The sequence below is a fragment of the Euleptes europaea genome, chromosome 2 (assembly GCF_029931775.1).
Source record: "Euleptes europaea isolate rEulEur1 chromosome 2, rEulEur1.hap1, whole genome shotgun sequence".
NCBI lineage: Eukaryota > Metazoa > Chordata > Lepidosauria > Squamata > Sphaerodactylidae > Euleptes > Euleptes europaea.
The window spans coordinates 17,239,908-17,310,894 of record NC_079313.1 but is presented as its reverse complement, the minus strand read 5'-3'; the positions used below and the strand labels follow the sequence as shown (position 1 = coordinate 17,310,894).

Sequence of the window (70,987 nt, the reverse complement as noted above, 5' to 3'; positions counted from 1 at the left end):
GGAGGAATCTGCCAAGGGACATCAATGATTTGCTTTATTCTTGCCTTGGTGGTGGCGGTGGTGAAGTTGATAGCTGACGGCTTTCCCTCATAGGGGCAGGGCTATTTGAGCTTTCTGGCGCTGTGGCTGCCGCCACCTCCCGGGCACTTGCTGAACTGACACGCGTGTTCCTTTTCCCAGAAAGCTTTGAGCTTCTGGTAGTAGACCTTGCAGCTGAACCCTTCCTTCAACCCACACTTGATGTGGGTCTTGAGCGAGCGCAGAGTTGGAAACATGCGGCAGCAGGCCACACATTTGTAGCCGTCCCGCTGCAGGGGCTGCCACCGAGAAGCCAGGAGGATGTCATGGGACGTGATGCCGTCCTCGGCCCTGGGAGGGGGTCTGCCCTTCCTGCTGCTGCCGTCCCGGGGGCGAGCTTTTTCTAGGGAGCCAGAGGAGGAAGGGGCGCTCTTGGCAGTCTCTTCAGCTCGGCCGGCGTCTGCTGGGCCGTCTCTGCTGCGGGCCATGAGAACGCCAGGGAAGCTGTGTGAATCCGGCGGGGCGTTTTTGTCCACACGCACAAAGTAGCTGTAGGGGGAGCACCAGGGCCGGTAGATGGCACAGCGGCATCGCAGGGGTTCATTGCTCGGCATTTCCAAGAAGAGGCAGTCTGCCAAAAGGGAAAGGTGGAGTGAGCCAAGAGGGCCTTGGGTCTTTCTCAGACCTACGTCAGCATGGTGTGGTGGTTAAGAGTGTCGGACTGAGACCCAGGAGGTTCAAATCCCCACTTTGCCGTGGCAGTTTGTCAGGTGGTCTTGGGCCCAGTCACACATACCTCCCGTAGAAGTGTTTGTGAGGATAAAACAGAGGACAGGAAGGTAATGTTGTAAACCGCTTTGGGTCCCCATTGGGGAGAAAAGCAGGGTGTAAAAATCTGAACAAATAAATTCTTGAACACAGCTGACTAGGTGATGCACCGAGAAGAGCACCGTATCTCCAGAGGGCAGTAGCACACACTCCACAGCTCGTGGAGAGCTGCATTCACAACTTCCATCATACAAAAGGGGCAGATTTGCTTCCATCCCTGGTATGAGGCCTGCTACTCAACGGGGCCTTCGGCTTACCCATTCTTCCAGCAGTTTCGAATTCAAAGTGCCACTGGCCAAGGACAACCCCTGAACCAAAGTGCCACTGGCCAAGGACAACTTTCCTGAACCATGGGGCTGGCGCCACATTGAGTAACAGCACTCAACAGAGCCACGGGTGGCACGTCAAAGAGCCACATGTGGCTCCCGAGCCACTGAGGGCTTATCACCACTGTGGGGGATACGCATAACTATGTATACCTCAGAACATCCATGGATGAGACCAGGTCCTTTTTGACTAGGTCCTGGAGACCTAGTCCTATGAGGAAAGGCTGAGGGAGTTGGGAATGTTTAGTGTGGAGGAGGTTGAGGGGGGACTGATTGCTCTCTTTCAGTTGTTCCTGTTGGCAGCAGACGATAGGACTCACAATAATGGGTTTAAGTTATGGGAGGAAAGGTACCGGATGGATATTAGGAAAGCATTTTTTTACAGTAGGAGTTTTTCAACAGTGGAATCAGCTACCTAGGGAGGTGGTGAGCTCCCCCTCACTGGCAGTCTGTAAGCAAAGGATGGACAAGCACTTGTCAGGGATGCTCTAGGCTGATCCTGCATTAAGCAGGGGGTTGGGCTAGATTGCCTGTATGGCCCTTCCATCTCTATGATTCTATGACATGCTCTGCTCCCCCCCCCCCGAGTCCTAGAGAGGCGTACTCTAATCTGGTGAACCGGGTTGGTTTCCCCACTCATACACATAAGGCCAGCTTTTAGAGGTCTCTCAGCCCCCCTTACCTCACAGGGTGTCTGTTGTGGAGAAGGGAAGGTGATAGTAAGCCAGTTAGATTCTTCCTTAAGTGGTGGAGAAAGTTGGCATATAAAAGCCAACTCTTCTTCTTCCCAGTTCAGCTCCATTTTCCTGACCTGAAATGGGCTTGGCAGGGCTCTGTTGGGGAAAACGACATGCGTACATGTCGGTTTCCCCAATGGGCCCAATATCACATTTCCTGGACCATTGTGGGTTAGGGAAAACGGCATGCACAGGGAGGGGAGGCAGAAGTTTGTTTGCCATGCAAGACAAATTTACAATTTTAATCAGGCGCTGTGACTGTAACACGAGACAAAGGGTGGGGATCCCAGGCCCAACTTGCTTACTCCATAATGTTTGTGTGGGAAGGGACAGTGCGAGATCTCACAACCTGACCCTGGCAGTAAAATGCAGTTTAAAGGCCAGGGAGTTTCATGTCACGTTAGTCTCCTCCATGGAGTCACCTTGGCAGCCGTCAGATTGTAGCCGACGTATGGCCCTGTAGGGTTTCCAAGGCAAGAGACGTTCAGAGGTGGTTTGCCACTGCCTGCCTCTGCGTAGCAACTGTGTACTTCCTTGGTGGTCTTCCATCCAAGTACAACCCAGGACTGGCCCTGCTTAATGTCTGAGATCTGACAAGATCCAGCTCTCCAGGGACATCCCGGTCAGGGTGGAAGGATGCTACAGTGATAGAAACTGCTTAAATAAGAAGAAGAGGAGGAGGAGGTTTTTATACCCCGCTTTTCTCTACCTGTGAGGAGTCTCAAAGCAGCTTACAGTCACCTTCCCCTTCCCACAACAGACACCTTGTGAGGTAGGTGGGGCTGAGAGAGTTCATAGAGAACTGTGAGTAGCCCCAGGTCACCCAGTAGGCTTCATATGGAGGAGTGGGGAAACCAACCAGGTTCACCAGATTACAGTCGTTCACTCAGGTGGAGGAGCAGGGAATCAAACCCGGTTCTCCAGATTAGAGCCTGCCACTCTTAACCACTATGCCATGCTGGCTCTCTGTATGCTCATAGGTAGCCATGAACTTTTCCCAGAGGGCTCAGATACTAGAACTTTTCTCAGAGGGCCCAGAAACTTATTTGGTGGCCTGTTCTAGGACATAGAAGAACCCAATAATCTCTGCTCAAACTTCTCAAAGTTCCATGAGGAGTACACCTCCCTTCCCAGCCCCCAACTCACCTGGCAATTTGGCTGTGTCTACAGGGCGTGTTAAATAAGGTGTGCTCTTCAGGGCAAAGCTGGGGAGACGTTGCCCAGAAATGGTTAAAAGGGAAAAACTTTCCATTTGCCTGTCAAAAACTATAAACTGAAAGGGTGGAAACCTTTGCGGTGTGCAAGTATTTCTGGGCAAAACGGCCATCCTGGTAGCTGAAATTGTGACGTCACTTCCTGATGTCATAGGCCTGTCAGCTTAGTCCAGCTTACCTGTCCTGGATAAAATCAGAAATGAAAGTATCATTGACTAAACTGCATTTTCATCCCACACAAAAGATTCTTCTGAAGAAAAGTCAGTTTCATTCGTGTGGATTGGATTGGGAGGTAGTAGTTGGGGTAACACTCTTGGGTTACTTTTTTTAAAAAGGACATTAAAATTTACGTTTACTAGAAAGACAGTGATTTGTGATGTCAGTGAATGCACAATAGGCTATTCCTGCAAGCAATTGATGCTAAATCCCGAGGGAGACCCATGCTCAATTTCAGGTAGTTTGGTGTACTGCTGCTTGCTCTATCAATGTAATCGACTTTTGTCACCTATGAGAGCTACAGCTAGGTGCTCCACAGTGGTCAAAAATAATGTCCTGAAGACAGGAAACCGGAAGGGGTGGGTGGGAGGTAGAAGAAGAAGAGTTGGTTTATATATGCCAACTTTCTCTACCACTTAAGGATTAAACCAGCTTACAATTGCCTTCCCTCCCTGCAACAGACACCCTGTGAGGTAGGTAGGGCTGAGAGAGATCTATCAGAGCTGTGACTAGCCCAAGGTCACCCAGCTGGTTTCATGTGTAGGAGCGGGGAAACAAATCCAGTTCACCAGATTAGCCTCCGCCGCTCATGGGGAGGAGCGGGGAATCCAACCCGATTCTCCAGATCAGAGTCCACCACTCCAAACCACCGCTCTGAACCACCACACCACGCGGGCTAATGCAAGAGCCATGAGAAGCTCAGCAGAAAAGGTGCTGTACAACAGCTAATCAAATGAAATGGTTGAGGGGCTGAACTGGATGGCAAGGGGATTGTTTGTAAGTAGCGTGAGGCTGCCAGGGGAGGGGGACAAGGAATAAACATAGAGTAATGCAAGAGTAAAGAATTGGAGCAATGCAAGAGTAAAGAGAAGGAGCAGAGCAACAGAGCAGAACTTAGATACAAGCGTTTGTAGCAGGGGTAGAGAAACCCCCTAGGCATTTATGGAGTCTTCCTCCCAGCTGCCAAACCTAATACCCTTCAGTTCTGATGACCTGATGACCTAGTTTCTAACTGGAAGGGAAATATTTACCCCTCCCCCCAAAAAAATCCTGCTGTGTGCTTTCATTTCTTTCAAATATTTCCAGTGTAGCTACTGAAGACTTAAAAACCCCTAAAACTGTAGTTTTGATATGAAAAGTATGGGGATTGTGCTGGTTAAACAACAAAATGACTCCATAGATGGCATGGAAATGCATTAAACCACATTCTCTGACATCACAAATCACTGTCTTTCTAGTAAACGTAAATTTTAATGTCTTTTTAAAAAAAAGTAACCCCAAGAGTGTTACCCCAACTACTACCCCCCAATCCAATCCACACGAATGAAACTGACTTTTCTTCAGAAGAATCTTTTGTGTGGGATGAAAATGCAGTTTGGTCAATGATACTTTCATTTCTGATTTTATCCAGGACAGATGATGTCTATTTGATGATCCCCCCAAAACCATCCCAACCCCACTATGTTCCATCTTTTCCCAGTTTTGCTACCAAACCTCAGCAGCAATTTCATAATCTCCCGACTAACTTTTCTTCCTTCCACTCTCTGAAGACTTCATGCGCTATACCCAGGCCTAAGCCTCCCTCATTACCGTTCCCCAGGGTTGAACCCAATCCCCACACACACTCACACTTTCTTTCCCCTCCCAGATCCCTCTGTTAGGCTCTCAAGTGGAGATCCAATGAATGGGTGATTGGCTGCTAGGCCCATCTGTCTCTCTGCTTGGAGAGGGAGGAAAATCCAGAGAACCTCTGGCATGTGGAAGACATGGGATCTGTGGTCCAGGGCTGGGAGATTCAGGAGAACCATTACTATTGTTGTTATTGTCGTGATGGCACAGCTGGCTTGTGGCGACCCCATAGGGTTTGCAAGGCAAGAGATGTTCAGAGGTGGTTTGCTATTGCCTGCCTCTGCTCAGCAACCCTGGTATTCCTTGGTGGTCTCCCATCCAAATACTGTCCAGGGGCGACCCTGCTTAGCTTCCGAGATCTGATGAGATCGGGCTAGCCTGGGCTATTCAGGTACTGTCCAAGGAAAACTGTACACAGCTTAAAATATTTCATTCAATTCAGAGTTTTCAGGATAGAGGGGACTCTTCCTTGCCCCCCCCACCACAAAACCCAAGTGATCAACCCTCAGAGCTGTAGAATATGTAAGACCACATTTCCCAACATGCTGCAGAGATCGTATAAGGCATTGCCAATTATTCATCTGAAGCGCAGACATTTTAAAAAGCCCCTCCTGACCATTCTCCCTCTTTCAAATGTCCAACCGTGTTTGTCTTCCTCAACCAAGCATTTTCTTCTGCCTGCCTTCCTAATTTAAGTGAGGAGTTGCTCCTCAGAGATTCCCTCTAACTGTGCCGCTGCTGGGAAAGTCTCACAAGATGTTGATTATGAGATTAAGGCTCTTTTCTGTCCATGTAGCTCTGACCACTGAAGCCGTTACTTCTAAGCACAATGGCTCACGCTGAGAGAGGGAGGAGGGAAATTTGTTTTTATCCGTATGTGAACAGAAGATTTGTAGCGAAAAGAAAAGGAAAGATGGTGACGAGTTGTTTTCTCTTGCTCCAGAAGGTCGGACCAGAACCAACGGGTTGAAATTAAATCAAAAGAATTTCCGTCTAGACATTAGGAAGAATTTTCTAACCGTTAGAGCAGTTCCTCAGTGGAACAGGCTTCCTCAGGAGGTGGTTAAGCTCTCCTTCCCTGGAGGTTTTTAAGAAGAGGCTAGATGGCCATCTGTCAGCAATGCTGATTCTATGACCTTAAGCAGATAATGAAAGGAAGGGCATCTTGGCTATCTTCTGGGCATGGAGTAGGGGTCACTGAGGTGTGTGGGGGGGGGGAGGCAGTTGTGAATCTTCATTATGCAGGGGGTTGGACTAGATGACCCTGGTGGTCCCTTCCAACTCTATGATTCTATATTGGCTATGGATATCCATCTTCTCCTCTTCCAAACCCCCTTTGCTGGATGCGCTTTGAACAGCCAACTTCTCCTCCTTCAAAAGTCCTTTCATTTGTGGGGACACTCACCAATAGGGCACAGGCTGAGAGCAAGAGGTGATGTTTTCAGCCGCATCTTGGCCAGTGTGAGAAAGGAAGGCCTTACAACACAGGTGCCCAGAGCAAGAATCTCAACTCAGGCTATGTTTAAGCTGCAGGTGAACTCCAGTTGGCTCTTCATGTATGGGGACACCCTCACCAATAGCACACCGGGTGAGAGCGAGTACAGACAGGGTGGCATTGCAAAGGAGAAAATCAGCCTCTGGCCTTTTTTCTTTTTCTCACTCCTTCCCTACTCCCTGTAGCTGTCTGCTTCACCAGGGCATCCTGCGAGGTCAGCAATTCCCTGCCATTCATGCAGGAAGTTCAATTTACTATTATTCATTATGATGGTGTTGCCCTGCATACATAGCAGGAAATTGCTGATGTATGGAAAATCCTGATGTGGTGGGGAAGATTTAGGAAGCTTAGTGCCATTCATGTTGACAGTCAGGTTTAAGGCTTTGGGCAGATAAGTCCTGGGACATGCAGAAGAGGAGGGTTTTTTCATTTGCTTGGTATTACTGCCTACAAATTATAGTGGTGCCTGTATTTCGTTATTGCATGGAGTGACATCAGGATGTAGGCTAGGATAGTCAGTGGAACACAAGTAGGAATGTAATGGGTTGGATCACGCCATGCCATAGCAGAAGAGAGGTATTACTTAAAGCCAGTTCTGTTGGCAGAGGGAATTGTGCAAGAGCTACTGTGAGATCAGGTGTTGTAGTGTAAAAAAATAAAAAATCATTACAGTCCAATTCAGAGGTGCTTTTACTATCCAGGTAACAGAGGTAATAAGTGACCAGCACCTAATCCACCCTAGTCTTGTTTTTATTTTTTGCTGTAAAGTCACAGCCGACTTATGGAAACAACTGGTGAGGTTTTCAAGGCAAGAGACGTTCAGAGGTGGTTTGCCATTGCCTGCCTCTGCGTCATGACTCTGATATTCCTTGGAGGTCTCCCATCCAAACACTTGCCAGGGTCAACCTTGCTTAGCTTCTGAGATCGGACGAGATCAGGCTAGCCTGGGCTAGTCCTGGTTTAGGGATCTTTTAAGTCTGCGTGTACCAAGTGCATGCTTGGCGCAATATTTTTTATAAAATAAGGGAGACCTTTTCAAGTAAAGTGAGTTGGTTTTTATTAAGGCGCCAAAAAAGCAGACAGGAAAAAGAGAGAAAAGAGAGAAATCATCCTACAAACAGTTTTTTAAAACAGGTTTAGGTCTCAAAAGCCTCTTTACATTGCCTAAGCATAACCTTAACTTAAGTCCTGAATGTGTCTTCTGAATGTATTTTATCCACCCTCAGTTGATTCTAATAGAACTCACTAGTGCAGTGGTTCCCAAACTGTGGTCCACGGAGCACTTGGTGCTCCGCAAAACATCTCCTTGTGCTCTGTGAAGAGATTGGAAAGAAAAATACTACTGTCATTAAGTTTGGTTTCTGCTAAAAAAAAAAAAAGGTGTTCCCAAATATCATTTGAAACATTGCTTCATCTCAAGATTCTGTAAGGTGAACAGAAATATATTTCATCCAGTAAGCCTCTACACCAGCTAAACTTATGAGAGTCTAATCGAGAGCCATTCTTGAGTTCTGTCGTTGTGAAGGATGATCAGCCAGGCTACATGAGGGGCTGTGCTTCTTCCTGGCAGCTGCCCCACTCATCGAGGTCTTTCTTTCTTTCTTTCACAGTTGACCGCAGTGTGTTTGAGAATTCAAACGCCGCTTCCACGCCAAAGCTGCCACCTGCCAAATCTGTTTCCCAGCAATCCAGGTCATCCCCAGGTATGAGTCTGCGAGGGCAGCCGACAGCTTTGGGCAGCAGCCAGCACCTCAAGAACCTCGGCAAGGTGGTTGGCGCCAAAGTCAATGACTTCCTTCGCAGGAAAGAGTCCGCCAACCACAGCAGCTTGGGGGTGACGGAAGTCAACGAGAGCGCCGGAGCGGTTCTCTCGCACGGAGAAGACGCTTTGCCGGGAGGCCAGGACCAGGTGGCGGGGTAAGTTGTGGGCAACCGCTGACGACGCTTCCTGGGGTTGGTGGTGACGTATGGTGATCCCCATAGGGTTTTCAAGGCAAGAGACGAACAGAGGCAGTTTGCCATTGCCTGTCTCTATGTAGTTGAAAAAACAAACAAAAAACCCAGGGGGAATAAGAAGGTACTAAATTTGTCAGTTAGACACACTGTAGTCAAATAGTACCTCCTAAAATAAAATGTGCCCTGACCTGGATGGCCCAGGCTAGCCTGATCTCGTCAGATCTCAGAAGCTAAGCAGGGTCAGCCCTGGTTAGTATTTGGATGGGAGACCACCAAGGAAGTCCAGGGATGCTGTGCAGAGGAAGGCACTGGCAAACCACCTCTGTTAGTCTCTTGCCATGAAAACCCCAAAAAGGGGTCGCCATAAGTCGGCTGCGACTTGATGGCACTTTACACACACAAAATAAAATGTAGCAACATTAATAGATTGTAAACATATAATCTTTTTAAATTTCAACCCAAGTAGGTTATGACTCACCATAAAATATACGTCAAATTTATTTCAACACAACTAATGTACAGACATATAAATTGTGGATATAACATACAATATCCACTTATATAACAGTATATGAAACAGTCTTACAGGTACATATTCAACAGGTGATTCAATTCAATGTCAATTCAAATTGTCGATTCAGCAGGTAGCGTTCATTAGGCAGTGTTCTAACAAGTCGTGTTAACAGGTCTAATGGTGTAAATTAAGAGTTAACAAATGATATAGTCCTATTGGAGCAAATTGATGGTTCAGCAGGTAGTGTTCCAACAGGTAGTATTGAGACAAGTTCCCGGGTGTAAGCTTGTTTCATGTTAATACTTCCTCAGTTATATTTCTGCAGTTATATTTTGCTACACCTAACAGAAAATATTCTATGAAAATAAGTCCTTAATTTAAGTTCAAGTGCCTCCTCTGAGAGGCATCCTTTAGTTAACAGTAGATTTACCTTACCAGTTTTCAGTTAAGGTTGATATTGTGGCTCTTTCTTGACGTTGCCTTCTAAGGAAAAAATGACTAGGTTTAAAATCTGTATCTCTATGTAGCAACTGTAGATTTCCTTGGTGGTCTCCCTTCCAAGTACCAACCCAGGGCTGACACCGCTTCAGTTCCAAGAGCTGATGAGATTGGGATAGCCTGGGCCATCCTGGTCAGGGCTTCCTGGGGTTAGGCATATAGAAATGGGGCTGCAGCATGAGAGATGGTTGTCTCTTCCCGCTCCCACAAAAGCAAGCCACAGTTCTGCATTTGCCAAGGGAGAAAGCTTGCAAAGGAGAAGTATACCAGGGGCATCAAACGTAAGGCCCGCAGGCCAGAAATAAGCCACATGGGTATCAGGTTCTTCCCTTGATTGTATTTTTTTCTTCCATGTCATAGGCAGTCACCAATTGATGCATTCCCCCGTCTTGACCCACCACCACTGACTACCAAAAAGCGCATACCGAGAGCTCTGAAAACCCCCCAAGACATGCTGATGGTTTCCCCACCATTAAAGGGTAGTGCAGAAGCTTGCTTTCCGGAGGAAATCCAGGAACGCGCATGCCCGCCCGCCAGGAGAAAGGAAGGGGAAGAGGGGTGGAGAGAAATCAGTTCCCCAGCACGGGAGGAGAACGGTGCCAGTCCCAGCAGGACCTTTAGTGTGCCTGACCTCATTCATAAAGAGAACCCAGAGCCCAGGCTGAACACCGCTTTCCAAATACCTTCTTCCCCTTGCCCAGAGAATTTGGCGCTTGGCCTCAGTTTGAGCCCTGACAAGTGCCTTCCCAAGGGCCACCTTCAAAGCAGCGCGGATCCCTCCACCCCGCAGACATCTACACTGGAAAGTGAAGGCCGCAGCCCAGACTTGCTCTCCTTTGAGTAGCTTTGTCTCCAGTTGCCTGCTGCTATGTCCGTGCTCCAGATTCCTAGCCAACTGTCGCCGTAACTACCCCATTGGACAATATCCAGGGCTGGACGTCTTCCTGCTCAGAACTCTGTTGTTCTTCTTTTGAGGCAACAGTTATTAGCAGGAGGAAACGCAAGGAGATTTTTCCCGTGGCAGGTCATTCTGGCACACACCGGCAGGACTTCATCACTGGTGCTGATCCTGCAGTAGCCCGCAGGCGTGGACTTGGAGATCTATCACCAGCTGGAGCAAAGAGAATCCACAGTACTGGAAACATACCCTCAGAAATCACAGGAATGGACTCTCAGGATACAGTCTCACCAAATTCTGGGATGAAGAAGTGATCCCGGAGATAAGTTGCCTCCCTGGAAGCTTTCTCTCGGTTGATCGGGATCTGGCAGGGTGGTGCCTTTCTGCCAGACCTTCCATCCTTTGCTGTAATCGCTACAGGTGCCCCCTTGCACTTTAGAACTTCACAATGATTGTAATTGCAAAGTGCAACTTGAAAGTTAAAGCACTTAAAAAAACAATTATATTACAGCTACAAACGTTAATGCTTCCTTGCCTTTAATAACTAGCCTTGCCCTGCAAAACGCTTCCTGGTGGATTACACTTCTCTCGGTGAATAGTTTTGACTAGTGTGAAACTGGAAGTGTGCTTAGGCTTCGTGTTGATATTTTAAGCAAGCAAGCACTTTAAATCAACCCTAATGCCTCAGCCTTCCATCCTTCCGAGGTCAGTAAAATGAGCACCCAGCTTGCTGGGGATAAAGTGTAGATGACTGGGGAAGGCACTGGCAAACAACCCCATAAATATAGTCTGCCTAGTAAACGTCAGGATGTGACGTCACTCCATGAGTCAGGAATGACCCGGTGCTCGTGCAGGGGACTACCTTTACCTTTACCTTAATGCGAGAAGCAAAAACCCTGGGCTGCCTAGTGCCACCTTCTCAAAGGCAGGAATCTTAGCTTTGCCAATCACACTGAACTCGCGTTAGATGAGAGACCAAATGTGGCCTTTTCCACAACTTGACCAAAAATCGACTTGTAACAGGGTGGCGTTTGACCTCCAGGAGACTCTTCATGACCCTCAGTCCACCGCTTCTGATAGAGTTCTGTTCACAGCCCTCGTTCCCTTTCACCAGGTCAGTTCTCTCAGTAAGCAAAGCAGAAGCCACACACAGGCACCTGTACCTTGAGCAACTGGGGAGAATCCTCTAACAGTGTGCAAGTCCTAGCTACCTCTAGTCTAGAAGAAGAGTTGGCTTTTATATGCCGACTTTCTCTACCTTTTAAGGAGAATCAAACTGGCTTACAATCACCTTCCCTTCCCCTCCCCACAGCAGGCACCTTGGTCATTTATGCATGGGAGTTTTACCTGAGGTTCGTTGCTCGCTGGACCCACACTTTCCTGTTGGGAATCTGTGCACCAGCAGCCTCCAAACTCAAAATCAAGTTCCTGCCCCTTTAAATGCTGTTTTGTAATTGGCTTACTTGTAGAGCTTACTATGAGAGAAAATCCCCTCCCCAAACCCAATTGCTGCATAAAAAAGCATTTTAAGAACAAAAAACGGAGCAATCTGAAGTGGGGGGGGGGGAATCCAAGCTTTATTTTTAAAAAGACTTTCTTCTGCTCAAAAAGCTCTGAGAAAGTAGGAAGCATTTGGATCCCTTTACACCCTGCTTTGTAATTGGCTGTGATAGAAACCAAACTTGGGTGTCTGGTGCTTTGCCTTATGCATGGGGATTTCACCCGAGGTGAGCTCAGGGGAGATGGAAAAATCAGGTTAACAGAGGAAAGGGAAAGCCCAGGATTTGTGAGGGCTGGCAGCGAGGTCATCTCTAATGGACAGAAAACACACACAACTCCAAGGAACATCTAAGACAGACCAGGGGTGAATGTGAGTGAAAGTACCCATGTATAAACAACCCTTGTGAGGTAGGTAAGGCTAAGAGAGTTCTGAGAGAACTGTGACTAGCCCAAGATCACCCAGCTGGCTTCATGTGTAGAAGTGGGGAAACTTACCCGGTTTGCCAGATTAGAGTCCACCGCTCTAGAGCTAGCATGGTGACTGGGCTCTGATCTGGAGAACCAGGTTTGATTCCCTACTCCTCCACATGAGCGGCGGAGGCTCATCTGGGGAACTGGATTTGTTTCCCCACTCCTACACATGAAGCCAGCTGGGTGACCTTGGGCTAGTCACAGCTCTCGTGGAGCTCTGTCAGACCCACCTACCTCACAAGGGAGTCTGTTGTAGGGAGGGGAAGGAGATTGTAAGCCAGTTTGATTCTTCCTTAAGTGGTAGAGAAAGTCGGCATGTAAAAAACAACGCTTCTTCTCCTCATTGGGTATTTTGAAAACAAAGATGAAGGCACAAAGGCCAGTATGGAGCAGTGGTTTGATGTTCTGACAGAGAGATGGGGTCCGTATCCATAGGCTGCCATGCAGGCCATTTAGGTGACCTTGGGCTGCTCACTATGTCAGCCTAATCTACTGCACAGGGTGGCTGTGGGGATAGGACAGTACAGAGGAACATGAGCTCCTTGGAGTAAATAAATAAATGTCCCTGCCCCTGACTTCCTTCCCCTAAACTACTTTGAGTTGTCTCTTCCAAGAGGCCTTGGTGGCATCCATATCCAACAACGCCATATGAAAATGCCAAACTGTCGGTCTAATTGTGAGCAAACGCCTCCACGCTTAGCAAGACCGAGCATTTTGATGTGCAGATGATTTCCAGATGATGGCCCCAAAGGGGGATCTCACCACAAAAATTGGTCACACCTCTACCAGAGCATATTTGTCTCCACAGTCGGTCTCTTTCATACGGATGGCTGCTGTGTTGTTGTTTTGCTGACAGAGGCGCAGTACTAGAGCTGAAGCTAATATGTACTTGGAGCGTGGCAGATTTTTTTTTTTTAGTTGGCACTCACCTCTATTGAAGCAGATGTTTCGAATCCAGAATTCTGATTTTGAATTTTTTTTTTTTACCTCACGTTTTGAAAATGCTGAGCCTTGTTGACGGCTGTCGATTTGTTTTCATTTCGATCTGCTTCAGAATGTGAAATCTCATGAGGTGTCGGCCATCAAAATTTCACTGCACATTTTTCGATCCAGTACTCTCAGACACTACATACTGTTGCATCTGTTAAATTAACATTTATTAAGGATTCTAAAATGGAAAAAATACAACTGTGTGGGGATTATCAAATATTGTTAAATAATATTGTGTGCAACCATCCAATAGTGGCAAATACTAGTTGTTTTCAAACTGTCTTTGAGAGAGCCCTGAGTATGGACAGCTCACTGGGGGCTTAACGACACATTACGGTTGTTTATGCATGGGAGTTTTACCTGAGGTTCGTTGCTCGCTGGACCCACACTTTCCTGTTGGGAGTCTATGCACCAGCAGTCTCCAAGCTCGAATCAGGAAGTATTTGAATCCCCGCCCCTTGAAGTGCTGCTTCGTAATTGGCAGTAGTGAGAGAAAAGTTCCCTTCCCCCCCAAACCCAACTGCCGCTTAAAAAATGCATCTTAAGAACATAAAACAAAAAATGGAGCAATCTGAAAAGAAGGGGGGGAGAAATCCAAGCCTCGGTTTTAAAAAGGCTTTCTTCTGTTCAAAAAGAGCACCCAGGAAGCAGGAAGTATTTGAAACCCTGCCTCTGGACATGCTGCTTTGTAACTGGCTGTGAGCAAAACTAAGCTTGCGCGTCCCGCGCTTTGCCTTATGCATGGAGATTTCACCCAGACTGAGCTCAAGGGAGAAGGAAGAATCGGGTTAACAGAGGAACAGGAAGGTCCAGGGTTTGTGAGGGCTGGCAGTGAGGTCATCTCTAATGGAGGGAAAACTCATGCATAACTCCAAGGAACAACCGAGAGACCGGGGGTGAATATGAGTGAAAGTACCCATTCATAAATGACCTATGTTTCTCCCAGGTATGTCTCCAGGTTGGGACACAGGCAGGTTCTTGGAGCTCCATGCCTGACAGGTATGTGTGTGTGTGTGGGGGGGGGGGGCTGGTTCTGATTGGGACAGAGGAGAGAAGGGATTTAGACCTTTCAGTCTGTGCCATTTTCCTGACCTGAGAGCCATTGTTTGTCCATTTGGGAGCTCCATATCAGTTTAAGCAATGGACCAAAGAGCAAAATCCCAGGCCATTTTTCAGGTCAGGAAAACTGTGCAAGGTCATTTATGCATGGGAGTTTTAGCTGAGGTTCGTTGCTGACTGGACCCACACTTTCCTGTTGGGAATCTATGCACCAGCAGTCTCCAAGCTCAAATCAAGTCCCGCCTCTTTAAATGCTGCTTTGTAATTGGCTTACTTCGCAGTGCTCACTGTGTGAGAAAATCCCCCCAAACCCAAAAGCCACATAAAAAAAGCGTCTTAAGAACAAAAAACGGAGCTATCTAAAAAGGGGGGGGGGATCCAAGCCTTGGTTTTAAAAAGCCTTCTTCTCAGAAAGAGCTCCGAGGAAGCAGGAATCATTTGAATCCCTCCTCTTTACACTCTGCTCTGTGATTGGCTGCAAGAGAAAGCAAGATTCTGTGGCCCGTGCTTTGCCTTCTGCATGGAGATTTCAGCCGGGCTGAGCTCAGGGGAGAGGGAAGAGTCTGGTTAACAGAGGAATGCGAAGACCCAGGCATTGTGAGGCCTGGCAAAGAGGTAATTTCTAATCGTCGGAAACTCATGCAGAACTCCCAGGAACAAGTCAGACAGGGCGAACATGAGTCCAAGTACCCATGCATAAATGACCCAGGAGGGGAAAGGTCTAAGTTCCATTCACCACTTGCCAAAGTCCCAATACAAATTGGGCCCCCAAACACCTGATAAGCATGGAACTCCCAGAATGCATCTGGGACTAACGGGGATGAACGTTTAGTTAGCTCCAGAGATTATCCACACTGGCAGTCAAACTTCTCCTAAATACACATTACCACACTATTGCTGATCTTTGTCATGTGCAGCCAAAGGAGGACATCGGTGAGTACACAGTGGGCCAGGGGGAGGCCAAAAGAGCCCGACATGTTCTGAGCATGCATCCTGGAACATGCCTCAGAATCCTTTGCAGGGTGGTTTGTTGGCAGATAAGGTGTGTTCTCTGAAGACAAAAATGTTTGAAAACCACTGTGACATTGCATATCCAAAAATAAATAGCACCACTATTTAAGAAGGATGTAGACAAGCTGGAACGTGTCCAGAGGAGGGCAACAAAGATCATGAGCTGTCTGGAGACCAAGTCCTATGAGGAAAGGTTGAAGGAGCTCAGTATGTTTAGCCTGGAGACGACTGAGAGGTGATATGATAACCATCTTCAAGTACTTGAAAGGTTGTCATATAGAGGGTGGTGTGGAGTTGTTTTCTGTTGCCCCAGAAGGTCAGACCAGAACCAACGGGTTGAAATTAAATCAAATTAAATAAAATTAAATCAAACAAATTAAATAAAATTAAATCAAACGAATTTTCGACTAAACATTAGGAAGAACTTTCTGACAGAGCAGTTCCTCAGTGGAATAGGCATTCTCGGGAGGTGGTGGGCTCTCCTTCTTCGGAGGTTTTTAAGCAGAGGCTAGATGGCCATCTGTCAGCAAGGCTGATTCTGTGAAGTTAGGCAGATGATAAGAGGGAGGGCAGAAAGGGTTTTGTCAGTGCTTGGTTCTCGTGGCCCTTTCTTGCATTGTCCAGGGTAGTGCCGATCACCACTTTGGGATCAGGAAGCAATTTTCCTCCAGACCTGTTTCACCAGGGATCCTGGAGGGTTTTTTTGAGCACGGAGTAGGGGTCACTGGGGGTGTAGGGGTAGTTGTGAATGGCCCGCATTGTGCAGGGGGTTGGACTAGATGATCCAGGTGGTCCCTTCCAACTATGATTCGAAGCAGCACCTGCTGAATTTCAGTAATGTAGGCCTCCGTCAAGAGAAGCAAAGGATGGCACATTTTTAGGCAGAAGTTAGGTACAACTAATCCCACTGAAATCATTGTGATTCCACACAGATTCCACATAAGATTTGGCACCCACCTTCCCCATTTGGAAAAATAAGTTCTCTGCTCAAGGTGTACATACCAACTGCAGAACTAATTGGGACAGGAATGCTTTTGAGAGACATTTGAAGGAAGGTAGATTGAAGTCATTTGCATCCTGGTACTATGCAGGCTTACTCAGAAGTAAGGCCGGCTGTATTCAGGGTGGCTTACTCCCAAGCAGGAATGCAAAGGAATGCAGCCTCATTTTTTGAGAAAAGGCTCACCTGGGAAAATATGAGACAAATGTTTGCATCACTTTCTGTTGAGATGTGTTCATTCTTTATATATCTAATGCTGTCACATATCTATTTTTAATATGTTTCCACTATAAATTTATAATATATAAAATGAATTTATTCTATTATGTAGAAACTCAAGATTCCATATCACCTTTTAATGAAGGAAAAATTTGTAACTGGGCCAGCATCTGAAAATCAGGGTTTTTTTCCTCAAAAAAAATAAAATAAAGATGGATCTTTTTAGTTAGTTATAGTATTTAAACTCACTAAGGAATGTGTATATTTCTTGATTGTTCATTTTGCACAATAAAAGCTATTATACTCTTGTGAGCACTGGATTTTTTTTAATGAAAACAAATTGCCTCAGTGACCAGGCTGTCTGAAGAAGAACCGCTTCCACTTGGGCTGAAGACCTGCCATGGAGAATGCTCATCTGGGAATACTCAGAAAATAGGGACAAGGTCTATGTGGCCTTCTTGGCTGGTACATTTCCAGTCCAATCCCCACACACACACGTTTGTAAAAACGTCACCCTTCGGAAAGTCCTCTGGTATCTGTTAGGTTTGTTGGTTTTTGCCATCAAGCCATGGCTGCCTTATGGCAATCCAGTAGGGTTTTCAAGGCAAGAGACAAGCAGAGGTGGTGTGAGGGTCTGGTATTCTTTACTCCCCTTCCCCACTTTGATCCTTGCCTATCTCTTTGAACTCGTGAAAGCGGTTCACACCTCCCCGCAACCCGGCGCCTCCGCTGTCTTTCCCAGGTGCCCTCCCCTACCGCGCTTCCTGTGAGCACTCCCTCAGGCCGAGTCCGGCCTTGAAGATCTGATAGCCCCAGCAGCCTTGCTGGGACCCGTTTGATGTTTTGTATTGCACCAATCTATCTTGTAACTTCCCATAACATCAGTGTGAACCCTAGTGCCCTGGAATAGATATATTTTGTAACCCGGCTATGCCAATTCACTTGCAACTTTGAATCCGTGTCTGTCTCATCTATCTGAAGCCTTCAATAAATCTATTGTTTCTGCATTCAAGCCTGAGCAGTGATTTTGCGAAGTTAGCCCAGGGAGTTGGGAACTCTCACAGGTGGTTTCCCATTGCCTGGCTCTGCATAGTGACCTTGGACGTCCTTGGTGGTGAAGGGGTCATTTGCTGTGATAAGTGACTAAGATTTTTAGATCTTGTGTTTCACTGAAAAATACTTTATCTAATATGGTTACTCACTCCAAGCAATGATACAAACTTTGAATTAAAAAAATCCTTTTTATTGTAGTTACTTCAGTATAAAAATGAAAAAGTAAAATGTAAAAACACAAAAATATATAAGAGTTGGTTACATGAAAAAATCTAACATATCCTAGCAAAATAGTATAGATCTGGATACAGGTACACAATAGAAAAATTCAGAAATTCATACCTTTAAAAGAGTCATGTTGGGGAGTTCTGCATAACAGCATACAGGCATCAATGGGAGAGGATCTCCAACATTTTACAGTGTTGGATGCATATATATACCTTACAAGAGTTGTTGACATCAAAATAACGTTTTGGGAAAATTTCTATGTTCCCATAGATCAAAAGACATGAAAATTCATTAATTAGACAAAACTTGTTTAGATAAACCTTAATCTTTAACTTTGATCCCATGTCTGATGGACATGATGTATGAAATACAAATATCAAAAGACATTGTCAAAATAACAAGTTTACTTCTCACTTATTACTTCAAAGGCTGTTGACCACGAGGACAAAATATGACATTATTAATTTCACATGTAAGGCATTTCCATATATTTAAAAGCCAAACAAGATCATATGAGTAAGGAAATATCCTTCCTATTCCCATTTGGGGGGTGGGGGAGAAATGAGGCAGATTTAAAAGGTCACTCTGACCATTTTCCCCCCCTGTACTTCTATGTATCAGTAAAACCACAAGTTTGCAAGTCTATCTGGCTTCTATTCCCAAGCAGCTAATTGCTGACTGCTGTTCCTTTCCCATCAAGGCATATTCACATTCAGCCTTCTAATGCCTTATTCAGAAAAACCAGAAAATACATTCAACTTTATGCTGAAATTTGTCAATAATCTATACCTTTGACACTAATATTGAAAACCACAACAGTGGTCTCCCATCCAAGTACTAACCAGTTGTGACCCTCCTTAGCTTCCAAGATCTGATGAGATCACGGTAGCCTGGGCCAACCAGGTCAGGGTAATATAGGGGTTGCTATTGATTTTTGTTCCCCTTTTCTTAGCAGCTGTCTTTTGTTTCAATGACACTGTTCCGGTGCTAACCGGTGATATGTAACCGACTTAGAGAGTGAATAGTTGTTCCTTATAAACAGCAGGAAAGAGCCACATCATGTTGGTACACCTTTCAACGGAGAATTTTACACCATGCTTTATTGCACTGGCAGATGCCTTCGCTACCCAAACTAGTATTTTGTAAACGCTGAGCTTTAGATGTCTCAAGTAGTACTATACTTTCTTCCAGACCTCTTCTTGCCCAAGATATACCCCAGGTACCCAGAGCTGGATATGATATCCCCTCTAACTTGAAGAGCAGTTTCCTTCATGTGTTTCAGCGACAGATGAATCCCCCAGTGTGCGTCTTGCTAAATCTATAATTTCTCGTGCCGAGTGCAAGCTTTCCGCCAAAGTCTCATCCTGCAGAGCCATGGCATGCAGACAAGTATTTTAACATTTCTGTACCATGTTTCCACCCAACTAAGATCCCCAGGGTGGCAAACATCAAAACATTACAACATTTTAACATTTAAAATAAAGTATATATCAAATAATTAGAGCATATAAACCACCTGTAACACTAAAATCAGGGATAAGCAGGTATAGAGGAGGCAATGACATGCTCATCTACTGATATTGAAGGCATCTGTCAACTGTATTCTTCCAATGCTATTTACGCCATGCCAAAGAACAGAAGAAGTGCTCAATTAGGAAATACAGTTACCAAGTAGAGTCATTATGCTAAAGACCTCACCGTGACTGGCAGTTTGCTGCTCTGGTGTTTGCTCAGATTTGGAATCGCAGGGCCATTCAGCTGTTTTCTCCAGGGAAGGGTTTGGCGATCCTAACACTCAGTATACTTAGTTTAGCGCTCCATCTTTCTGCTTGGTTTCTTTTGCGATGATGGTGGAAAGTGCTGTCAAGTTGCAGCCGACATATGGCGCCCCCAGAGCGTTTTCAAGGCAAGAGATGCTCAGAGGTGGTTTGCCATTGCTTGCTGCGGTGTAGCAACCTGGACTTCCTTGGTGATCTCCCATCTGAATACTAACCAGGGCCGACCCTGCTTAAGTTCCAAGATTTGTTGGGCTGGAGCTAGCCAGGGCTATCCAGGCCGGAGCTTCTTTTGTGATGCACACCACTAATTCAGGTTCACAACTCCTTATCAAGTCAACCTCAATATTCAACCTCAATTATGCAGATTTGTTGAAGCCTGTAATGTTAACCACTTGGAGTTCCGCGAAACATCTCCTAGCATTCCATGAAGGGATTGGAAAGAAAAATACTGCTTGTTAAGTCTGCGTGGGGGAGGACACATGAGGTCGGAGAACGGAGTTCCAACAACAACCGCTTTATTGGGAACGAGAACAGAACTGCAATACAGTGGACTGACCCCCGCTTATATGCCCCTCTGGCCGCCTGTGGCCACTCCCCCCCAGTCCGTGATTGGGGGGGAAACAACCCCTAGTGACCAATGGGGCATACAGTTTTTGGGGCCTCGGAGAACCCCAAGCTCGGCGGGGTTTCTCCTGCCTACTGTCAACATACATACATAACACCCCTCCCCCCTAAGTTCGAAAGACCCGCCTAACATATAAAGTCTTTAAGATGGCTCGGCCGCGATCGCTGGGCCGGATTCGCTTGCAGTGGCAGGTCCTCCCTCCGTACGGGCTCCGGGGAAGTCTGCCTCGCAAGTCGGTTGCAGATCCTCGGATTGCTTGGGCTCCAATGTTTCGACTTGTTTCTGCTCCGCGGCAATGGAGAGCGGTGGTGCCTCCAGAGCGGCGACAAGGTTGGGCAAGTCTGCCGGGCGGAGGCGCAGTTGGTCGATGTGCCGCCGCAAGACTCGCCCCTCTGGGGTGGCGACCCTGTAAGACACTGGGCCCGTTGCTTCCTGGACCGTGGCCAGGATCCAGGCTGGGCCCGCCCCGTAGTTGCGGGCATAGACCTGGTCTTCCTGTTTCACAACTCTTGGGGCGGCAGTAGAGTCCTTGCTGGCGGTTCTCTCTGCCGCAAGATCACGGTGTAGCCGGTCGAGCAGTGTTTTCGGCCAGCAGCTCATTAGGAGTTCTGCGGGACTCCTGCCCGTCTTGAAGTTGGGCGTGATGTGCTGTGTTAGCAGGAAGTCCGCCAGTCGCACGTCCCAGTCTCCGTGGACTATGCGCTGTAACTCATCTTTGGTCGTCCGGACCATTCGCTCCGCCTGGACATTGGTGGCGGGGTGGAATGGCGCTGAGGTCACGTGGTGGATTAAGTTCTTTGCCATGAAGTCCTGGAACTCGGCGGACGTAAATTGAGCCGGAGTGGCAAACCTTGGCGATGTGGCCCACCCGGCCGCAAGCCCGGCAATTGGTGTCACGGAAACGGCATGTGCGGCGGTCGTACAGGTCGCCGCAGCTGGCGCAGGGCCTGCCCGCTGGGCCCCGTGACCTGGGTGCCCTGGCGGACATTTTGTGTGCCTCGTCCTCGGAGTCTCCGTCACTGGCGTCCTTGTAATGGACGGGGGCCGTGGTGCAAGCCGGCGGTGTGGGGCTTCGGTCGCCAATGCAGTCTGCCCGTGCTGAAGACTCGGCCGCCGTGGCTTCGTTGACGGCAGCAGTCAGCGAGACGTCCTTTTGAACCATGAGGCGGCGGCGCACCTTCTCGTTCCTAAGTCCAAAAACGAGCCAGTCCCGAAGCGTGCCGTCGGGGTCTGGAAAAGAGCAGAACCTCGCGGTCTGGCGTAGACCCGCAAGGTACGCAGCGACGGACTCTCCGGCCTCCTGGTCCCGCAGGTGGAAGTCCAGGCGCCAGGCAAGCTGTGTGGGCTGGGGGACGAAGTGGTTCCCCAGCACCGCCATGATCGCGTCAAACGGCGTCTCGCTCAGCTTCGCGGGGGCCAACAGGGTTTGGGCCAGCTGGAACGTTCGAGGGCCGCACACGCTGAAGAACAGGGAGAGTTTCTTGCCAGCGTCAGTAACATCGTTCGCATCCAGGAAAAATGCGAGGCGGTCGGCGTAGCTTTCCCACTCGCTGGGGTGGGCAGTATCGAAAGCTTCCATGGAGCCCTTGGTGGCCATGGTGCGGTGCGTTGCGTTTCCCACGTGTGTCGAAGTAATTTAGCAAGGCGAACCGGGCTGCCTACCGGCACCGAGAAATCAGCAGAGGCGAGAGTGATTTCAGCAAGGATTCAGCAGGACAGCCAGACTGCCTACCAGCCTTCGTCACCACTGTTAAGTCTGCATGGGGGAGAACACACGAGGTCGGAGACGGAGTTCCAACAACCGCTTTATTGAGAACAAGAACAAAACTGCAATACAGTGGACTGACCCCCACTTATATGCCCCTCTGGCCGCCTGCGGCCACTCCCCCCTGGTCCAAGATTGGGGGGGAAATGACCCCTATTGACCAATGGCGCATGCAGTTTTAGGAGCCTCGGAGAACCCCAAGCTCGACAGGGTTTCTCCTGCCTACTGTCAACATACATACATAACACTGCTGTCATTTGTTTTGGTGCTAGGTGAAAATTAGTGCTCCGTGACTAATTTCTCTCCTGAAAAGTGCTCCATGATTCAAAAAGTTGGGGGAACTCTCTGCTTTACAGAGTCAATCGATCTCGTTGGGTCTTCCTCTTTTCCTAGCATGATCGTCTTTTCCAGTTTATGCATGGGAGGTTTTGCCTCGGATTTGCCGCTCTTTAGATGAACATTTTCCCCATCTGAATTCTCAGAACTCAAAAATAAGCCCCCATGGAGAGTTTTGAGAATTCGGACAGGGGAAATGTGCATCTAGAAAATGACAAATCTAAGGCAAAACCTCCCATGCATAAATGGCCTTATAGCTTCTAGGGTCAGTTCAGGCTTGATTTGATCTGCAATCCTACGCGGAGGTGCTCTAACTGAAGCAGGTTGCAATCGATGGGTTTGGAGTGGACTAACTTAGAAGGAGATTGAGACTGGGAAGGGCAGCCATGAAGGAGCTGGAAAAGATTCTGAAGTGTAAGGATGTGTCACTGGCCACCAAGATTAAGTTAATTTCTGCCATCATATCCTCTATTACTATGTATGGGTGTGAAAGCTGGACAATGAAGAAAGCGGATAGGAAGAAAGTAGACTCCTTTGAAATGTGGTGTCGGAGGATTGTGTTACAGATACCGTGGACCGCCAAAAAAACAAACAAACACAACAACCAGCAGGTTCTAAATTAAATCAAATCAAGCACATTTGGCCAAAGGTAATATTTAGCCTGGGCACAGCAGTATTGACAAAAGTACCAGGGTATTCCTCAGTTTAGATTCCTTTGAAATGTGGTGTTGGAGGAGAGCGCTACGGGTACCGTGGACCGCCAAAAAAACAAATCAGTGGATTATAGGCCAAATCAGGCCTGAACTGACCCTAGAAGCCAAAATGACTAAACTGAGGCTGTCGTACTTTGGTCACGTTATGAGAAGGCAAGAGTCACTGGAAAAGACAGTCATGCTAGGAAAAGTTGAGGGCGGCAGGAAAAGAGGAAGACCCAACAAGAGATGGATGGACTCAATGAAGGAAGCCACGGCCCTCAATTTGCAAGACCTGAGCAAGGCTGCCAAGGACAGGACACTTTGGAGGACTTTGATTCGTAGGGTCGCCCTGAGTGGGAAGCGACCTGAGGGCCCTTCACACACACACAACTCTGCGCCGCGAAGATCCGGGCCTGGGCCTCGCTGGCCTCTCTTCCCGCCGTTGCCCAGCAACAGCGGCCTAGGCGGAAGAGGCGGGCGGCGTGACGGAGCCGGAGCGCCTGACGTGAGGGCGGCGGCGGCGGCGGCGCCTGCGGGCCCGGCCTGCGTGACGGCGGCGGCGATGCGACGGGCTCCCGTCCTGCGGGGCTGAGGATGGCAGCGGGGCCGCCGGTGGTGGCGGCGGCGGGCGGGCGGCTGTGGCAGGTGGAGGCCCCGCTGGGCCGCGGCTCGTCGGCCGCCGTCTTCCGGGCGCGCTGCCTGGGCCACCCCCGCGCCCCGCCCGCCGCCGTGAAGGAGTTTCTGCTGCCGGCCTGCGGGCCGGGAGGAGGCGGCGGCGGCGGGGGGGACTACGGCTTCCGCAAGGAGCGGGCCGCGCTGGAGGAGCTGCGGGGCCACCGCAACATCGGTGAGAGGCCGCGGGCGGGCGGACGGGCGGGCGGGCGGGCGGCGAGCATGTGCAGAGCGCCGCGGCGGGCCTCGCCAGCCCTGAGAGGAGGGCGCGCAAAATGGCGGGGAGAGGCGGCTTTCGGACGCCGGTTGAAAGGAAGGAGGGCGGGGAATGGGGGTGGCCGTAGGGTTGCCAACCTCCAGGTACTAGCTGGAGATCTCCTGCTATTACAGCTGATCTCCAGCCGATAGAGATCAGTTGCCCTGGAGAAAACGGCCGCCTTTGCCCATTGGACTCTATGGTATTGGAGTCCCTCCCCTCTCCAAACCCCGCCCTCTTCAGGCTCCGCCCCCAAAAACCTCCCTCCGATGGCGAAGAGGGACCTGGCGACCCTGGGTGCCTCTGCAGACCGAAGGGGAGGGCTTGCGCTCCGAGAAAGGACTTTTGCTTGGTGAATGTTAGGTTTAAATCTCTTACGTACTTTCAGGGTAGAATCATAGAGTTGGAAGGGACCACCGGGGTCATCTAGTCCAACCCCCTGCACAATGCAGGAAATTCACAACTACCTCCCCACACACACCCCCAGTGACCCCTACTCCTTGCTCAGAAGATGGCCAAGATGCCCTCCCTCTCATCAGCTGCTTAAGGTAGGGTTGCCAGGTCCCTCTTTGCCACCGGCGGCAGGTTTTTGGGGCAGAGCCTGAGGAGGGCAGGGTTTTGGGAGGAGAGGGACTTCAATCCTATAGAGTCCAATGACCCAAGCAGCCATTTTCTCCAGGTGAACTGATCTCTTATCAGCTGGAGATCAGTTGTAATAGCAGGAGATCTCCAGCTAGTACCTGGAGGTTCTGGAAACAGCAGCACGAAGGCTCACAATAATGTAATATAAATTTTAGACAGTTCATATAATATTTATAACCAAGAAAGAAAAAGCATTGCTTCATGCATATTCAACACAAAATAAGTACACCCAAAGCAAAATACATGTATAAGGGCGAATTGCCCTCAAACGCAAAGAAAAGTTCCACTGGCAAGTGGTAAAGAGTCTCTGTGGTGCACTTGATGTTTAAAAGAAAGCCGAGGGAAGCCGAGACGATACCTCCGGTTTGGTATTCGTTTCGCATGTGCTTCTTCATGCAATTATTCTCTAAGCAGAATGAAAAACTTATACATAACATAATGTCTAGTAGATACAAAAATGAATTATGCTCTTAACGAAATTAAATTCTTACCATGAATGTCTTAAAATTGACCCTGAGGGTTCCTAGACCACAGGTTCTCTTATCCTTCAGCGAGGTAACAGATCATATGCTAGTGCCAGGGTATAGATTTAAAATAGCAGCCCATAACATACAGGTGAGTTGAATTAATGACCTACTGAGGATCTTAAAGCTACAGTGTTACAAAAAGCAGGATAAATCAAATTCACTGTTGAGTCCGGTAGGGGTCATTGTTTTAAAGAGAAAAATGAGTTTCATTTCTTGCCTATGTAAAATCTGAGCAACATTTTGACATATGGCCATCTAGCCTCTGCTTACTAACCTCCAGGGAAGGAGAGCCCACCACCTCCCGAGGAAGCCTGTTCCACTGAGGAACCGCTCTAACTTAGAAAATTCTTCCTAATGTCTAGACGGAAACTCTTTTGATTTAATTTCAACCCGTTGGTTCTGGTCCGACCTTCTGGGGCAACAGAAAACAACTCGGCACCCTCCTCTATGTGACAGCCCTTCAAGTACTTGAAGATGGTTATCATGTCCCCTCTCAGTCTTCTCCTCTTCAGGCTAAACATACTGAGCTCCTTCAACCTTTCCTCATAGGACTTGGTTTCCAGACCCCTCACTACCTTTGTTGCCCTCCTCTGGATCCGTTCCAGCTTGTCTACATTTTTCTCAAATTGCGGTGCCCAAAACTGAACAAAATATTCTAGGTGAGGTCTAACCAGAGCAGAGTAAAGCGATACCATCACTTCGTGTTATCTGGACACTATACATTTGTTGATGCAAGATCCAAGATCGCATTTGCCTTTTTAGCTACCTCTAAAAAAAAGCAGGCAGAGCTAGAATTCCTCTCCCCAGCCCACTATGTTTCTATTATGAGGGATTTTTACGTGAGGGTGCATAATGAGATTGCCCACTTGATTCTCCTGTAGAACAGCCCGCAAAAGCCCTGTGCCAGCCAAGTGGGTAGGGGATGTGACTCAGTAGTAGAGCATCTGCTTGGTATGCAGAAGGTCCCAGGTTCAGTCCCCGGCATCTCCAGTTAAAAGGACTAGACAAGTAGGTGATGTGAAAGACCTCTGCCTGAGACCCTGGAGAGCCGCTGCCTGTCAGAGTAGACAATACTGATTTTGATGGACCAAGGGTCTGATTCAGTATAAGGCAGCTTCATGTGTTCATGTGTTCAAGTGAGGTGGGATTCGCATGCAGCCACACCTGAAGTTGCTTTACTGAGTCAAACCACTGGTCTAGCAAGGTTAGGCTTGACTGGCAGCGGCTTTCCGAGGTCTCAGATGGAGGCCTTATTTTATTTGTTTGTTTGTTAATCTTATATCCCGCCCTTCCCAGCAAAACCGAGCTCATATCCCCCACTCCCCAATCCTCTGAACTGGGTGCACCAGGGACTGAACTTGGGGGCCTTCAGCATGCAAAGCTGTTGCACTGGCTTCTCCCCACAGCAGCAGTTGGTGGCCCAGACTTGACAACTCAAATATGTAAATGGGCCAGTTTATATGGCAAATGTGTTGTTTATAATGGCAGGGCATTAGCGTCCACTTATGAGAGCAGGTACCTTAGCTATGGCTGTCACTGCACCTGTCTCGGCACTCGGGAATAAGCACTGCTCCTGCATCACTGAAAGAAAATCATAACAATGACCGTCCGTGTCTTTGAGACTCAGGGAAGACTTCCAGACATGCTGAAAAGTCAAGGAAAAGAGGATGCAAAATGTTCTTCACACCCCAGGACTTGGGGGCAGCCTGTCGCCATATCTCCCAGGTTACAACCCAATCACCCCAGACACCATTCTGTCCTTTTTTGTGAAATGCTTCCTCTTCTGCATCTACCGTAATAACAGAAATCAAGGAACCCAACACACAGCCCAAGCCTGAGCATACTTATTGCTGTTGTTCCAAGAAGGTCATCCCAGATTTGCCAAATCATTTCAGCCTATTCATTGATGGGATCTGAAATTATCACCTTTCTCTGCTGCATATGGCCGTCACAGACATATACCAAGGAGGATGGAGGTAGGCACTGCAGTATTTTCAAGCGGCAGGTGCCTTCCCTGCGATCGGATTGTGTAATAGTTAATTAAAGGTCGTCGTCTCCTTTAGCTCGAATCTCACCCCCGAGCCTCACAACCATCAGAGACTAACTCCCATCTTCCTGGTGGTACAAACAGGTCTAACTAGGAACAACAGCCATGAAGCAAAAGCTTCTTGTCATGGGTTAGAACCAACCCCCAAACTGCCTGGACTCCACACTTGTTTTATATCCGCATGACAAATGTGGAACAAGTGAGGTTTTTGTCTCATAGAATCATAGAGTTGGAAGGTACCACCAGGGTCATCTAGTCCAACCCCCTGCACAATGCAGGAAATTCACAACTACCTCCCCCACATACACCCAGTGACCCCTACTCCATGCCCAGAAGATGGCCAAGATGCCCTCCCTCTCATGAACTGCCTAAGGTCATGGAATCAGCATTGCTGACAGATCCCTTATTTATTTCTAATTCAGCTCTCGTTTATGGAACTGGCATTTGTTCCACAGATGGTCAATATCTGCTGCATCTCTGGAACCCCATCCAAGGTGTAAGAAATGGTTAGCTCTGGGTGCATCTGCACAGGGGAGGTACTGATACAGTGAATCTGATCTTCCCAAGCCTCAGAGTACCCATGTGCAGCCTGTGTGGATCCTTGATAGTTCGCTTAATAGATTAGGAGAAATGCTGGCTGCTTCATCCTCATTTGTACAGTCCTCATGAAGCTGCCTTATACTGAATCAGACCCTTGGTCCATCAAAGTCAGTATTGTTTACTCAGACCGGCAGCAGTTCTCCAGGGTCTCAGGTAGAGGTCTTTCACATCACCTATTTGCCTAGTCCCTTTAACTGGAGATGCTGGTGATTGAATCTGGGACCCCTCAAGAGAAATGTAATTCCAAACAGTGTGCAGAATGGTAGGGGCTTGAGTGTAAAATATTCCCTACTTATGTAATAGACAACAGCAGCAGTGAGAGAAACAGGGGGAAGTATCCACCGTACCAAGGGCAAGAGGAACTTGGAATAACACAGTTGCAGTTTATAAAGGCTGTGGGAAAATAGTGACTTGGATCAATGATTCCCAAATGGTGAGAACACCATGTTGCTGTAGGAATTCAGCTTCGGATGTGTTGGATCTGTGTAAGTGACTCAGTGTGTTCTGGCATTTGAGTTCTCTAGCCATATTAATATTAGCAATGACCTTCTCTGTAATCAAGCCCAAATGTTCCAGGGAGATAAGGATAAGGACGGTCGGGTTCTTGTAGTACTTTGTCAGTAATATTTCGACAGGATCAGGGAGTGAATGGTGGGGATACATTTCCTAGAAAGGCGATCTGCTTTGAAGAAGCAGAGGGTGCTTAGAAAAAGAAGAAGAGTTTGTTTTTATATGCCGACTTTCTCTACCACTTAAGGGAGACTCAAACCGGCTTACAATCGCCTTCCCTTCCCCTCCCCACAACAGACACCCTGTGAGGTAGGTGGGACTGAGGGAGCTCTATCAGAGCTGTGACTAGCCCAAGGTCACCCAGCTGGCTTCATGTGTAGGAGCGGGGAAATAAATCCAGTTCACCAGATTAGCTTCGCCCCTCATGTGGAGGAGTGGGGAATCAAACCTGGTTCTCCAGAGCAGAGTCTACCTCTCCAAACCACCTCTCAGTTGTCAGTGGGTAGGCAAGCACCAGAGGGAGACTCGAGGAAGAGTGCCTGAATAACACCGCAGGAATTGCATCAATGGTAAGTTGAGAGCAGCTTCCGGGTTCTGAAGAAGGGAGCCCTGACTCATGAAGGTCCGTGCCAAATAAAGGTCATTAGAAAGGTCAGGACTGTCATTAGTCTTCAAGGTGCTGCTGGACTATTTTCCAAGTTCTGTTGACTGAGTAATGGCTCGTGCTGATATTTTTGACCATTCTCTCCTTGCAGTTACCCTGTACGGCGTGTTTACGAGCTGCTCTTCCGTCAAAGGCCCGTCTAACTCTCTCCTCTTGGAGCTGCTGGACATCAGCGTGTCGGAGCTCCTTGTCCATTCCAGCCAGCATGGCTGCTCCATGTGGATGACCCAGCATTGTGCCCGGGACGTCCTGGAAGCCCTGGCGTTCCTCCACCACAAGGGCTACGTGCATGCTGATTTGAAGCCACGCAACATCCTCTGGAGCGCGGAGCAGGAGTGCTTCAAGCTCATTGACTTTGGACTCAGCTTCAAAGAAGGGAATCAGGTTGGCTGAGCAACTCTGACACTGTTTAGGCAGTCTTTTGAGAGGCAGTGCTGACCTTTCTCTCTCCCTCTCTGAAGGCGAGGGGGCCGCCCAGGAACCAGGATTGCTGCAGAAAGTCAGTCCGGTTGCTGAATATTTTTAGATGGCCCTTGTTAATGGGATGTAACTGTAGCCCAACATCCTGGCATTTACCAACTCCCCTCCCCCCCAAAAAAGTTGAAAGATGGATTACTGCTCACGGTATGTATGCTTCTCCCACATAGCTGGTCAACAGGTTGCGCTGGCTTTTGTATTCTGTTTCAAAAACCTGCAAACCCTGTTTTGTCCAAAGAGAGCAGTTGGACAAAAGAAATATGTGGCCTTTTATGCATGGCTGTTTCCCTCGCGGTCCCCCCTCTAAAGACTCCGGGTCTTTGTTTTGATTAAGCATGCCATTTCAGACTGTCAGAGGTCACCTCTCTCTCCCCCTTCGTTTCCCCGCATTTTCAGATGCCTGTTCTATCTTGAATTTCAAAATGTGGGGAAATGCAGGGGGAGAGCGAGGCGACCTCTGACGGTCGGAAATGGCATGCATAATCCAAACAAAGACCCGAAGTCATTGGAGGAGTGACGGCGAGTGAAACAGCCATGCATAAAAGACCTGTATCCCATGGGAAGCGATACCTCCTTCAGAACACTTTCAGCTCGGTGTGAAACGAACGTCTGTCTCCAGCCATGAAACTGTTTAACCGTCTCCATGAGCTGGAAGCAGGGAGCCTTCATTCTCTTTTGTGTATGTCGGTGGTTTTATTAGAACATCTCCTGAATCCTTCATGCAAAAAGACAGAAATTATACGTGGGTTTTTTCATCACTATGGTCCATAACATGCAGATCTGGAGAAAAAACATCCTGTTCCTTTAATAGAGGCTTAATGTGTAAAAACCAGATAGTGAATCTTGGCATGGTTTTAAGTGACACAACAGAACACTTTCTCTCCAGGTTGCTGGCATCCCTAATAAAACATGCTGATTGCTAAGATATGTCGTATTTTATAGTATATGAAATCATTCCTGGCCGTCATCATGCCACACTTGTTAGTTATTAGCAGTGGGGTGAAAGAGGGTGGTAATTAATTTACATAAGCTCTAGATTTGTACTGTTAAGAGTGAGGAAGCTTTTTGTTACAATGGTTTACAAAGGCTGAAGCCAGTGTTGATGGTGGGTCTTGTCAAGTGAAAGAAAATCCAGAATAGTAATAGATATTTTATCAACAAGGTGAAGTACAGGAGACTGTATTATTAGACTAATGAAGCTTATCTGTTAAGGTGGTTTGAAGTTGTGTAAACCAATGTAGCTCTTCCTGTGAATTAATTCTCATTATGATCCTCTTTTTGTAAACAGGGAGCTGAGTTTGTGACATCCAGCCACTTCCCAGCCTGCATGTTATCCCACCTCTTTTGGGTCAAGGGTTGGCGCTCCAGTACTCTAGTTGTAGGCCAGACTTCAGTAATGGTCAGAACTGGAGATCTGGGTGTTGGTCCTTGTCTTTAGATAGAAATCATGAAACTCAAAATCTACAGTGTAGTGATTTAAATGCAGCAATAGGTAAAGGTCCCCTGTGCAAGCACCAGGTCATTCCTGACCCATGGGGTGACGTCACATCCCAACGTTTACTAGGCAGACTTTGTTTGCGGGGTGGTTTGCCAGTGCCTTCCCCAGTCATCTTCCCTTTACCCCCAGCAAGCTAGGTGCTCATTTTACCGACCTCGGAAAGATTGAAGGCTGAGTCAACCTTGAGCCAGCTACCTGAAACCAACTTCTGTTGCGATTGAAGTTAGGTCATGAGTGGAGCTTGGACTGCAGTACTGCAGCTTATCATTCTGCACCATGGGGTAGCAGATAACAATGTCCAACTTCTCAGAGATTTCAGTTTGCAGCTCCTTCCTGCTCCCTTATTTTCTGATGCGTGGCTGCTGGTTATAAATTATCGATTACCGATAAGCTCACTAAGGCGGCTTCTTCCTGAGGTAATGCTCTCCATAAAGCTTTTCCACTCAGCCTCATTGTAAAACCTTTGGGTTGAAAATACAGATGTCGCCTTTTCTCTTTCAGTCAGCCTACTTCGGTGGAGAGTTCATCTGATTCTCACTTGCTTGAGTACTTCCAGGGGCAAGCTAAGATTCTTTTTCAGATTCTCTTGAAAAGGGTGACCCCCACAGCACAGAGCCTCTGTTCAGCTCTGGAATTTTGCTTGGAAGAGGATAATTTTAAACTAGTTTCTTAATAGATTGTCTAATTAATCCAAGGAGGAAGCAATGTAATGTTGACAGTCTGGTTGTATTTTTTGCTCCTTTTACCACGTCAAGTAGGAGCCCTGTGGTGCAGTGTGGTAAGCTGCAGTACTGCAGTCCAAGCTCTGCCCACGACCTGAGTTCTATCCCAACAGAAGTTGGTTTCAGGTAGCCGGCTCAAGGTTGACTCAGCCTTCCATCCTTCCGAGGTCGGTAAAATGAGTACCCAGCTTGCTGGGGGTAAAGGGAAGATGACTAGGGAAGGCACTGGAAAACCACCCCGTAAACAAAGTCTGCCTAGTAAACATTGGGATATGACATCACCCCATGGGTCAGGAATGACCCGGTGCTTGCACAGGGGACCTTTACCTTTACCACGTCAAGCAACCCTAAGCAGGCAGCTTACCTGTGGGTCCCTGTTAAAGAGAAGCGAAGGTATCCTTGCAAAAGATTCAAGCGATCCTGGGTTACGAATTAACATTCTAAAGCAGTTTTTTATTTTCCGTAGGATGTGAAATATATTCAGACTGATGGGTACCGGGCTCCTGAGGCAGAGCTGCAGAACTACCTGTCTCAGGCTGGACTGCAGGGCGGAACCCAGTGTACTTCTGCTGTAGATCTCTGGAGTCTAGGGATCGTGTTGGTAGAGATGTTCTCAGGAATGAAACTGAAACACATTGTCCAGTCTTGGGAATGGAAGGTGAGTGGTTCAGTTTGGAGAGGAGACTGTTGTGCTTTTGAGGTTTTAATCCCCCAAGGAGACTTGTTATGGTTTTAGTGGAAGTTGCTCTTCAGGACCTTTAAGAATTTCATCTCTCTTGAAGGCAGGTGGCATCCTGTATGGCCTGAATTTGCCTTGCTGGAGAGATGGAATAGTAAAAGGGGCCAACTGCTTAAACACTTCTACAGAAGGAGAGCCCACCACCTCCCAAAGAAGCCTGTTCCGCTGAGGAACCGCTCTAACTGGAAAATGTGGAAGACTCAGCAAAAACTTTGATTGGGGCAGGAAAAGTATTTTGAGATTTTGAGTGCTATCTTGGGTGAAGCTCAATCTTTCTGTACAGACCGACCATTAGGAGTAAATATTTTCCTGAGAGATTTCCCCTCCTCCTTTCCTTTCTAGGCAAATAACGCTGCCATTATTGATCACATTTTTGTCAGCAAAAGTGTGGAAAATTCCGCCATCCCAGCTTATCATCTCCGAGACCTCCTCAAAAGGTATGCTGACCCTCGGGTCAGGGAGAGGGACTGTGGTAGGGATGGGGGGAAATGATGTCATGCCATTGGCACAACATCACTTCTGGGTTTGCGCTGGGAGTAACCTGATAACTCTTCCCAACCCCCATTTCCCCCCTGCCGAATGGCAGTGGGAACAACAGGCAGATGGCGGGAGGATTCCTGCCAATAGCAGGCGACCTGGGAAGCCTAGCTCACCCTGCTAGGTTGGAAGGAAGATGATAAAGGAATCAGTATTCTCCTTGTAGGGGAATTATGCCTTGCAGTTCTAGACCAGCCATGAACACTCTGCCTTCTACTGGTCCATCAAAGTCAGTATTGTCTACTCAGATCGGCTACGGTTCTCCAGGGTCTCAGGCAGAGGTCTTTCACATCACCTACTTGCCTAGTCCCTTTAACTGAAGATGCCGGGGATTGAACCTGGGACCTTCTGCATGCCAAGCAGATGCTCTACCACTGAGCTACAGCCCTTCCCCAGCCTTACTATCAGTGCAGTGCTTCTGTGAAATCTGCTTCCTACAAAATATGTGGAAGTATCCTTCCTTGGAGGTCAGGAGCCCGTCTGACATAAGCCATCCAACATAGGTGGTTTAGCTACAGGAGAGCTTGTAAACCATTGGGCAGAAGAACCACTGTGTCACCTCTCGTTTCTGGGCTATAGTTTTAGAGGTGGCTGGGGCAAATTGGTTGGGGGTAGTTTCTTTCTGACTGCTTTCTAAAGCCTGAAAAAGATAAGACGTTTTTGGTCTTTAGGTCAGGGTTCTCCTGACCAGCTCGCTTTCCCTGCAGCCGGAAGGCAGCTGCAGGGAAATATTTTCCCCAAGCGCTGTAGGGCCCAGTTCAGACCAGGGCACAGTGGAGAGAAGGGGCTTCAGCCCCCTCCCTCTGTGTTTTTCTTGAGCCAAATGGGGAGGCAATTCCCCTGTTGGGGGGCTGCAGGAGTGGGGTTAGGAGAACTCTGACTCAGCTCATGGTCTGGTTTCTGGTGTAGTTTGGGCCTGATCTTCTCTGGTATAATTTCAGGGAATGAAATTCAGAGCAGAGCCTCATCCAGAGATCCGAAGACAGCGTATCTTGAATCAATCATCCTCCCACTCCCACCATTCAGCACTGTTATTGAATGCTCCCTCCATTTGCTTGCCTATTTATTGAAGTATTTATGTGCCATTTTCCCACCACAGTGGCTCAGACAACTTGCCCCCCCCCAAAAAAATTATCCACAGGTATTAATATTCTCCTTACGAAATTAGTTGGAAAAGGCCTACTTAAAAAGAGCAGCCTTACCTTTATCATGGAAGGCAGGCATCACAGAGGCCCTCCAGAGAGCCAACGTGGCGTAGTGGTTAAGAGCGGTGGTTTGGAGCAGTGGATTCTGATCTGGAGAACCGGGTTTGATTCCCCGCTCCTCCACATGAGCGGAGAAGGCTAATCTGGTGAACTGGGTTGGTTTCCCCACTCCTACACATGAAGCCAGCTGGGTGACCATGGGCTAGTCACACTCTCTCAGCTCCACCTACCTCACAGGATGTCTGTTGTGGGGAGGGGAAGGTGATTGTAAGCCGGTTTGATTCTTCCTTAAGTGGTAGAGAAAGTTGGCATATAAAAACCAACTTTCTTCTTCTCTGCACCTCCCTAGGGAGAGCATTCCATAATGTTGGAGCCACCACTGGAAAAGAGCAGGCCTTTGCTGTGTCTGAGGGACTAACTATAAGCCACAGTGGCCTCGGGTCCATCCTGTGGCTGCTGACGCCATGTCAGAAGCAGTTGTAGTTTTAAAAAAATTGCTGGGAGGCCTCCTCTGTGGATCAAGTGCGCAGTGGATCAAGTGCTCCCTCCCCTACCGTGCCTTTGTTTTCGCACCTGAAAAGGTGCAGGAGGGGACACAGAGCTCCAGGGGCCGCCACACCGTGTGCCCAATCCAGATCGGGGTCTCCCAGCAACTTTTCAAAAACGACAACTTCTAAAACAGTGTGGCTTCCATCACTAGTAGTTTGTCGGCTGAGTGGACGGCTTCAGGGGAGGATTCAGCCTCGAGGAAGCTCAGAGTTGGTAAGCGAGGTTTCTGACAGTATGTGACTGAACAGCTGAACAAAACCCTCTGGGATTTTTTGTGTGTCTTTCTGTCAGTTTGGGGTTCTTTTGTTTTCATAATTCTGAGGATTTGCTGTTAGGTTGCCAGGTAAAATAAAGAATGCCTTTGTTTTCCAGCATGCTTCACATGGAGCAAGAGAAAAGAGCTACTGCTGCGGAGGCCTTGTGCAGTCCTTTCTTCAGCATTCCTTTTGGTAGGCTGTATAAAATGTTGATTTAAAAAAAAAAACTATCCCAACTTTCTCTTGTCGAGGAGGCTAACAATCTTCAGTTTTAAAAGAACTGTTTTGCTCATAATAGTTTCTGGACTGTTTGTGGCTTGAGAGCCAGCGTGGTGTACTTGTCAAGAGCGGTGGTTTGGAGTGGTGGAGTCTGATCTGGAGAACCAGGTTTGATTCCCCACTCCTCCAAATGAGCGGAGGAGGCTAATCTGGTGAACTGGATTTGTTTCCCAACCTCTACACATGAAGCCTGCTAGTCACAGCTCTTTAAGCCCCACCTACCTCACAGGGTGTCTGTTGTGGGGAAGGGAAGGTGATTGTAAACCAATTTGATTCTCCTTTAAGTGGTAGAGAAAGTCAGCATATAAAAACCAACTCTTCTTCTTCTGGGCATGCTATTACTCCAAGGTGCAGGTAGTTTAGATACTCTGTATCACATGACTTTTGAATGCAACTATTTTACTAAGGCTAGAAACCTTTTGATTTTTCCTTTGCTCCAAAATATAGATCAAGCGGATATATTACCTCTTTTATTAGAAGATGATAGTAGACCTATTACTCTTTCAGTTGTGAAATTTTATGCCCTTCTGATTGATTTTCACAGCCATTCAGATGTGGTCTGTTTTTTTAATATTTTAGTAATCTGCTAAAAACTAATAAGTTAAGAAGCAGTATGAGGTGGAGAGAGTTAATCCAAGGTGTTTCTTATAAACATGTATGCGCGCGCACAAATCCCTTCCTGTTTCATTGAAGTCCTGAATCATGACTTAGTGACCTCTCCAAACACACTGGAGTTTTGGAGCACCTCAAAGACTAAAAAATATACAGTGGCTTGACCTTTTGTGGCAAAAACCACATCATCTTATGAAGCAGACTCCAAAGGTTATGCGCCCTACAGCAGTTGAACATGGCTACACTTCTAGCATCGCTGACTCCCACCGAAATGTCTCAATAATTTGTCCAAACATAATTATAGAGATTAGGTTGTAATGACTTGCACATAATGACAAGCATGCTAGTAAACGGAAGATGATTTTAGTATTGGTGAGGATGGAGTTGACAAGTTCCAGCCAACTCTATCAACCAGTTGCTGTCTTCCTTGGATAAAATAACCTGTTGCTCTTTGAAACTATCTGCTGTTCACAGCTCCCCACATTGAGGATCTGGTGATGCTTCCAACTCCTGTGCTGAGGTTGCTAAATATTTTGGACGATGCTGCTCTTCAGAACGACAAAGAATTTGAAGGTTCGTATTCTGCCCTTTTTCATATAGCTCCCGACTCTGAAGTATGCTGCAGAATAGAGTAGCAGGGAAAGGGGGCTTAAGATGGATTGGGGGATGCTTCCGAAATCCGCCTTTCCCATGGGGCAGTTTTCCAAAAGAGAACCGTCCTGCTTCCAACTCAGGGTGATGCTCGTTGGAGTGGGATTGGCGGAGCAGGTAATTTCTATGCGGGAGTGTTCCAGGAATGGCCGTGGGACAAAGTGGGCATGTTTGCCACCTGTTGAGGGCGGTGGTGAACTCTCCTTCCATGGAGGATTTTAAGCAGAGGCTAGATGGCCATCTGCCAACAATACTGATTCTATTACCTTAGGCAGATCATGAGAGGGAGGGCACCTTGGCCATCTTCTGGGCATGAAGTAGGGGGTCACTGGGGGTGTGGGGGGGGAGGTAGTTGTGAATGTCTTACATTGTGTAGGGGGTGGGACTAGATGACCCTGGTGGTCCCTTCCAACTCTATGATTCTGTGAATAAATCGAGTTTTGGAAGAAGGGCCTCCCTAGCATGGGACTGTCAGCCAACTCATGGTCCAAACTCTGTTTTCCCATACCTGCTCTCCCTCACCTGTCCTGACTCCTCTCTCCATCTGCAGGGATCCCAGAGTGGGCTAGTTATAAGCTCCTGCTGTCATGTACCAGAGGGGTTCATACTGTCAAGTGCGCTGTGCAGTGGGTGTGTCTTTTGGATGGTGCATAGCTAATGTGGGGTCATTAGCACACCACACCATATTTGGTGTGGGTCAGTGGTGTTAACTGTGTTCTCTGTTGCTTGAAGCGATATTGGGGTTTTTTTTTCTTTCAGTACCGCTACTGGAAGCACATAGGATGCCAACTGCACAGCTCTGACCTTACACCTGTGTAAGCAAGAGATAAAAAATAAAGTCAAGGCCGATGGTGCAAAATAAGGTAAAAATATATTTTATTACTCAGTTAAAATCCCCTATGCATTTCACCCAAGAGGCACCTTTAGGGGAATCTGTTAGTCTTGCAGTGGTTTTTCAGTGATGTACACATACACTGCAAAACTAACAGATTCCCCTGAAGAAGCCTCTTGGGTGAAACGCATAGGGGATTTTAACTGAGTAATAAAATATATTTTAACCTTATTCTGCGCCATCGGTTTTGGCCTTATTTTTTAATCTCCAGTGTCTGCTGTGGCCCTTTTATTTCTCCTTGCCACCTGTGTAAGCAGCCATGGGTGCAGACAGCATAATTGCACTGTTATTCCTTTCCAGGATTTTGAGTGGCTGCGTGCACATAGTTTTGAGCACATTATTTTGGGCACATAGTTTTCATAATAAGTTTTACATATTTGTTAATGTACTGTTGTATCGTGCTCACCCTCCAGTGATCTTAACTTGGTCAGTGTCCTAGACCAAAGCTTCTTAAACTGTGGGTCGGGGTCACGTAACTGAATGTGGGAGTCGTGAAAAATTTGGCAACAGTAAAAGGTTTCTGTATGATTTATTATCAGTAGATGTTTGATTTGTATACCTATTATATATACCTATATACCTGGGGTCACGTAAAAAATTCTCTGGCGAAAAGGGGTTGTGCGTGGAAATAGTTTAAGAAGTCCAGGGTCTAGTCCAGGGTTCCCCAACTTTTTGGAGCCTTCAGGTGCCCTTGGAATTCTGACGCTGGGTGGTTGGCACAACCTCAGTATCGCTGCCCCTGGAGGCAGAGCCAACCTCAAAATGTCAGGAGTGAGGTTACGCAAAAATGTAATATAATTCTTGAACATTTCAGGAAGGAGCTCTTGATAACAGGATGCCTTTTAAAAGAAACATATTGTTTAAAAATAATCTCTTCCGTATGCGCAGCTTATCTTCCGTCTCACAGAGAAGATTCTTGTGCTGTGGTGGCAGCTGCTGCCCGCACAGTTTTTAAAATTCTGCACAGCCAATCAGATCTCCAGGGGTCAACCAGATGCCCTGCTGGGCAAAAGCCCCACTGGCCCTGCCTACTGTCTGAAAACATTTGGCAGGCGCCAGGAAAGGTGCCAGCGGGCACCATGTTGGGGACCCCTGGTCTAGTCTCTTAGCCACTGAGCTATTTTACACAGAGAAATAATGATTTTGCCCAAAGTCAGCTAGTGAGTTTCATTCCTGAGTGGGCATCTGGACTTGGGATTGCTGTGTCCAAAGGACCACTCTTTCTCTGCTATGCACAGCAGGCTGGATCCAACCATTCTGTTTAGCTAATTGTGGAGTCTTTCTAGGTCACAAGGAGCCTTCCTCTGATGAAAGATGCTCTTCCTCCAGAGGAAGGTTCCTTGCAGGGGAGAAAGGCAAATGCTTTGCTGCATGGAGTTCTAGGATCTAACCTGTTCTTTGGTTAGTATCTTACACCATCTTTCTGGTTCCACAGATATAGTGGATGATATCAGAGAAGAATGTAGCAAATACGGGCAAATAGTTTCCTTGTTTGCCCCAAAGGAAAATCCAGGCAAAGGCCAAGTAAGTATATGGAAGGGAGGGGGGTAGTATGAGCTTTATTTTAATCTTTTTTTCCCCTAATGTTGTAAATGTGTATTAAGACTAGTGAGGAATATACGCATACTCGGCATGGAGGAGGAAGGGAGAGAGGCTGAGGGATAGAGAGAGCACCTGCACACACACACACACACACACACACACACACACACACACACACACACACACAAGCTAGGGCTCTCCTGCCGGCACAAAGTTTCTCCCCACCTGTTCCTCTCTTTCTCTTGCTGCTGGGGTTGAGCGTGCCTCCCTGCTCTCAAAAAATTTTTTTAATGTGCTCGTCCCAACGAAAAAATGCAAGATCGTTGGACCAACGCCAGAAAAGATATCATCTCTGTGATTAGCACTGTGCAAGGAACGGCTCATTTGGGGGTTTTTTTTTGGGGGGGGAATGCCTGCATAGGCTGTGATTAGGGTTTCCCTACCGTGCAAATGAGGCAATTCTTAATGGCGTACAGCGCTCCTTCGGATATTGCGTATGCATGGGGAAAAAAGCGGGAGGGGAGATGGGGAAGCATCAGCTACGTAGACATGACGCAGTGCTCCCCCTCGCTCCTCCTCTCAACTTTTCGGACTATTACTTTGGAGGTGCGATATGACGACAAACCGTCTTGGGAGCAGTCTTAACCGGCACGGTGTGATCGGAAATGAAGAATATACATCCGAAACACACACACCGAGCACGATGATAATATGCTGTAACTTGTTGGTGCGTTTAGGCCCCATAGAGAAAAGCAGGGTATAAAAAGCAACTCTTCTTCTCTGTGCATTAAGAGCACCATTTTGGGTTTTTAAAGGTCATACTAAAGTAGGTTTGGGGGAAGCAGCAGTGGAGGTGTGCAGAGACACTCCCCCCTCAAAAAACCCACCGCAGTTCAGGTGGGGAGAACTTCACATGGAAGCAATTGTGGAGTCTGAATACGTATACCCCACTTCTTATTTTTTAAGTTACCCCAGGCTGTTTATGCTTGGTAATTAGCAGCGCGTTCCAGGCTGAAGTGCCCCGCATATTTTTTTGATTTCTTCAAGCTGAACCGTCATTCCAGCCGTCACTACAAAGCCGGCACATAACTGCTTCGCATTTCTTAAGAGCCCCTTTAACGCGACCTTTTGTATTTGCTCTGCCCCTGCATCGAAGCATTTACTGAAGGAACCATGAAAAATCACAGCCACAGCTTAGCTATGCAAATGAGGATTGCTAATGACTATGCAAACAAAGGAACGAAGGAGCAGGTGAGTGGGGGGGTGGAATTTGTTTGACTTTCTCCTCTTGCACTGGGTTCGTGAACCGTCATTTTAAAGGACGGATTTCAAAAAGCAGCTGTGAGTGAGCATCAAAATCGACCCTGCATAAATGGCCCCAGTCTCTTGCCCATTTTGGAATAAGAAGGCAGCCATCTTGGGTGGATCATTATGCAAAATGCCAGATTAAATGTGCCCACCTTCCTCCCCTGTCTCCTTTCAGGTCTTCGTTGAGTATGCAAACGCTGGCGATTCCAAAGCCGCCCAACGAGCCCTGACCGGGAAGAGGTTTGACGGCAAGTTTGTTGTGGCTACCTTCTACCCACTGAGTGCCTACAAGAGGGGATACGTTTACCAAACCGTGCTTTAGTCTGAAGCAGCGGTCAGGAGTGAGGAGCATTTCCCCCCCACCCGCCTGGCTTTGCCTGAGTGGTTGTCTCTCCCCGCCCGCCCCCCCAGAGATGGAACCCGCGTATCCGCTCTTCCATCCCGTGATCTGCAAAAGTGACCCAGATACGTTTTGTTTTACTTTTGACGAATGCCAAATCTGCCTGCTCCCCTTTTCCTCCGTTAACTCTGCGATAACTGGAATTCTGACTATGAAATGGAAGCATGAGTTTAAAAATAAGCCAGCGTTTAGGTCTCCACGTAGTGGTGAGAGTTAAGACACCTCAGAAGCAAGAAGCCCCAAAAGGTGATGGGGAGGGTTGCTGTCGTCTTAAAGGTTTGGAGAAGCCTCGCTGGAGCTGGGCAGCCCCTGACAAAGAAGCGGTGAAATTTGCTTCTCCGGGTATTGAGGAACAAGACTAGAAACCCAGGCCAAGTCTTCCATGCATGCTTGCCCTGAGCCCACGGGGAGCCTCTGCTGAGCATCCCAGTGACAGAAACAGCAGGGACACTCACCTTAGAAAAGTGTCTTATTCCAAGCGCAGAACCTCTGCCTACAAGCAGGGGACCTGGGGTAAAGACATACGTGCGCTTTGCTAGGCTGAGTAGCGCCCGGTAAAGGTACTGCTTGCACTTACAGGGCTGGATCCAGGCAGAAGATTTCCACAGAGGGGAAGGGGGATGATTTTTGTGGTTCCCCACCCCCCTTTCTGCAGCAATTTTCCAACTCTCCCCTCGTACCGTTCCTGAGTTTCCCCTAGGAGTAGCATTTGGGGGGGCATTTGAGGGCTGCAACAGAAAAGGGGGAGGCGAGAAACGCTGTGTTTACAGAAATCCCTTCTGCCTGTGGAAATTTTCCATGGCTCTCAGATGTTTCTAGCCGTTTCTTGGAATGTGCAGAGCCCTTTCTGCTGGGAGCCGGCGCAATTCTAGTTACAGTACATGTGGGCTTGCAACAGAAAGCTCTGGCGTGTCTAAAAAACTTCTTTAGACGGAGGCTTTATTTTAAAGGCGATCCTGAATTTGTATGGGATCTTCCCAGCATTGTTTCAGGTGTCTTCCGATGGTTCTCCAACCCGGATCTTCTGCTGACTTCCCTGACCTTGCTTTCTTGCTTATTGCGACTACACACTGTCAAGCAGTTCCTTATCTAGCTGGGAGGACCAGATTTTTGAGCACATTTTCAGGCAGAAGTTTTTGTTAAAAAAAATAAAACCCTGTATCAAAACTTGAAGCTTTGTCATAGAGTGTGCACAGACAGTGGTTCTGTCTGAAGACCAAACGCATAGCTTTGCACTTTCGACTTGTTGAGCCAGGAATCTGAATGAGAGCTTAACCGTTCTCGCGGCGAGTCTCCATTCACCTGCCCTGATAGCGTAATATTAGCACTGCCCATCTTTACTGTATTTTGATTGTTTCAGAGTGTTTACATGTTTTCTTTGAGATGTAATTAAATATCTTCTGTCCGGATTATTTAAGGGAACCTACGCTCTGTGCACTGCTGCTGAGCGGCTCCACTTGAGAAAGGTGACTGATAAAGGAAAATAAAATTTAAAAATACACACTACTTCCGACATCTGAAATATTTATTGCCCATTTAAACTAATTATGTTCGAACACCCACTGGTTCAGCTCACTTCGGATTTGCCAGTCACAAGCAGGGAGCCAATTGTTTGGCATGCTGCTTGAGTGCATCTAATTTGGGATGGTCATTTGCATGATTGTATTGCTTTCTTCACACAAGTATTTCTTCACACAATGCATAGTTAAATTGTGGAACTGGCTGCCCCAGGATGTGATGGCTGTCAACTTGGAAGGCTTTAAGAGGGGAGTGGCCATTACAAACATGTCCAGGATACCACAGATATGTAATAAAAGGAAATACGAGGTTAATAAAATGCTGGGTTAATAATAGATGTACATAATAAAACTATGCTAACTTGATGCATACAGAGAAATAATAACTAAAAGTTGCAGTTCCCAATCAGCCAGTGGGATCTAGAACCATTAAAATCAACTCGAAGGATCAGCTCTCTTAGCAACCATATTGACCTTATTTTCTTTGCCGCCAGAGCAGACAGGGAAGTCCTATGAGAAACAAATCCATCAGTGTCTTTTAACAAAAAATACTAATTTCTCAGCACTACGACCAAGTATTAAGGCCACAAACCAGCCCAGCAAGGAATTTAACCCTGGGCTCCACATATAGAGGGCATTCAAATAAGTAGTGGTATAAGTCCTCCAGTGCAGACGTTCCACAGATACAAAAACGTTGATCTTCTGGAATTCGGCAATAGCCCAGTCAATACAGCCGTTGGCATTGTTTGAAACCGTAGGGACGTAAAGGCTGCTCTAAGCTTTGGATTTGGTATATTGGCTAAATAAGAAGCTCTAAAATGGTCAGTTTTGACATAACATGCTTCAGTTCATTGACTTTCTCCAGAAATCGTCGTCAGTTTTAATCTGACGCAGGTGAGCTGGGACTGTCAGCAGAAAGGAAGCCAGAGATGTGGTCCTGAGCCCTTGCCGGCAGGCGACTGAGTAGGGTCTCTCGCTGTTGGTGTGTCTCTAATGCCGAAGGAGGACTCTCTAAGCAAACCCTTGGACTAAGTATTCTTTTCCCTCCTCCAACACGCCCCCCCCCAATCTTTCAGTCCTGTTCCCAAGCTTGTGTTCTCATTGACCTGTTTCACGAATCTTCATAAAGGAAGTGAGATTATCCATGCGCATACAGCAGGACCGGCTCCCCAGTTGGCCACGTCCATCAAATAAGCAGAATAAGGGGCCTGAGCGGTTCCCTGGCTCACCATTCGTACAGAAAACAGAACTTCCTTGTCATTCCTCTCAGGTCAGAAGTCACTCTCTTGCTCAGTCTTACCAAGTGTTTCGGGTTTCCCCCTAGCTTAAGGTTTAACTCTTTTTTAAAAAAATGCTAAACGCTTCTGTGTAGGTATGGTAACAAAAGGTTTAAACCGTTTTGAAATTAGATCTCAGGTTCCACAAGATGGGGCTGAAATGAAATGCCGGTATATGACTCAGTCACACCGATGTTACAGTCCAACAGAACAACACAGTAACTTTAACTAGTGGAATTTTGTGTGTGTGTGTGTTTTTTCACCTGGACCAGCGAAGGAACGCAACAATAACCCCCCTCCTCGCTGCAGGAAAAAGAAGGGTATTTGTGGGGAGGAGCTGGTGTTTCTTGGAACTCTTACCTCTAGAGCACTCTCCTGCTGCTTAAGATGAGTTGCAGTTCTGTGTGAAAGGTTTTTATAAAAGTGAAGCCTTGCTTGTTTGATGCTGCTAGATCAAATGTAGCATGAACGCAAGATTCCCACCTCCTGCATTCGATCCAAGGCAAAGAAAAAAAAGAGGGGGTGTTCTCGCATTTGTAGCTTTTTCCTCTCACATCAATTTGAAAAGTATAGTCTTCCCTCTTATCAGCAATATTTTCCATGCGTGTTAATGAATTCCCAGATTCTCCCACTGAGTTCGGAGTACATCTTCATCAGCGGTTTTTGTCGTTCCTATGCTCAGGGAGGCAGGATCCAAAAAACCTTTGCTTCCTGTCACATGTGCTAGGACCGCCCTCTGATATCCAGTTCTCTTCCTGCCTTAGAGGGAGAAGCAGCATTTGTGGTTAGCTCCATAACAAACCACCTTTCCTAGCCTTTGCACTTCAATAATTATTCCTGTCTAACTTTATTTCTGTGTTTTTTCTTAGTCCTAATCTTGGTCTGTGTGCACCCAGCAGCCTTTTCCTCTTGTATCTACTGTTTTCCCTCGTCTTTGCCTCTGTCTCCCCCTCCCCTCCTCCCTCCTCCGTTTACAATATGTCTGAGAGTGGAGATAGGGCTTCAGAGGAATTAATGTCAGGAGACGAGGAGCAAGTTGAAGAACTCCCCCCCCCCCCGACAGCTTTCCCTAGCGGCGTCCAAGAGCCACAAAGGGGAAAAACGGGCAAATCGGCTCAATTTGCAGGCAGCGGCACAAAAATGGAGCCTCCAGCCGGGAGACATTCAAAACAACGCAAAAAAGGCACGCACGGACAAGATGGCCACTGCAACTCCCAGTTCGGCCTCTAGAGGTTACGAGGGCGAACTTGATCCCAGTGATGCCGGCTCCTCTGGAGTTGATGCGACTGGGGCTACCTCGGGTAATGTTGAAAATGTTCATTTTTTAATTGCGGAAAGGGAGGAGGGCAACTTAAGTCTGATAAATTTAATGCGGCAGGCATTGAGAGAGGAGTTTGCCCAAATTACCGACCATTCTTGTGGGGACATCACAAGATCCAGAGCCTCATCCCCGGGTTCCAGGGCTTCCATCCACTCTGAATCAGAACGTGGGGAATGCTCCAGCGTCACACGCCATGCCTGACCAACTAAGGCAGCAAGGCAGGCACCATTGTCCTCTTCCAGCAGGAACAGGTCCCCTTCTCCCTCTTCTAGCGATAGAGAAGAGGGTGAGTTCTCCTTAGGAGAAGACAAGGAGGGGAGGAGACTCAAAATCAGGAACAACAATCCCGGTTATTTGCCAGGGAAGATTATCAGGCGTTCCTGAGCAAGGTATTGGCAGCCTTAGATCTTCATGAGGATGAGGACTCAGAGGCTTCCAAAAGTAAGGCTAAGTTTAGGGGCATGAAGGAATTCTTCACCAGACTGAGGACCCATACCCGGTCTGTGCCTTTTCCTGAATACTTTGAGGACCTTCTCAAAAATGAATGGGAGAAGCCTCTCTCTAACAGACAGCTCCCCACTGCTGTTAGAAGAATGTATAATCTAGAGTCCCGAGCTTCTAACCTCCTTCAGGTTCCCTTAGTTGAAGCGCCAGTCGCCGCTTTGCAATCCACCGGCAACATCAGGGACCCTCTAGATAGAAAAGCTGATTATGCTATCAAAAAGGCCCATGAGGCTTCGGCCGTATCCATACAAGCATCTGCCATCCAACTCAAATTGGTGGCTCGGGCATCCATCCTGTGGATCAGAAAAATAATTGACCTGACAAGACAATAAAAGGGTTCTGAGTGGTCTTAACAGAGTTCTGAAAGCAGTACATTTTATGGCGGATGCCACTCTTGATTCCATGACTGTGTCGGCCATTGCACTGGCAGTTTCCTCTATTTCTAGGAGGGCACTTTGGCTCCGGTCCTGGTCAGCTGACTTCGGTTCCAAATCCATCCTGTTGGGATACCCATTCGAGGGTGATCGGCTCTTCGGCTCTAAACTAGAGGACATACTAGTCGAGACGAAAGACAAGAAAAAGGCCTTGTCAAAATACTTAAGGAAAGAAGGTAAGACCTCTTACTCTTCTTCCTTTCGTCCCTTCTGAACCTCTCACACCCTGGCAAGGGCCCTCCTGTTTGGTCTCTCATCGGCCCCGAGGGTCTTTACCAAGGTCCTGGTGATGTTGGTGGCTCACCTGAGAGAGGTAGGGATCCACGTCTTCCCATATTTAGACGATATCCTGGAGAGCGCTCCTTCAGAACAACTGTCCTTACACGGAGACCGTCCTCCAGGCTCTAGAACTCCACAGTTTCCTGGTAAACCGGATCAAGCGCTCCCTCTCTCCGTCCCAGTTCATCCATCACCTGGGGGTGTTCATAGACATGAACCAGAATGCAGTCTTCCTTCCGCCAGACAAGATTTCCTCCATTGTCAAGTTGACAAGGACAGTGATTCTTTCCAAATCCTCCGGCCTGTCGTCCTTAGTCAGACTGCAGTGGAAAATGGTGGCGTGCATAGGGATTGTCCACATGAGGGACCTGCAATGGCTTCTCAAGCCATTTCAACTGCAGATAACTCAAAAGGGGAACCCACGCCTCACCATCCCAAGACAAGTGAAGGACAGCTTAAAGTGGTGGACCAGGTCCCACAACCTAGCCAAGGGCCAGAACTATCTCCCGATCTCCACGATCCAGATTTTCACCGATGCCAGCTTGGAAGGCTGGGGGGCAATTCTGCAGCAACAAGTAGCACAGGGTCATTGGACACCGGAAGAGAGTCACCTCCACATAAATCGGCTGGAGTTATGGGCAATCCGGAAAGCCTTGATAGAGTTTCAGCCAAGAATCGAGAACAGTCACGTCCTTCTGAGAATGGACAATGTCTCAGCAAAAGCTTACATAAACAAGCAAGGCGGGTCTCGTTCCTCCTCCCTTCACGCAGAAGCCATAACAATTCTGAATTGGGCAGAGGCTCACTTGGTGTCCATCAGGGCAGAGCACATAAAAGGAGTACTAAATGAGCAGGCAGATTGGCTCAGCCGACAGCAGGTGGACGAGGGGGAGTGATCCTTGAAGAGAGAGACCTTCCTTCAAATAACGGAGAAATTCGAAAGACCCATCATGGACCTCTTCGCAACAGGCAAAAATCACCAGCTCCCAAGGTTCCTGTCAAGATTTATGCATCCAAGGGCAGAGGGAATAGACGCACTGTTGTCCCCGTGGCACAGGGTCTCCTTTATGCATTTCCACCTCTACCAGTGATCTCCAAAGCTCTACGAAAAATCAGACAAGAGAGGGCCCTGGTCATCTTCATAGCCCCTCGATGGCCCCGACGACTTTAGTTCGCGACACTGAGAGAACTATCGATCCAGGAGCCATGGTCCCTACCTCCAGTCCAGGACCTTCTCCGACAGGGTTCCTTAGTACACCCAGATCCAGCCTGGTTAAAGCTGACCGCCTGGCTCTTGAAAGGTCAAGGTTGCTAGAGATGGGCTATACCTCAGAGGTCGTCAACATCATGTTGGAAGCCAGGAAACAATCCACCAGGCGCATATACGATTTTTCCTGGAAGGCCTTCGCTAGATGGTGTGGGAGAAAACATACTGATCCAGGGACCATTTCCACTGGCAACTTGCTTGACTTTCTCAAGGAGGGATTAGCTCAAGGGCTGAAGGCATCTACTCTCAAACGACAGGTGACGGCGATCGCGACGGTTGTTCCCCAACTGGATGGCTACCCAACGTCAAGGCATCCCCACAACGTCAAGAAGCCTCGGCCATCTCTCCTCCGACAATTCATAGATTTCCAACTTGGAGACTTCATGTGGTACTCCAGGCTCTGACTCGACACCCATTTGTACCCTTACGGGAGGCTTCCCTGGGTCACCTTAAAATGAAAGTTCTCTTCCTCACGGCTGTTATATCAGCTAGAAGGGTGTCGGAACTGGCGGCTTTGTCATCTAGAAAAAGCCTCTGCGTCTTCCACGTGGATAAAGTAGTACTACGTCCAGATCCGGCCTTTATCCCAAAGGTAAATTCTAAGTTCCATAGACAACAGGAACTCCATCTTCCATCCTTTTGCCCTCACCCTTCTCATCTAAAGGAGAAGAACTGGCACACTCTAGACGTGAAAAGAGTTTTACGCATCTTTTTGAGAAGGACGGAACAATGCATCCGTGGAAGAAATCTGTAAGACTGTGACCTGGTCGAGCCCTTCTACGTTCATAAGACACTACAAGATAAATGCCTATTCTTCATCCGACGTGGCATTTGGCAGGAGAGTCCTCCAGAATGTTGTATCAAATGATCATTGAAGACTCCCTCCCAGTGAACGTCAGCTTTTGAAGATCCCACTAATGAAGATGTACTCCAAACTCAGTGGGAGAACGGAACCTTGGCTTACCTGTGAAGATTCCTTCTACACTGAGGGAGGAGTACATCTTGCCCTCCCAGGGTGAAGAATGGATCAAGATGAAGAATGTCAAGTGTCCAGATAAAGCTGAATTTAAAAAAAAAAAAAAAGGGAAAACAATACGTTATATATAGGAATAATAAATAAGGGGAATTAGAATAAAGTATTTTCATGTTCTACTTGTTACTAATTCTTGGTTTTAAGCTGTGTTTTTTGCAGTGGCTGCTCCTTGTTCTTTTGGGTACACATCTGTCTTTCTGTTTTTAAAAATTCTGCTATGGAAGTCCTCGAACTGGATATCAGAGGGCGGTCCTAGCCCATGTGACAGGAAGCAAAGGTTTTTTGGATCCTGCCTCCCTGAGCATAGGAACGACAAAACCTGCTGATGAAGATGTACTCCTCCCTCAGTGTAGAAGGAACCTTCACAGGTAAGCCAAGGTTCCGTTCCCCCCCCCTCTTTTCTTTCAAAACCAGATCTCTTTAATCAGGTTACTTTGGATGCCACAGAAAAGACAGGAGGCTGCTTCAAACATGCAGCTAAGAAGAGCAGGACCCCCCCTCTTTCCCTCCCTCCACCTTTTTTATTTTTGCAGGCTCAGATCAGCAATAGAACACCGGATCGATCTATGGCATCTAAAGTAACCCGATTAAAGAGACCTGGCCCGTTTACGCACTAGCAACTTACCTCGTAATTACAACGTGTCCAGTACACAAGAATCCAACTCGATTTTAAATTTCTGTTCGCACTGCTCTGCCTTTCTTCGCTGCATGTGATAAGCTGGGAGCAACGGGCTCCCACACATGCCCAGTCGGCTCTGGAAGCAAGAGGACAGCGATTGGTCCAGCTTCCCTTAGGGAGGCGGGAGGAGTGGGGTGGTTGGCTGGCAGCAGGAAGTGGGCTGGCAGCAGGAAGTGGATTCAACACTGATTGCATGTTCCCACTGTAAGGCTCCCGGTGAGGAAGACGCTTTATTTTTTTACTTCGCCTTATAAGCGGATCCTCTTACTGCGGAGAAAGTGCGCTCTGATGACGCTTCAGAGATCCTTCGAACAGAGTAAGTGCGAACATGCAAGGAAAGCCCGCGGAAGCCGGCGCCGCAAATGGTAAGTGCGGACACGGCCCTGGTTTTGAAAGAAAAGGGGAATCTGGCCGTTCATTAACACACATGAAAACATTGCCAAGGAGAGACAAACGCAGGGGAAATCTAGGTGTTCGTTTTCAGTCTTCGGTGCAGCCCCACATTTGGGACTGCGCCTGCGCGCAGGCCTGCCACCAGAAACTTTGGCTAGCCTCAGGCCTAGACCGGGGGACACCCCTCCCCGGAGCAATAAGGCTCGTAATGACCGCGCTACCCGACTGAAAGCCGCCCTGTGGAAACAGGTGCTGTCGGCACCAGTGCCGCCCATCGGCTCCAAGAAGCCACAGCAGCCTCCCTCAGTCCGTTCGGTTCCAGTAGCCCTGACCCATGGGCCCGAACGCGACAGTTCCACCCCAACCAGTGTCGGAACCGAGACACTTCTAAACGGTGAGAGCATGAACACGCAAGCTCTGAACCATCCTCAAAAAAACATAAATGTAAGGAAAAACACTGAGAGAAGCCCAAGGATTCGGACAAGCGAAAGTCGACTCCTAGATCCCCCTCTCCACCGGTTCTGAATCCAAAACCATCAAATCCAGAGACCCTCGTGGCTCCGCCCAGGACTCCCTCGTTGCATTCCGAGTCCTCCCTGCATTCATTCTCAGACCTTGAACTCGACCTGCCTAATGGTGGATTGTGCTTCGTTGTTGGGGCATCCATTTCGCGCCAACTTCTGTGCTGGAGTACATGTGCAAAAAACAAAAATTAGGGGGAAGTGGGGGGAGTGTCCAGTGCAATCATCCACAATGTCACAAACACTGTGACGCTGCCCACCAGAAAAAGCCACTTTGTTCCCAAGCCAATGTGGGACCTGGAGTTCTTGGGAACATTAATTCTCCAGTGTTTCATGTGACTGCAAGTTGGGTCAGGGGACCCCCAACCCGATTCCTGTCGTGTGTATCGTCTAGTTTTGTCCCAAGGTTGGACAGGGTTCATTCTTCTGCTTCTTGTGCTCCTGTTTAACTCCACACACACTACATGTGAATGGAAGGGGTTAACTTTCCCACCAAGCAAATAACAGCTGGGGGGGATTTTTATTAGATACAAGTTATGGCTCTTTGTCTCATCATAGGGTTTTCAAGGTAAAGGTTGGTCAGAAGTGGTTTACCAGTGCCTTCTGCGCAGTACTAACCTATTACTATGTATGGGTGTGAAAGCTGGACAGTGAAGAAAGCTGATAGGAAGAAAATAGATTCCTTTGAAATGTGGTGTTGGAGGAGAGTGTTACGGATTCCGTGGACTGCCAAAAAAACAAATCAGTGGGTTATAGATCAAATCAAGCCTGAACTGACCCTAGAAGCTAAAATGACTAAACTGAGGCTGTCGTATTTTGGTCACGTCATGAGACAACAAGAGTCACCGGAAAAGACCGTCATGTTAGGAAAAGTAGAGGGCAGCAGGAAAAGAGGAAGACCCAACAAGAGATGGATTGACTCAATAAAGGAAGCCACAGCCTTCAATTTGCAAGATCTGAGCAAGGCAGTCAAAGATAGGACATTTTGGAGGACTTTCATTCATAGGGTCGCCATGAGTCGGAAGCGACTTGACGGCACTTAACACACACACTATGGCTCTTTAGTGCATTGGCTGTGAAATGACAAATGTTGAGAGATCTCAGATCCTGAATCTTTTCTCACGCATGGAGGATCCTGTGATCCTGTGTCATCACTGATATCTCGATCTTGTCTTATTCAGTTCATTGATGTGTTTCTGCCGCCTAGTGGAGGAGAAGCATTAGTCTCTGCTTCTAACCACTTTGGAAACATCAAAGGGCTGTACGTAAGTACGTTAGACAAATAAAGTGTTTCCCATGTGGTCTGCAGGGTTGCTGATGATTAAGGAAGGGCAAAGTCTTGGCATCTGCCTGTGTTTCCCCCATCTTCGTAGCCTTGCCAGAGCACCAACTAGTACAAGTAAAGTATTTCTCCTCTATCCCTTACAGAGCCTGTGGGCTACCTATCGTTGGAGAGAGAGCAAACTATAGCACTGTCCATCCCCCTCCCCCTCCCCCGCCAAATTCACACACACACACAGGTGCTTTGCTTTTCGGGGCTCCAATTTGGTTTCCTACTCTTTCCTCCAAAATTGAAACTTTGCAATCAACATTTTTACGTGCCATCTTTCAAGCACCTAATTGTATTTCAAACTCTTAACTTAGAGGCTGGCCTTGGCTCCATCTCCTTATTAACATGGAAAGCTGTGGCAAAATTTAGATTTTTTCTATTAGATCAGGATTTTCTTCCTGATCTCTTAAAATGGACTGAGCTTGACCCTTTTGTGTCCTCTTGGACAAAGATAGTAGACAAAAGACTTTCAAGTTTACAGATTTCCTATCCAAGTTTTCCCTCAGACCTCCCTTTAATAATGAATAAGATACTCACTGACTTAGAACGAAGGGATCATCTTGAACTATGTGGTGATGCCAGAAGGAAATGCTCACCCTCCTTCTGGGGATAAAGAACCCCATTTTTTCAAGTGCTTCCAGATTATGTTGAATTCTTAACCATTCCAACTTTTCACAGACTTTTCTTCTTCGCCAGACATAATGCCTTACCCCTCAATGAATTAGAAGAAGAAGAAGAATTGGTTTTTATATTCCGACTTCCTCTACCACTTAAGGGAGACTCAAACCGGCTTACAATCACCTTCCCTTCCCCTCCCCACAACAGACACCCAGTGAGGTAGGTGGGGCTGAGAGAGTGACTAGCCCAAGGTCACCCAGCTGGCTTCATGTGTAGGAGTGGGGAAACAAATCCAGTTCACCAGCTTAGCCTCCGCTGCTAATGTGGAGGAGTTGGGAATCAAACCCGGTTCTCCAGATCAGACTCCACCACTCCAAACCACCGCTCTTAACCACCACACCACTCTGGCTCTCCAATTACCTATTTTTTATTCAGTTGTGATTTTTTTTATTCTATAAGATCTTCTTTGACTACTCCATTGATTTCACACTTTCCTGTATGTTCTCATGACTACCACTTTATCTTCTGTCTGGTAATGATAAGGCTGTTACTCTATCAGTAGTTTACTACTTAACAGCTGCTTGGAAGACATGCCGAAAGTTATAATCAAGTTATGCCTAAATGCTCATTTGCATACAGGCGCTCTTTTTGCACTGGTTTGCTTTGCCAGCAAATACTAGGAAAGTGAGTGCTGCCCCGAACACAAGGGAGCCATCCAAATCTCTACTCTTTAAGCCAGTGAGAGGTGCAACGATTAGCAGGAAATAGGAACGCTGAGTGCAAAAATGCCAGTCCAGAAAACCCCATTTCCAGCATCCCTGTCGAGCGCATCTTGTCAATGCAGAGACGCTCTCCCCACCCCTCTCCCCACCCCCGCCACTCAAGCCTCTGCCTCTACCTCCCACCGCCTGGGGAAATGAAACCAGATTGATGAGATGCCCCAGGAAACCGTCACATCAGAAGGTTTCCAATTGCTCCCAAATGTCAGCGATAACTTGGTTCAGATTTTGGAGCCATTGCTAATCGTTACGTGTAGGCAGTTGTTCAAACTGAACATCTCCGACAGGCTGCGTATCGCATCACTGGATCAAAATGCTTTCCTGATGACTTGGGGAGGGGGCGGTTTGGGGAGGGGTGCAGCTGGTGGCCCTGACAAAGCCCTGGTCCATCTTTGGAATGGAGGGATGGCCCAGGGGGGTTGACATTTATTTGTTTGTTTGTTTGTGTGAATTGTATGCCGGCCATTCTTGACTAGGTCAGGCTCTGAACAGCTCACAACAAGAACAGCACACAATAAATAGTATAATTAAATATGAATTAAAATGACTTTCCATCAATTAAATGGTGTTGCCGGACTATCAGCAATGAAAGCAATGTTGGGCAGCCATCTGGGGAGATCTCAACTAGCAGCAACCCTTAATCAAAATGGAAAGGAAGGGAAGGGAGGCCGTTGCTGCCCTCAACCATATGTCTGGCGGAACAGTTCAGTCTTACAGGCCCTGCTGAACTGTTTAAGGTCCCTCAAGGCCCTGATCTCACTAGGCATCGCATTCCACCAGGCCGGGGCCGGGGCTGAAAAGGCCCTGGCTTTGGTTGAGGACAGCTGGATACTTTTCGGGCCAGGGATCACCAGTAGGTTCTCTCCAGCAAAGCAAAGTGCTCTTTAGGGGGTGTATCGAGAGAGGCAGTCCTGCAGGTACGAAGGTCCCAGACCATTTAGGGCTTTAACGGTTAATATCAAAACCTTAAACCTCATCCGGTGCTCAATCTGGAGCCAGTGCAGCTGGCAGAGCACTGGTTGAATATGTGCCTTCCACGGGGTCCCTATAAGGATCCGCGCCGCTGCATTCTGGACCAGTTGAAGTTTCTGGAGCGAGTGACAGTAGTCTAACCTGGGGGTGATCATTGCGGGGATCACTGTGGCTAGGTCAGGGCGAGAGAGATAGGGTACCAGCAGCCTCATCTGGCAAAGATGGTAAAACGCCACCATGGCCACACTGGCAACCTATGCCTCCCTTGACAAGAAAGCATCCAGGATCAACCCCAGGCTCTTGAGTCCCATTGCTGCTCACCCCGTTGCTGCTAGCTTTCACTAGCCATGACAGGCAGGGATCTAGGAGGCAAGTGGTGGGCTTCACAGCAGCCAGAATCCTGTTGGCATCAGCCCGGAAGAGCTGACTGAAACGGTCCAATACAGGACCAGAAGTCGGCCAAGGGACCTCCAGTTTGCTTACTATATTAACATTGGATGGGAGGTCCTGGCGAGCAACAAGATTTTATCCGTGAAAAGGCTTACAAAAGCCTCACAGCTAATGGCAGAATCGCTATTATTTTTGGATCCCTCCAAGAGGGAAAGTCAAAGATCTAATTACCCTAAATAATTGTGCCGGGCGTGAGCTGGCGGATGCGATGGAGACCGCATAGAATTCCTTCTTGGCAGCCTTCACTGCCATCTCGTAGGATCTCATAAACGTCCTATAAGATGTTCTTGCAGCTTCATTGCGAGTATGCCGCCAAACTCTCTCTAGTTGTCTTAGCTCCCCCTTAATCCTCTGCAGCTCCATGGTATACCAAGGAGCTAGGTTGGCCCAAGGGCAAAGAGGACATTGGGGGGTGATCTCGTCAATGACCTCAGACAGACGGCTATGCTAGTCTTCTAACGAGTCACCGAGGGGGCAATGGGATCCCACAGAACATTCTGGAAACCAATTGGATCAATAGTCTCCGCAGGCAAGCATAAATCACCTCTCCGCCTATGGTCTGACCGTGGCACTCTTTCAATAGAGACCAGATCCAAATCCAGTGTGTGGCCTGCTTGGTGTGTGGGGCCTGAGACAAACTGAGAAGACACTAGGTCTAGAGCCTGCGAGGAGGCAGCCGCATCCACATGGATGCTGAAATCCCCCTGGACTATGATCCTAAGGTTCTCCAAGACCCACCCCGATATGGCCTCCAGCAGCTTTGGCAGAGTATCTGCTGGTACGTTAGGTGGTCAGTGCACCAGCCAGATAGTCAAACCCTCTTTTGCACTCCATACCAAACCAACACAATCAATACCAGAGATCTTTGGGATGGGGAGTGCCCTGAAGGAGAAAGACTCCCATAAGAACATAAGAAAAGCCCTTCTGGATCAGACCAAGGCCCATCAAGTCCAGCAGTCTGTTCACACAGTGGTCAACTAGGTGCCTCTAGGAAGCCCCCAAACAAGACCACTGCGGCAGCACCATCCTGCCTGTGTTCCACGGACCCAAGATAACAGGCATGCTCCTTTGATCCAGGAGAGAATAGGTATGCATCATGACTAGTATCCATTTGAACTAGTAGCCATGAATATCCCTCTCCTCCATGAACATGTCCACTCCCCTCTTACAGCCTTCCAAGATACTCCCAAGCAAGTATTGCCACCTCACCCCCGACCCTTTGTCCAGGACTGATGAAGAACCAAAAAACCAGGGGGGGGGGAAGGGAGGGATTGCTCTTTCAAGGTGACAGTCTCGCCCTCCTTAACCTAGGTCTTAGTCACGCATGCCGGGTCCACCTCATGCTTGCAAAATAATTTTGTAATGTAATAGTCTTATGATCTTATTGTTGGTGGACCTGGCATTGCACAATATCAGTGTCAGAGAAGGATACGTCATCCTAGCCCCACCACATTCAGGTTTTGGGGAGGGGAGGGACTTCAATACCATAGAGTCCAATTGCCAAAGCAACCATTTTCTCCAGGGGAACTGGTCTCTGTTGGCTGGAGATCAGTTGCAATAGCAGGAGATCTCCAGCTGGTACCTGGAGGTTGGCGACCCTAGGTGAGATAAAAACAGTGGGTGGACAGAGAGGTGCTGGTGGCAGCAGTGGGATTGGTTTGGGGGAAGGGAGCCAAGCTCCAGCTGCCCTCCCACAAAGTTGGGGCTGTAGACACAGCTTAAAAGGTAGCAGGCACCCCAATTCACAGCTTGACGCCGTATGTTTTAATTAGGGTAGGGTGTTTGCTTGAAACAACTTTGCCACAATGGCAGACTCCCCTTTCTGCTGCTAGCGGGGAGGGGACCTTTACTATGAGAAGTCGAAAGTGAATAGGAAAAGAGAGGAGGAGGAGGAGGAGGACAGGGGGCTTATGTTGTTCCAGTCTGAGCCAGGAAAAACCTACGACTCCATCCTGGTATCCAGAACTCATTCTGAAAGATCAGAGTCACAGTGTGGGTATGTTTCTTGACCCAACCTAGTTCCTGGATGTTTAGGTAGCGACTGCGGCAAGGAATGCATTTTAACAAGTCAGCCTAGCTTTTTCTTGGGAAATCTGGCTGGGGACACAGTTCCCCGTTCCCTGGTGGGTGTCAGACAAGATGACTGAAATGTGCTGTATGTGAGGTTGCCTTTGAAATGCAAGTAGGTCCTTAAAGGAAAAAAAACCCATCCAGGAACAGATGGGCTCACTCTCCCCCCCCCTCCGAATTCTACCAATATTTTATAGTGATATTAGTCTGCCTATAATAAAAGGTATTTTAATAGTATCCACTAAATAAAAAAAATATCCCAGCTTATGTCTGGAAAGTGTTATGGCCTAAGATGGAGCAAGAAAGAACAAAGTGGGATCTTACTGTCCAATAAGTTTGTTGAACTATGATTATAAGATTCAGACAAGTTTTATCAGCGTGTACACTTAATGGGCACACCAAAGCACAGTTGTAGTATACACCAATTCGTACCGGTAATCCTACACACTTCGTTTCGATGGCAAGCAAAGAATGGCAGCTTGAGTGGTCAGCATTTCTACTTCAGCTTGCAAGTACATACTATTTATACTTTCCCCTCAAATTTCATTGCTTGGTTCCCCCAACAGATGATCTCAAAACTCATGCATGACAAATGGCCCATAGACTGATCACTGCAATTTGTCCTGTTTTGTTGCTGGGGCTTTCATTGTGCGTAGGGCTGCCAGGTCCCTCTTCGCCACTGGCGGGAGGTTTTTGGGGCGAAGCCTGAGGAGGGCAGGGTTTGGGGAGGGGAGGGACTTCAATGCCATAGAGTCCAATGGCCCAAGCCGCCATTTTCTCCGGGTGAACTGTTCTCTATCAGCTGTTGATCAGCTGTAATAGCAGGAGATCTCCAGCTAGTACCTGGGGGTTAATAAGCCAAAATAGACACCTCTGTGTATAAATGTAGTTACTCCAAATCTAACACAGATTAACCATACAAAGTATAGCTAAACAATGTTATTATACAATAACATTGACAAGCACATGCAAAAACTCCTATTTCTTAAGCATAAAGGCACAAAGTCACAATATTCCAAGGTTTCCAACATTCACTATCCTAAAGTCAGACAAAAAGTCCAACAGGTACCAATTCTAGGTTTTTTTCTTCTTTCAGGTGTGGCTTGCAGGTAATTATTACTCCGTCCAAAGCAGGGGATCAAAAGTGAAGAGGAAGATGGCCGTTTCAGTTGTTCGTCAGTTCCACTTCACCAACCTATACTTCGTAAGGTTGAACTGTGTTAGATTTGGAGTAAGTACCTGGAGGTTGGCAACCCTGATTGTGCGGCCTGGGCCTTTCCCCAGGCCTCAGCAAGCAAGATCTTGACACTGAAAAATGGGGTTCTTCTTCCTGTGACCTCCTTCGATTCTAGTGTGAGAGCCTCGTGGATCTTGTTTGTACAGATGTGATGTCAGGCTCTCTATGGACAGATCACCTGAGAGCCAGCGTGGTGTAGTGGTTAAAGAATGGTGGACTGTAATCTGGAGAACCGGGTTTGATCCCCCACTCCTCCACATGAAACCAGCAGGGTGACCTTGGTCTAGTCACAGTTCTCTCAGAACTCTCTCAGCCTCACAAGGTGCCAGTTGTGGGGAGAGGAGGGGAAGGCGGTTGTAAGCCAATTTGATTCTCCTTAAAAGGTAGAGAAAGTCAGCATATAAAACAAACTCTGCTGGCGAAACGCCAGGAAAGAAAATACCAAGACCACGGTTACACAGCCCGGATAACCTACGAGAACCAATGAACTCCGACCGTGAAAGCCTTCGACAATATTTTTTAAACTCTTCTTCATTTAAGCTTAAAAGCAGCTGTGGCTAGGGGTGGGCGTTTGGGTGAGGACCACAGTGCTGGGGTGGGGGATGTCGCCCCCAGGCTGATTTCCAAATGCAAATTACCCCCCTTCCCAAACCATTATTGGCCTCACAGTATAAACATTTAGCTATTTATTTTTTAAAAAAATTGTCATCAAGTCTCAGCTGACTTATGGCGACCCCATGAGGTTTTCAAGGCAACAGCCAAACAGAGGTGGGTTGACATGGTCAGCCTCCTCACCTTGGCCTTCCTTGATGGTTTCCCATGTGAGTACTAACCAGGGCCAACCCTGCTTAGCTTCTGAGATCTGGACTAACCTGGTCAGGGCTCAGGCACCATAGTTATATGTTTTTCCCATGGGTAGGGTTGCCAGGTCCCTCTTCACCATCGGTGGGAGGTTTTGGGGGCGGAGCATGAGGAGGGCGGGGTTTGAGGAGGGGAGGGACTTTGATGCCATAGCGTCCAATGGCCAAAGCGGTCATTTTCTCCAGGTGAACTGATCTCTATTGGCTGGAGATCAGTTGTAATAGCAGGAGATCTTCTGCTGTTACCTGGAGGTTGGCAACCCTACCCATGGGGCAAGTAGTACCTTGAGGGGGAAATCTGCATTTGAAAAACAGCATGGGGTTAACCCCGATACAAATCCTTCCCCACTTTGTCACAGCTGCTTTTAAGATTGAAAAGGACATCTAGTCTGACCCATGGACAACGTAAGATACAGCATGTGACATCGGCGAGGGCAAGAGTTGCAGCTTCCCGTTTCCCCAAAAGTACCCACGCATGTTAAGAACTTTTGTCATGGTTATTGTTTAACATTTTAGAGGCTGGTGATCCTTATGTTCTACCCCTGCAGCGCAAATACCCCTCCCTATAGATGAATTCTCCCACTCAGTAACACCCCCCCCCCATTTTTATTAGGGTTTTCTTTCAAGGATAAGTGCTTCCTTTTGGTAGTGCATTATTTCCCCCTGTGGAGAGGGAATGCCTTAAGAGCAAGGCCACATTCTTCCTAGATTACATGGAGGCAAGATAATTCGCTTCCTAGCGTAATTCTGTATAAGGGAGAAAAATCATTGTCATCTGGATGAACGTTCATTATATTTTTCTGCAGCTTTCACTAACCATTACATATGTGTGTGTGGGGGGGATGATAAATTTAGCAGATGGCTCTGTCATTGTTTCTGGGCAGTTTCCTCCTAAGAATCTTGCCATTCAGTTTACAATAAGTTATCTTTTTTTCAATTTAAATCTGTATACACTAAATTTATATCTAGGGTTGCCAACCTCCAGGTAGTTGAGATAAATATGCACAAGTACTAACAAAGTACTAACAAAGATCAGTTCATCTGGAGAAAATGGCCGCTTTGGCAATTGGACCCTATGGCATTGAAGCCCCTCCCTCCCCAAACTCCACCCTCCTCAGGCTCCACCCCGCCAGTTGTGAAGAGGGACCTGGCAACCCTATTTATATCCCAAGCACCAAAAACAGGAAATGATAGGGTGTGGCTTTTTTTAAAAATTGGCTGCATATTTTAATATCAGAAAAGATGTTCCTTAAAAAAAAAGGGACATCAGATTTTGCATCCCTTTCGCAGTGGTGCTGCAAAGCTCCCATTCAGAGTCAGCTAGTCAAAATCAGGAGGAGGAGAAGAGAACTATAAAAAGCACAGTAAGAAAAAAATTTCAGCAGCGGGTTTTATTGCATTTTGTCGGAACCGTTCCTCACTGGGTTGGTTTCGACAGGCCGTACAAACCGAGTCGTGAGCCGTATCCACGGAGGGAGTCCTTGAACCAAGAGACCGAGATCCGGAGAAGGTGACTTGGTGAAGATGCTCTAGTCAGAGCGGTTCTCTCATTGGCTGGTGGTCTCTCCGGCTGGGTTGTCATGTGACTGCCTGTCTGTGCCTGCTGTACAGGTGGGAGGATGTTCTGCACAGCAAGTGTAGACAGGCAGACACATGACAACTCGGTCCAGCCAGCCCCATGGCTCCAGCTGGGAAATCTCTGCTCTTTTGTTCTACAGGACTTCGTTGCAGGGGGGGAAGAGGAGGAGACACATTGCAAAAGGAAGCTTTAACACCTTAGGGAGCTGTCAAACAAAGAAGACATTTTGCTTTATTCAGAAAACATTTTTTTTTAAAACATAATAGTTTATTTTCCTTCCAGGTATACAAGGTGAGAGGATCACACAATAACATGCCCTATAAGCCAGTTCCAAGCCAGTTTATAAAACTGGTCGCATTCAAAGTTCGTGTCCACTCGTGATGGCATCATTTGGCTCTCGCAAGCGATGAAACGCCAGATTTCAAGACGAAGGAATATGGTTACACCTTTTCTCGCTAAGAAAGTAAATGGTCCAAATATGCAGGCTTAAATTATTTATTATTGTAAGGAGCCATCTCCTAAATGATCCAACTGATAGTCATTGATCTAAATGTTTGCAGTGAGTACAAGTATTCTTACTTAACATTCTACTGACAATATAAGCTACACATGAAGGTGGGGGGGAGGACTATCTGTCCTGACCATAATGCCATAGATCAGTTAAATATAAGATTTGCATACCAGAAATGCACAAATAAATAAGATGGCGATATTATCTGGATATTTTGGGATAGCAGTTTGCCCTCCTGTATCCTAACAATGTTACATGTAAGCTGAGGGATATACAGTAAATTAGTGTTTACTTTCTAGGGACAAGAAGGAGAGAGGTATGGGAGCTGCTGATACATACTACCTCTGGAACAGTATAAATATTCCGCACAAAGCCTTTTGTTCATGGTTAGGGTGGACATGTGCCATGCCTGTTCTTAAAAGCGAGCACAGAGGTAATACTTACCAACAAAGAAGTGGTTAAACAGAAAGCTTGGAGCTCTTTCTTCAGGATGCATCAAAGTTGTCTAATAGCTGTTTTGCTTATGTGGGAAATGCAAGTTTTGCACTTTGCTCTCAAAATACATTTGTATATCTTGCTAGTGTTAAAATGGATTGATTGTACATTCCGCTCAGAAGAAAGACTGTTAATACCGAAGAGACTGAATAGCACATTATTGGAATGTAATTGGCCCAATTGCTTTGATTTTTGGAAGAGGCTGTTAACAACTAAACGGTACCGGGCTTACTTATTACTGCAGCAGATTTCTAGTTTTGTGATAACTGGTATTGACCTCAACCTACTCAACACGATTCAGTTGACGTTGTATTTGTTTCTCAAATTCTGGCACAACTTTTGAAAATGCTTCTGTGCTATAGGGAAGGTGTTGTTGGTCTTACCATGCTTCTAATAAAAGGAGGGGATTATAGAAAAAAAAAACCATGCTTCTATAGATCACGAATTTATCAAAGGCGAGTTGTTTTGTTTGTGACCCTTGTATCTTTACTTTCTTTGCCAATTACTGCACAAATAGAATTTTAAAGATTTGTGTGAGATGCTGTAGGAAACGTAAAAATTTACTGGTACTGTTTCCCCCCTTCTTTTTATGAGCATGATAGACTAACCTTTGTTCTTTTTTGAAAATCATATTTGAAAAACGTTGGCTGGGTGGGTGACTGGGTTGGAGGAGAACTGCGGTATTTATTCCTTGGGGACCCAGATATTTGTGCAGTCTGCAGAGGTTTCTGCGTTGGGGGGGAAACAGAGAACAGAAGATCTTTTTAAATGCAACTAGGTTAACAGGTGGTCATCGTCCTACCATGGGTGTTAAATAACACTGGGAAAGTATGGAGCAAACCCAACTAGCCGTTTTATCTGGGTTGGGGCGGCTGGTGGCTGAGATCCATTACATAGGTCATTTCAGCCTTCGTTGTGTGTGTTCCTTAATTAAAGAAATGGGGTCTTAGGACTTTTTGCTGATCCAAATTGTGACGACAGATCCCAACTTTCTTTGTCTCTCTCTCTTTCCCCCCCCCCCTTTGTGGATAAGCAGCCCACACTGCATGGCATAAAATAACAGACGTGGCTGTTTCACTGCAAAGATTTTAAAGAATTCCATATGCTGCATGTTTTAGAGTGTGGGGCTTTTGTTTGCCGCACTCCTTTGTTGCAATAGGTAACAGTTGCAGAGTCCCCATAAACATGAGTTCCATTTCATACATTCCAGCAAACAACGTTTCCGGCCATCTTTCTTTTTCTTTTTCTTGTTTTAATTTCAGCTTTGTGATTAAGTAATCTACGACAACGGAATAATATATTGGAAATCTTGGTTTGCTTGTGTTTAAATAACCGGATTCCTACAACTCCCTTATCTTAGAGTTCACATGTAGCCAGTCGGTATGCAAACACACATATTTACACATTGTACTTGTGTAGACCCTCAGTCCTCAAAGATAATTTTGAAAGATCAATTTATAAATGAAAGTGTTTTGATGGCTGCGTTAGAGCCAAAGTGTCCTTCTTTGCCAACAACACAAGCTTCTTTCCCCCTGTTCTCTCTCTCTCTTTTAGAAGAGGTCCCTCCTTTTTCCTTCTGGTTAAGGAAAATTATAGACATTGTAGTAAACAGACACCATGTCTACATACTTCTTCCAGTGGAATACGTTCCAAGGCAATTTCCCTCCTGTTACCATGGCGCAATAACGTTTTTTAAAAATTGCATTTTCCACTGGAATGTTAGTTGCATTTTCCTCTTGATTTCAATGAATAAAATACGGGGAGAAATAAATGATTTATATGACTCTTGAGAAAATTGGGCAAAAGGGTTAACTGGCAAGATTAGCCTTCATTCTTGAAATCCTATGGGAAACTTGATTTCTTGTTCTTTTCTGAATCATTTGCCCTTCCTGCTATGCCATACAAGCTTACAAATATACAGACTGGTTGTAAAACGAATCCACAGATTCAAAGCAGTAACCTAAAAATATTGTTTTAAATTTTTTTTACACCTTTCTATATGCTTGTCATAGGATTTGTTTAAATTTCCTACAGGATTTAAAGTGTGCTTCCTGGCTGGTAAAATGCAGTAAACTGCAAAACATTAGAAATGACTGGCTTTGACATTAAGGAAAGCCTAATACAGAATACATGATGTTTCGAAACAAATCTGAGGGTCACAATCTTATGCATTCTTAGTTGGGCCTGTTGAAATCTGTGGGACTTACTTCTTAATAAACATGCATGGGTGGTTGCTGATACTCAGCTTTAGGAATAGACCCCATTAATATGAGAATGCAGAATGAGCAATTTAGTATAGATTTCTGGTACAAAATAATAAAGACTACAAAAGATGAGGGGGCAGGAATTCAGGACCCTGCCCTGATTGAATAGGAGGGAAACATAAGTTGTTATAATATTATTGTTATTAGCATGTGCACGTGTATACCATTTTGCTAATTATTCTCTAAACAATCCCGGATTGCAGCACATCAATTTTTAAAACTTCTTTAAATCATTAAAAGTCTTTGCATTTGTAGCTGCCCATTACCCACAGCACGTTTGCAAAAATGGCCTATGCAGTTCAGATGGCATCAAATTACAGCCCAACGACACCCCCCCCCTTATTCTCTCCATAAGAAACTACTCATTCAATACGTGCCTCTTTCTGCCCACCTAAATAGGATAGCTGGAAACACACCAAAAGAAAATGTTGCATCTATTTACTAAAGTCATGTTTATATCGGCGAGATACGAGGCCCAGAGAAAGAGAAGCCGAGGACTTGGACTGAAAGGTCGTTACGGTCAACACCGCTCCTTCCCTCACCAAAGCATCATTGTTTCAGAGGGACAGACGTCCCTGTTTCATATCTCGGCTTCTCGTCTATCTGTTAACAGCTGGTCCGCAAAAGTATCCTCCAAACCCCTCTCCCATTTGGGCTGCTGCATTTCAAGGCAATGAGTCGAATGTGGCTAAGAGTTTAACAGGTCTGTTGTAAAGATGCTTCTGGTTCTGTTCAGTCCGGCAATCTCTTGGTCCACATGTGCCGTGCATAAGGGGCGGGAGGGGAGGAGGACAGACCTCCAAGTCTACTTTTAGCGCAGGCACCCTGGTATGGAATCTGGCTGGCTGCATGCAGAAAGCCTGAGTGATCCCATGCAGATAGGAGAGTCAGTCTATCGCTCCATCTCCAAAGGCGCAAATGCAGATATTGATGTGGGTGCCATTTGGGCAGTGTGCCTCTGACTTCTGCAATGTTTGGGTCTTGGCTTTTGCACTCAGATACAATCTGTGTGCTCGCCTCCTGCAACTTCCATGTACAAAACTACGCCTGTGCACTTCGGGGGGTGTGAATATCTCTCGATGGGGGTGTTATTAGAAGGTTTTGTTAATTTCAGAGAATTTTTTTTCTGTGCCTTTTGATGTCAAGGATAAAGATGTATTGTAGCTTCTTATAAGCATGTACATTAGGAGCCGGGGACCAAAATAATGGACCGTTTTCATTTGTACAGATAGCAATCGTGTAATTCAATTGAACTTAAAATTCTGAAATCTAGGGATAAACACTGAAGAGCGACAAAAATATATATATTGAATACACATTATTATTTTTTCCACACCTCCACATCCAGTTAAATGTTGTTAGTCGTTCAACAGGTCATTCATACATATTAGTAATTCAATTTAAAAAATGGCATAATTACATTCTTTTAAATGCGAAGAATTGCTTTCCGTTTTCAATACAACAGGGGCCACGGCGACAGTGGCTCCTAGCATGCGACCGATTGGACCGAGCGATACCTTTGGTTTCTCTGGCACGTACGCGAGCCCACCGGGAGCCCCCCTTGTCCTGCCTGCTTAGAGCAAGGTCAGGAGCGTCACCTATTTCCAGGACAAAGGCCGGAAGCGTGTCCAAAATTCAGAGGCCTTACCCGAGCGTCTTCCTCGCATTACTCAGAAGTCCACCTCTCTTTTTTTTTCCATAGTGGCTGGGCAGAGTCCCCTATCCCCTAGCTTGCCAAAACCTGCGAAGGAAAATACTGGTATATGAGATCTGTAAGGAGTCCCCCCCTGGTCTTCTTGGCACGCTCGGGACTCCATGCCGCTGCATTCCCTTGCCCAGTCTAACCAATGTGCAGACTACTGTACAACTGCATTGTCCTGAACAGGTAGTCTGAACACTGGGGCGACGGAACAGGATCGGGTCCAGATTTGACATTAATCCTCCTTTAATCTTTGGGAGAAGCGGGGGGGAGAAGAGAGAGAGAGAAAGAAAGAAAAACCTCCCTTCCCGCCTTTCAGGATCTGCTTTTTCCCCCCTTCCAAGTTCTGCAGCCTTCCTTCGCAAACGCAAAACCGGAGTGCAGCGGGTTTCGAGCCTTGACGTGGCACATTTGCAGTAGACTGTGGATCTGGCAATGAATTTAGGACTAGGGGAAGGGGGGAGGGCTGGGCCCGAACATCCATATATGGGATGATGTCACCCTAGGGAGGTTTGGGTATGCACTGTGCCGCTGGTGAGACCGCTGGAATTGCCTGCTCTCAGACATGGGTCTGTGTATAAAATGGTACCAGATGTTTTAGTGTAATGTTAAGCAGTCATTTCATCTTGAGGCCAGGTTTTTTTTTCCCTCTCCCCCCCCTCCCTTCTTCTTCAACTGGGCAGGAAGTGGGCCCCACTATGGAAAAGCTGTAAAAACTCAAGACGAGAGCGGCTCTGCTCCTGCGAGTTCAGTTCAGAGCAAATTAATGTAAATCTGCAAAACGAAACACCACGAAAATTATCTTCGATGAAACATTGGCTAAGGGAGGGAACGGTGCAAAGTATCCTCCCCCCCTTGATTATTTTAGTTTGGGATTTCTTGCTCCCCCCCCCCCCCCGTTGTTTGTTGGCCTTCTGGACCCAGAAAAAGGTTCTTTTTTGTCTTGGAACAGGCGACTCACAAGTAAGGCTTGCTTTGGACTCGCACAGCAATTACGGCCACTTCCTGAATGCAAAGCCCCCATGAAAAGTCTGCAGAAATGTTCTTTGTCAGAGACTCCCCTTAAGTAATTGGTTCCACATGCGCTCTTCCTATTTTCCTCCAGCTATTTGGGCTGGCTTGCGACGTTCCTGGAGCTTAAGTCTGGCTTTAAACTTTTCACTCCGGGCATTTTGCTATGAAACGGTTTCTGGGGCCATAATGAATCGTTTCTGGTGCTAAAGAGGCCATCGGCATCATTTAAAAAACAAAAACCTGTAGCCCTCCTGGTCCCGTTTTACGTTCTCTCGGTACTTGCCAGAGGGATCTTGGTAATTTTTGTGACTTTGGCATGGATTTGAAAAAGTTCCCTTCCTTTCTGTTTCCTCATCGTCCCCACCCCAACAGGCATCGACCCTGTCTTTTTGGGGGAGGCTCAGATAAATCCAGTGGTTTTTTTGTACTGTTTGGGGCCAAGACAAAGTACAATTAACCTTTTAAATCAAAGGTGGGGTTTTTTGGGTTTTTTGGGTAAAAATAGCAGCAACAACAAAACCAAGCAAGATCCCCAATTTTTATATTACATTCAATCCACTTGCATAGAATACCATTTACTGGAACAAAGATATGAACCCCAGGATCTCTTGCTCACATCTTTCATAGGTATTTGGTTGGAACACTAGAAGGAAATCCAGACACTCTAGCATTTGCTGAGCCAAGGAGGTTCTTTTCTGTCACACCTTACTGTGTTTCATGACTCCACTGAGCGCCTGGGGGCAGAGTGACCTGAGGAGATGGATTTGTCCGCATACATATGCACGATTGAACGATTCACCGTCACTTCTTGGGTCCCTTTGGCCAAGGACTGTCTGTTTAGGGACAGCAACAGCTTCTCTCTGGTCCCAGGATCCACGGTGTCTTACCAGCGTGGTGTAGTGGTTAAGAGCGGCGAACTCTAATCTGGCGAGCTGGGTTCGATTCCCCATTCCTCCACACGATCGGTGGCCTCTGATATGGAGAACCGGGTTGGTTTCCCCACTCCTCCACATGAAGCCTGCTGGGTGACCTTGGGCTAGTCATAGCTGTCTTCGAGCTGTCTCAGCCTCACCTACCTCACAAGGGGTCTGTTGTGGGGAGAGGAAAGGGAAGGAGATTGTAAGCCGGCTTGAGACTCCCTTAAGTGGTAGAGAAAAATGGCATATAAAAACCAAGTCTTCTTCTTCACTAGTACCTGGGATTGTGATTCAAGAGTTCCCTTTTCCTTTCCTCATGTGACTGCTACACTGGGCATGCAGGTTCCAAGATGGTTTGGAAGCTGAAGGCTACCTTGGTCTCTCTGTGTTGATACGGTAGCAAAGATTTTTTCCCTTCCATTTGATCCAACACAAGGCATTCTGGGACCGTAGCAACAGAAGCATGAAGTGCTGCTGATTTCTTGGTTGTGCTTTCAGGCCTGAGGAAGCTGTGAGTCTTCCTGACTATAGCATGGAGAGGATATCAGATGGGTCGGATGGAGCCAGCAAAGTGTTTATGGTGCTGGCTGTGGATTCTCCTAAGTACTTGCTAAGAGGCTACCAAATTGGAGCGCTTATTTTTTAGCATCTGCATAACGTACTGCTCTGATAATGCATCAATCGTCCGTTTTTGGTCCTGGGACTCTCTTTCCCAGTCCTGTTTTTTCCAAACTTTTGGGGAACAGCGCAATCCAAGTGTGATATCACACCCTCTAGACAAGGATGTGCACGTTTTCAAGGGTCCTGCTAGGATTGCCAGCGAAACACTGCTAGCAATGGTTACGAAACTTTGGGGGGCAAGGGCAACAAAATCAGCATCGTTAGTTAATGTTAGTTAATACATTCACAGTTTTTCCGTGCAGTCAGAGCCCCTGGTTCCTTTCACTTAGTAGCAACTCCTGCCACTCCCCCCCACCCCATGCTCCAGAGATAATATTCATGAGACTTATTTCTATTGAATCATAGAATCATAGAGTTGTAAGGGGCCATGAAGGCCATCTAGTCCAACCCCCTGCTTAATGCAGGATCCGCCTAGAGCATCCCTGACAAGTGTTTGTCCAGCCTCTCCTTAAAGACTGCCAGTGAGGGGGAGCTCACCACTTCCCTAAGTAGCTGCTTCCATTGTCAAACAACTCTTACTGTAAAAAATGTTTTCCTAATATCCATCCGGTACCTTTCCGCCTGCAACATAAACCCACTATTGCAAGTCCTATCCTCTGCTGCCAACAGGAACAGCTCCCTGCCCTCCTCTAAGCGACAGCCCTTCAAATACTTAAAGAGAGCAATCCTGTCCCCCACTCAGCCTCCTCTTCTCCAGACTAAACATTCCCAACTCCCTCAGCCTTTCCTCGTAGGGCTTGGTCTCCAGGCCCCTGATAACTCTCGTCGGTCTCCTCTGCAGCCGCTCCATTCTGTCCACATCCTTTTTGAAGTGGGGCCTCTAGGACTGCACACAGTACTCCAGGTGTGGCCTGGAGAGCCGAGTGAGTTCCAGTTCAACCCTCACATCCTCTATTTTTGATGGGGAACTGACCACAAGAGATAGAAACTTGACCAAACATACAATAAGAAACGAATGGCTGCGGGCTGCATCCACACCTCCTTCGAGATGGTGCCGTTGTTGTGCTATAGCGATCATCCATCCTGCCCACACAGGAAAATCCAGTCACGTGTGATTGCTACAGCATAAAGAGAGTGTTGATATCCAAAGATTTGTGGATGTAGTCCAGGTTTCCCAGCCCCAAACCAGCTTCTCTAAGTATTGTGCTACAACAACTAGGATGGGGACGAGGGGAGGGGGAGGTGCTTTGCGCACCACAACGTCAGGACTGAGTGTTTCCCCTCTCCCCTGTTCTATTCCACAACTACCTGTTCCCTTTTCTTCCTCCTTGACCATCTTCTTCATCATCCCTATGTCCATTTCCAAGTATTTCCAGTGGTCTTTGCCCGTCCCTAAGGTACATCATGGTGGGGTAGGGTGGCCAACCTCCCTGTGGTAGCTGGAGACCTCCCGCATTTACAACTGATCTCCAGGCGGCAGAGATCAGTTCACCTGGAGAAAATGACCTCTTTGGAAATTGGACTCTATGCAGGGGTGCCAACTTCCAGGTACTAGCTGGAGATCTCCTGCTATTACAACTGATCTCAAGCCGATAGAGATCAGTTCACCTGAAGAAAATGGCTGCTTTGGCAATTGGACTCTATGGCATTGAAGTCCCTCCCATCCCCAAACCCTGCCCTCCTCAGGTTCCACCCCAAAAACCTCTCACCGGTGGTGAAGAAGGACCTGGTAACCCTAACACTATGGTAATATACCCCACAGAAGTCCCTCCCCTCCCCAAACCCTGCCCTCCTCAGGCTCCACCCCCAAAATCTCCAGGTATTTCCCAAACTGGAGCTGGCAACCCTATGGTGGGGTGATGGTAAAGTTGCCAGGTTTTTGGGGTGGAGCTAGGGTTGCCAGGTCCCTCTTTGCAACTGGCAGGAGGTTTTTGGGGCGAAGCCTGAGGAGGGTGTGATTTAGGGAGGGAAGGGACTTCAGTGCCATGGAGTCCAATTGCTAAAGTGGCCATTTTCTCCAGGTGAACTGATCTCTATCGGCTGGAGATCAGTTGTTATAGCAGGAGATCTCCAGCTAGTACCTGGTGGTTCAGCAAACTGGAAACAGCACTTCACAAAGCTAGACACAATGATTATAAAGTAGTGGTATTTAATAACATATCCACCACTGATAGTATGTAGGCAAAAACATGTGTTGTTAATTATTGCCTTAAAAGTAACTCCGAAGAGAGGACTATGCCTTGTTACAAACAAATAACAGTATTATAGGTAAGTCCATGAAAGGGGGTGCCAACCTCCCTTTCTTCCACAGGTATGCTTCTTGAGAGTAGCAATTCAGTAGTGCAGTTGTTTTCAACAGAAGCCTGGTGATCTTTCTGTTTCGGCGATTAGCTAATTAACAAATAATACTAATTAACAAATAATAATTAACATGAATATGCTAGCAATTGGCTTAAACAAGGGAGAAAAAAATTTTCTCCCTTGTTTAAGCCAATTGCTAGCATATTCATGTTAATTATTATTTGTTAATTAGTATTATGTACTAATTTATGATATAGTGGTCCCTGAAGAAGGCGTTAATCGCCGAAACAGAAAGATCACCGGGCTACTGTTGAGAACAACTGCACTACTGAACTGCTACTCTCAAGAAGCATATCTGTGGAAGAAAGGGAGGTTGGCACCCCCTTTCATGGACTTACCTATAATACTGTTATTTGTTTGTAACAAAGCATAGTCCTCTCTTCGGCGTTACTTTTAAGGCAATAATTAACAACACATGTTTTTGCCTACATACTATCAGTGGTGGATATGTTATTAAATACCACTACTTTATAATCATTGTGTCTAGCTTTGTGAAGTGCTGTTTCTAGTTTGCTGAGCATCCCACAGCATGCTAACCTTTGAGTACCTGGTGGTTGGCAACCCTAGTTGAAGCCTGAGGAGGACGGGGTTTGGGGAGGGACTTCAGTGCCATAGAGCCCAATTGCCAAAGTGGCCATTTTCTCCAGGGAAACTGATCTCTATCAGCTGGAGATCAGTTGTAATAGTACCTGGAGGTTGGCAAACCTAGGTGATTGCCCTCACTATCCTGGCCAGTGGGAGGGAAGTCAGCAAACTCCGTGCTCCATACCATGGGAGATGTGGGAGCTTCAGTACCCCGACTGGGCCTACTCTAGCCCGCTGTTCACAAAGCCTGACGCCATCCCCAGAAGGTTGATCTTGGCAGGGCCTGCAAGTATGTGAAAGGTTTTCCCAATTAAATGCTGACAACCTACACACTGCTTTCATTATATTAACTGCCTCCCATGTATTTTATTCTACAAGCTTTGCCATAATGGCCAGGCAGTATTTCATTCCGTGCGGCTAATGAAACGGGCCCAGTCACAGGAACCGCTGGAGGATGCTTTTTTAAGTGCACATTTCCACTTGTCGAGATGATAGCTTTCTCCGAGGATCACCCGCTTCCCCCCACCCCAAAAGAGAGAGATCTGAAAAGATGTGAAGAAGCAACTCACGGCCTGGCATAGTGCTTACTTTGCAGGCTGAGAGGGGAGGGCACATATATGTGGGCACAGGACTGCTCGGAAAAATCTGGCAATTCAGTTGATCCAGAATGTATTCTTAAGTGTTGAGCTAAGTGTGGTGTAGTAAAACTGTATGTGGTTCAAAATATCACATAGCCATGAAGCTGAGTGAGTGAC

The 70,987-nt window shown here is 47.1% G+C and overlaps 2 protein-coding genes across 2 annotated transcripts; one reads left to right on the top strand and one right to left on the bottom strand.

The window, feature by feature from the left end:
• Positions 1 to 101: 101 nt before the first annotated feature.
• Positions 102 to 6,419, bottom strand: SPATA46 (spermatogenesis associated 46). Its single transcript, XM_056844688.1, has 2 exons — positions 6,374 to 6,419; positions 102 to 649 (listed from the first exon to the last, which is right to left on the bottom strand). The coding sequence occupies exons 1-2, from the start codon at positions 6,417 to 6,419 to the stop codon at positions 102 to 104; spliced, it is 594 nt and encodes a 197-aa protein (XP_056700666.1).
• Positions 6,420 to 23,653: 17,234 nt separating this feature from the next.
• UHMK1 (U2AF homology motif kinase 1) lies at positions 23,654 to 40,596 on the top strand. The gene is made up of 8 exons (XM_056845033.1): positions 23,654 to 23,906; positions 29,069 to 29,361; positions 32,141 to 32,332; positions 32,756 to 32,850; positions 35,077 to 35,153; positions 36,327 to 36,425; positions 38,831 to 38,919; positions 40,421 to 40,596. The coding sequence occupies exons 1-8, from the start codon at positions 23,654 to 23,656 to the stop codon at positions 40,565 to 40,567; spliced, it is 1,245 nt and encodes a 414-aa protein (XP_056701011.1). The 3' UTR covers positions 40,568 to 40,596.
• Positions 40,597 to 70,987: the final 30,391 nt, after the last annotated feature.

Excerpts from the sequence above, each read along its gene's own strand:
- SPATA46 (XM_056844688.1), bottom strand. The coding sequence starts at position 6,419 with ATGCGGCTGAAAACATCACCTCTTGCTCTCAGCCTGTGCCCTATTG. Across the intron at positions 650-6,373 it reads TCTCAGCCTGTGCCCTATTG|ACTGCCTCTTCTTGGAAATG; the intron begins GTGAGTGTCCCC and ends CCCTTTTGGCAG.
- UHMK1 (XM_056845033.1), top strand. The coding sequence starts at position 23,654 with ATGGCAGCGGGGCCGCCGGTGGTGGCGGCGGCGGGCGGGCGGCTGTGG. Across the intron at positions 23,907-29,068 it reads GCGGGGCCACCGCAACATCG|TTACCCTGTACGGCGTGTTT; the intron begins GTGAGAGGCCGC and ends CTCTCCTTGCAG. Across the intron at positions 32,851-35,076 it reads CTCCGAGACCTCCTCAAAAG|CATGCTTCACATGGAGCAAG; the intron begins GTATGCTGACCC and ends TTTGTTTTCCAG.